The sequence below is a fragment of the Salvelinus namaycush genome, chromosome 38, assembly GCF_016432855.1.
Source record: "Salvelinus namaycush isolate Seneca chromosome 38, SaNama_1.0, whole genome shotgun sequence".
Taxonomy (NCBI): Eukaryota; Metazoa; Chordata; class Actinopteri; order Salmoniformes; family Salmonidae; genus Salvelinus; species Salvelinus namaycush.
The window spans coordinates 11,327,011-11,399,099 of record NC_052344.1 but is presented as its reverse complement, the minus strand read 5'-3'; the positions used below and the strand labels follow the sequence as shown (position 1 = coordinate 11,399,099).

Genomic DNA, 72,089 nt, shown 5'->3' with positions numbered 1-72,089 from the left:
ATCCGCACGAGCGTATGTTTGGAGTATGGAAAAACCGATTCCAATGTTTACGCAATACACTTTGTTTCAAGTGTTGGGGTAGGTTCCTTGTTCCTTGTCAAATATTTGCTTATTGGTGAAATCAGCAATCAGAAAATATCTTTAAGTAAATCAATCAAAAACCTTTATTAATGCAATTGCAGACAGAAGTTGACAACAGGAACATAGCACGCATGTTTCCGAGTAAGTTCTGCAAAATAGGAAAGGTTCCAAGTTGCTTTAATATGCTTGCAGTCAACCCCTAGTGATGTAACTGCCTACGTCAACACCTTCTACTCATGAGACCAAGCCCATGCATATACAATTATACAAACTTGCAGGAGAGACAATAGTTCCAGTGTTTTCTAAGGGCTCAGCAGTAATTTTCCCCTCCCCAAGTTGCTTTATAGTGGTATGTCTGACAGGTCTCTTATCTCTTTCACTCCCCTGCAGGGTTCTGTGTCTATGAATCTCTTTTAGAAGCGAAAGAAACGCACACCTGTTTAGACGAGGTGCTGGCTAGCGGAGTAGAACACTTAAAAAAAATAAAGGAGAGCCGCACACTCTAGGAGCTCAGATGCAAAAATATTTATGTCCAACGTTTCGACAGACAAGCTGTCTTCATCAGGGTATAATGACAAGCACTGCGAGATGACTCATTTAAATAGTGTCAAAAGACACACACCGGTGTCTGTAATCATGGCCACGTGTGGCCTGATATCATTGGTTAATTCTCATATATTAAAATAGCATACAAAAAACATAAATGGATAGCGTACGATCACAGATACAATTTGTCTACATAAGCCTACAAACATTTACAATAGCAAAATCACAATCACAAGAATGGCTTCAGATCAAAGTCTACGTTGAGACCGAAGGGAGCAAGGGTCTTTAAATGAAAGATCCAGGCAGCCTCTCGTTTTAACAATAAATTGTTGAGGTCAGCCCCTCTCCTAATTACAGTTATTGATATGGACACAATGTGTAACATGTTCCATGCCAATATAACGTAGAGACGAAATCGAGTGGTTTTCTTCCAAAAAGTGGGCAGCAACTGAGTAAGTCGAGTTTTTGCACCTAAATGTGCTACGATGCTCTGAGATTTGTACATTTAATTCACGCTTTGTTTTACCCACATCATTTTTACCACAAGGACAAGTTATAAGATAAATAACTGCCTTAGTGGAGCACGTGATAACACCTTTGATTGGGATCTGTTTCCCTGTTTGGGGGTGTTTGAAGGATCTACATTTATAAGTGCCATTGCATTGAGCACAGCCGTTACATTTGTAGTTTCCATCCAGTAGACGTTGTGCAGGGATATATATAACACTCCCGCCTGTGTTAACGAGAGAATCACTGACATGATGTCAGCTGGTCCTTTTTTTGTGGCAGGGCTGAAATGCAGTGGAAATGTTTTTTTGGGATTCAGTTAATTTGCATGGCAAAGAGGGACTTTGCAATTAATTGCAATTCATCTGATCACTCTTCATAACATTCTGGAGTATATGCAAATTGCCATCATACAAATTGAGGCAGCAGACTTTGTGAAAATTAATATTTGTGTCATTCTCAAAACTTTTGGCCACAACTGTACTTTGTGCATGACACAAGTAATTTTTCCAACAATTGTTTACAGACAGATTATTTCACTTTTAATTCACTGTATCACAATTCCAGTGGGTCAGAAGTTCACATACACTAAGTTGACTGTGCCAGAAAAAACAGAAAATTATGTCATGGCTTTAGAAGCTTCTGGTAGGCTTATTGACATAATTTGAGTCAATTGGAGGTGTACCTGTGGATATATTTCAAGGCCTACCTTCAAACTCAGTGCTTCTTTCCTTGACATCATGGGAAAATCAAAAGAAATCAGCCAAGACCTCAGAAAAAATATTGTAGACCTCCACAAGTCTGGTTCATCCTTGGGAGCAATTTCAAAACGCCTGAAGGTACCACGTTCATCTGTACAAACTGTCACGACTTCCGCCGAAGTTGGTGCCTCTCCTTGTTCGGGCAGCGTTCGGCGGTCGTCGTCACCGGCTTTCTAGCTGCCACCGATCCATGTTTCTTTTTTCCATTTGTTATGTCTTGAATGTACACACCTGGTTCCCATTAAGTTATTATTATTTCCCTATTTAACCCTCTGGTTCCCATGATGTTTTGTGCGTGATTATTCCTGGTATGTGTTAGTCGTTTGTGTTAGGGTTTGTTATCCCTGCGTGGATTATTTTGGCAGATTTATTTTTCAGAGTAAAGTACGTTATTTTTACTCAGTTCTGTGTCCTGCGCTTGACTCCGTCCTCACGTCCGCACAACTGACATATGACACGAACATAGTACGCAAGTAGAAACACCATGGGACCACGCAGCCGTCATACCACTCAGGAAGGAGCGTTCTGCCCCATCTCTGGATTTATATTTATGTCCCATCTCTCTATATAGATGTATGCTCCATTTATCATGTTTTAAGGTAAGACCCAGATGCAGACTGTGTCGAAGTAACAATGTTTATTACAAGAACAGGGGCAAAGGTACAGGATGGCAGGCAGGGTCAGGTCAGGCAGAGCTCGGTAATCCAGAGTTGTGGGGCAAAGGTACAGGACGGCAGGCAGGCTTAGGGTCAGGGCAGGCAGAAGTCGGTAAACCAGAGTAGTGGGACAAAGGTACAGGACGGCAGGCAAGCTCAGGACAGGCAGAAGGGGCAAAGCCGGGAAAAAACTAGAAAAGGAAGACACGACTAAGACAAGACAGGAGCGAGGGGAAAAACGCTGGTAGGTTCTACGAACAAAACAAACTGGCAACAGACAAACAGAGAACACAGGTGTAAGTACACAGGGGATAATGGGATAGATGGGCGACACCTGGGGGGGTGTAGACAAGCACAAAGACAGGTGAAACAGATCAGGGTGTGACACCATGTCTCTATATAGATGTATGCACCATCTATATATATATAGATGTATGCACTAGGTCTATTATGACAAATATATAGAACAGTCATAAATGACTTATAAACAGCATATCTGAGGGCATGTAGTTGAACTTTCTGCTTTTGACGGAGCATGTACTTTTTCAGAATAATGTGCATACTGTTTATTTAAGTTTCTTGTGAAAGTGATGAAGTTTCATTTAAACTAGATTTCATCACTGGACTCGTAACGGTTGGCTTTGACACTCTGAACAAGGAAATATAGTGCATTCTTTGCCCTCAGCCCTGAACTCTCTTTGCTAAACTCACTGCCAAGTTGAGTCTTGATCATGCTTAGGAACTGGCACTGCTATCCTTTTTTCCCCTCAGATGTTCTCAGCGTTTTACACTGGAAAACTAGGAATTCATTTTGAAATGTTAGAGGGTAGCATCTGAACTTGAAATGGAGCTGCATCGGATAATTACATGAGACTGGTGTAAAAATTGATTAATTCTCCAAATAGTAATGTCAGATTGTTTGGTCATGAGTTGGCAGTGTGGAGAAGCTGGCTAAGGGGAAATCTGACATGCCTAATATGCCCTCAAGAGGGGAATGTTTCCTTGAAAATGTTGTTTCGTGTCATATTAGATTTCAGTGATAACCGAGTTGGGTCATAAATTACATATTTTTTAGCAGAAGATAGGCAGAGGAAGTCAACAACAAATATTTATAATATATAAATAGAGATTTAGAACAGTCATCTCTGTCAGCCCTGAGACGTCCGGACTACAGTATGCCTGGGGTCTTGTTCTGTGGAAAGGCTGTGGTCTTGGAAATAGTCAAACCGATACGGCTTGTTTATAGTTGTGCATGGGTCCAAAAACACCCAATTATTCTCACTTTCTCTCTCTCTCCTCCCTGTCTCCCCCTCTTCTCTCTGGAGCGTTACGTGGATGGGGGAATCAGTGACAACCTTCCTCAGTCAGAGCTGAAGAACACCATCAGCATCTCTCCGTTCTCCGGCGAGAGCGACATCTGTCCACGGGACACCTCCTTCAACTTCCACGAGCTGCGCTTCACCAACACCTCCATCCAGATTAACCTGGACAATATGTACCGCCTCAGCAATGCCCTGTTCCCCCCAGAACCCAAGGTAGGTCGACCGCTATGACTGCTTACCAATGCGTTATGCATGGCCCTGGGAATGTGTTATGAAGTCCTTATGTAGGCCCTGTTCCCAAAGGTAGGATAGAGGATCAGGATGCCCCTTAGTCCCATTCATCAGATGGGTTGTTTATGACTACTTGTAAATAGAAGCTTTATGTATGGGTTATGTGTTATAAAATCCTTATTTAGGTACCCTTGAAATAGTCTAAACATTCTATAAATTTCTGTAGGAGAGCGTAGTAGTCTGGTATGAGAGACTGGGCCCCTGAACTTCCACTATCCTATTCCCTGATTATATAACCCCAACTCCCCCATTTCACCCCTTACCCTGTCTCCTCTTTGGACTCCTACCCTTACCCCCCATACTTCCTATCTGAACTTTGCCCTCCCCTGTTCCTCCCTAACTCCACAGTGATCAATACTGGCAGGACATTATTGGCTTCTGTCCTTGTTGAATTACATTTCCTGTATTGCACATTCTTCTTCAGTGTCTGGATAATAACATGGGAGTCAACTTTTAGCGTCAGGTGAACTTTGCCCTCTTTGAGGTTGGTCTGTGTCTCTTGGTTCAGTTTTTGCTCTGTTATTATTGTTGCTGCAATCCAAGATCTGCCACCGTCTTTTCCCTTCATGTGTACCTGGAATGTTGTAACTGGAATTTTGGGATTAAACCCAATCCCACCGACAGAGTCATGTGCAGAGGCCCTACTTAGAAAAGGAAGTGTGTGTTTCACTTGACTCTGCCACCTTTGACATAGTGTTTACACATGGCATGCACGGACACACACATAGAAGACTCCACCCTACCTTTTCCCTCACGTGTAATAGTGTTTAACCTACCCTGACTAAATTCACACATATGTAGTGCCACTGTGAAGCTAGCTGTCCAGATACCTCTCTCCCTGTTGCTTTGTTCTTGTAGGAACACAGAATAAGGAGTAGCCAGAGAACAGAAAGAACTCTGCCACGTTGACCTTTAACCCCTAGTCAAACACTTCCTGGATTGTTGTCCATTCAAAAATACAGGAGCCTGTTGCACAGGAGAGTTCTGGCTGATATTAGTCATTCCCCTCTGTTTTATGTGGTTATAAACAGCTGTACTTGTTTAATACGGTTGTTAACTGTCAGCGATAACATGATTGCTAATCAGTCAATGGTAGTGATAGTTATAACTAATTACATAATGTGAGATCATGCTCTGTATCGTGTGTGGGTGGGTATATCTGAGTCCCAATGATCCTGTGATTTGATTATGAGTATGTCTTATATTTATTCAATTGACCTCTTGCATATGATCCCCTACCTCAATCGGTATGATCTATGTGTTTTCTTTGACAGGTCATGGCAGAGATATGCCAGAGTGGCTACAAGGACGCCCTTCGCTTTCTTGAGGAGAACCGTGAGTATTACTTGCCTTTGACAGTAATAGTGGGCTGTGCTAAGATCATAAGCTACTGTGATATACAGTACATGCAGTGAGCATCAATGATGTACAGTGTTCAACATGAAGTATGGAGTAAACCAGCACTTATTTATGGGGTAATATTTTGATGCTGTGTTACAAAGATGATGAATGTATTGTTTATGATGTCAGATCTGCTGAAGCTGGAGTGTCCGACTGCCGGCCCCAACCTATCAGAAGCCATACACACCTGCTGCTGCAAGCCCACCGCCACGGAAACCACTAAGGACTGGATGCTCCGCCGGCTCCGCCTCCTGAGGAAGCGGCACTGGTGGCTGGACGAGCAGATTGTTGACAACCTGCCTACCCAAATCAAAAAAGGTAGATAGGAGCTTTTCTGCTCAAAGCTGTTAGAAACTGTTGTTATCTAGTTATAACACTGACATTAACATTGTGTTGTCGCTGCACTCTTGTCAGTGACGTGTGGTTGTTGTGTGTATCTGAAAGTCATCTGAGGCTGTGCCCGTGTCAGCGAAGTGTGACATATTGGGTCTCTATGACTGTAGTGTTCTGTGAGGCGTGCCAGCAGAAGCCGGGTCTGTATGCTCAGGTGTCCGAGATGCTGCCGGTCAGAGTGGCCTCCTACATGCTCCTGCCCTGCACACTACCTGTGGTATCAGCCTACTCAGTGGGCAAGAGGTAAGTCTACATCCTATACCACTACTAGTGCTACCTACCACAAACCAACAAGTCCTCAATGAACTCAAAGCAGTCACAGTAGCTCAAACAGCAGCCAATGACAACATTAATGCAAACAAGTCAGCTTCTAAAAAGCCCTGAACTAGCCTTTAGCATAATTATCCTTTAGCATAACTATCCTTTAGCATAACTATCCTTTAGCATAACTATCCTTTAGCATAACTAGCCTTTAGCATACAGCAGCCAATACCTTCAAACTAGCCCTGACAGCAACCACTGACAACAAAGTAGTCTTTAAAGTAGTCACTAGCCCACCACAGCAACCAAATAACACTGTGAACGCAAACAGACTAGGAATACAAACAGGTTTCCTACTAAATACAATCAATTTGAATGTGCTGCACAGGGACTCCACCTAGTTGGCAAGTCAATCGACCACAGGAATTGTTGAGAACTGGCCCCCCCACTTGGTGGTACATCACAGTACATTGACCCTTCTTGTCCCTCTCCTGTACTCCAGGTTTGTGGAGTGGATCCCAGAGGTGCCTGCAGATATGCGTTGGCTAGCTGGGGTGGCTGGGGATGTGGCTGGGAGCGTGTACAGACAGACCTGGAGAGGAGCAACAGCAGACATAACCAGGTGAGAGACATGGAGTTACTACTACTGGGTTATATTATGGATGGATGCCTGTCATACAGTATGAATAAAGTCTAATGGCCTTGTGTGTTTTTCTTTTTGCAGTGATGGTTCCCTGAGGAATTGCATGAGCCTGCCCCTACCCCTGGACAGTGACGGACACAGGGAGAGAGACTGTCATCTCTCCGGGTTCGCTCTCTCTGCTCTTGACCTCCAAAGCCAATACTGGAACATCCCCACCGCCCCCTCTTCCCACCGCCGCACCAGCCCCCTCATGCCCAGCCCCTCCCCACGACAGATCTGCTTCTTTGTTGGCTCGCAGGACGAGACTGACTGACAGTCCCATCCACCAATGAGAGGACACTGTGACTTTGTTTTAAAAGATGATAGGACAGTCCAGCTCAAGATCCCTCCCACAGGGCCTGTCTATAGGCTATAGGAACTGTGAAGGGTGGTTTGGGATGGACAAATGATGGTCATGTGATTGAATAGCTTTGTGATCCAGAACTGTTGCTAAAGACACACTAATCATGTATTTTGATCACTCCACCAATCATATTTTATACTACAGTACACATTGTAAAACAATTTACCAGCTCACCACCAAAGACGTCTGCAAGTGAATTATTTTTTGAAATTATACATTTTATAACTAACTATGTCTAGATTTTCCAGATAACTTGTTGTCACTACAACTATACCTACCTACCTACCTACCAGAGGAGGCTGGTGGAAGGAGCTATAGGAGGACCGGCTCATTGTAATGGCTGGAATAGAATAAATGGAACGGTATCAACCACATCAAACAGGGGTGGCAGGTAGCTTAGTGGTTAGAGCTTTGGGCCAGACACCGAAATGTTGCTGGATTGAATCCCCGAGCTGACAAGGTCAAAATCTGTCGTTATGCCCCTGAAAAAGGCAGTTAACCCACTGTTCCCCAGTAGGCTGTCATTGTAAATAAGATTTTTTTTTAAACATATGGAAACCACGTTTGACTCTGTTCCATTTCTTCCATTCCAGCCATAACAATGAGCCTGTCCTCCTATAGCTCCTCCCACCAGCCTCCTCTGCCACCTACCTACAGTACACAGGAGGTTGGTAGCACCTTAATTGGGGAGATGGGCTCATGGTAATGGCAGAAGTGGAATGGTATCAAAAACATGGTTTCCATGTGTTTTCTGTTCCAGACATTATTATGAGGTGTTCTCCCCTCAGCAGCCTCCTTTGCTACAGTACCTACCTACGTGTGTTCATTTAAATGTAGCATTCATTCCTAACGGACTGTTGACTTCCTTGACTATGAGCTGTGTGTTTTCCTGACTACTATTAGACAGAACCCTTGAACTGAACTATGAACTACTGTGATGAGCTGTGATGTCAAGACATTTGAATCACAATATTCTTGAAAGTTCCTTTCAGAACTTCTCTCAATGTTGACTATTGCTTTTGCACAATAACTTTAGTTGCATAGGATTCACAATTTTTATATGGCATCTTCAAATGGGTCATTTACATGAAAACTGTTTTAAAATGTATGTAGAAAATTGAGTTACAAAACCATGTTGCATCTGCAAAATCAACTATCATTCAGAGGACTAAGATGTCTAGTTTTTGGGAAAGTGTCTTATCCATTTGACATTTTCGCCAGAATTTTGTAATTTTTTTACCCCAAATTCTCTTTACTGAAATGCTTTCGGATTAAATTCTTAGGTCATTTTTTATATTTTTTTATATTTAGGAAAACCTAATTTCATATGAATAAAACACAAAATATGTTGCTGTAATTTGTCCATAAATCATAAAAATTGTATACTAGTTGAGGTTTACATTAAACTATAATATTTATAATTAAATGCTTCAGAGTTCAAGTAACCGACACATCTCAACATCAACTGTTCAGAGGAGACTGCATGAATCAGGCCTTCATGGTTGAATTGCTGCAAAGAAATCACTACTAAAGGATACCAATAATAAGAAGAGACTTGCTTGGGCCAAGAAACACGAGCAATGGACATTAGATCGGTGGAAATCTATCCTTTGGTCTGATGAGTCCAAATTAGACATTTTTGGTTCCAATCCCGTGTCTTTGTGAGACGCAGAGTAGGTGAACTGATGATCTCTGCATGTGTGGTTCCCACCGTGAAGCATGGAGGAGGTGGTGTGATGGTGTGGGGGTGCTTTGCTGGTGCCACTCTGTGATTTATTTAGAATTCAAGGCACATTTAACCAGTATTGCTACCACAGCATTCTGCAGCGATACGCCATCCCATCTGGTTCGCACTTAGTGGGACTATCATTTGTTTTTCAACAGGACAATGACCCAAAACACACCTCCAGGCTGTGTAAGGGATATTTGACCAAGAAGGAGAGTGGAGGAGTGCTGCATCAGATGACTTGGCTTCCACAATCACCCGACCTCAACCCAATTGAGATGGTTTGGTATGAGTTGGACCGCAAAGTGAAGGAAAAGCAGCCAACAAGTGCTCAGCATATGTAGGAACTCCTTCAAGACTGTTGGAAAGGCATTCCAGGTGACAACCTCATGAAGCTGGTTGAGAGAATGCCAAGAGTGTGCAATGCTGTCATCAAGGCAAAGGGTGGCTACATTGAAGAATCAAATATAAAATATTTGATTTGTTTAACACTTTTTTGGTTACTACATGATTCCATATGTGTTATTTCATAGTTTTGATATCTTCACTAATATTCTACAATGTAGAAAATAGTAAAAATAAAGAAAAACCCTTGAATGAGTAGGTGTGTCCACACTTTTGACTGGTACTGTATGTGTTACACTGAAAACCTCTGCCTACTTGTTCCTTTTATCCTTTACTGTTGTTATTGCACAGATGGCCCTTATCTTAATAACATAAATCACAAAAAAATGTATGATGTGACATTCTGTGTTTAAATATACTGTAACTGTTTAAATCCTATTGTGGTGCCTCATCATTATGGAAACTATATACGTGTTTTCAATATTGCCACAGTATGTACTGTATATTGTTGTACTTTCTTTGTGGAAGTGAAAACTGAAAACATTGGGTCAATTGCAACCAACATTGAGCACCGGCTCAACATGAGGTGATCTCTCATTAAACCATCTTATGGGCCGGTTTCACAGACAAGGCTTAAGCCTACTTAGTCCCAGACTAAAATGCCTGTTTGAGCTGTCTTAACTCAAAGCGACTTGCACAGATGTATCGTAAAATAGTCGTAGATTTAGCCTGTTCTGGATTAAACTAAGCCAATTGCAAGATGGAGGATTAGAGCTACTCTAAGGACTAAATTGAAGTTTAAATTAATCCTTCAAAGAGGCAGGTTTAACTTCTGCTTAGTACCTTTGGTGAGGGAACATGTACTATTTGGAACATCTAAATGAAGACCAACATGCACTACAGAGTAATAATGCATGCAAGTAACCAGATGAGTACTTTTGGTGTCATGTTTTGTCTTTCATCATGTCTTGTCCCTGTGCTTCCCTCTGCTGTTCTTATTAGGTTCTTTCCCTCTTTCTCTCTCTCTATCGTTCCGTTCCTGCTCCCAGCTGTTTCTCATTCTCCTAACGACCTCATTTACTCTTTCACACCTGTCCCCTATTTTGCCCTCTGATTAGAGTCCCTATTTCTCCCTCTGTTTTCCGCTTCTGTCCTTGTCGGATTCTTGTTTGACGTTTGCTGTTCCTGTGTCCTTGTTCCGCCCTGTCGTGTTCTTTGCCTTCTTCAGATGCTGCGTGTGAGCAGGTGTCAATGTCAGCTACGGCCAGTGCCTTCCTGAAGCGACCTGCAGTCTGTGGTCGCGTCTCCAGTCGTTCCTCTCTGTTGACGAGAGGATAGTATCCAGGAGAATCATTATTTGTTTTATTCTGGAATAAAGACTCTGTTACTATTACGTCGCTTTTGGGTCCTCATTCTGCAGCACAACAGAAGAATCCGACCAAGAATGGACCCAGCGACTACGGATTCTCGCAACACTGCCGTCGAGATCCAGGGAGCAATGCTCGGCAGACACGAGCAGGAATTGTCTGCTGCTCGTCATGCCGTTGAGACCCTGTCCGCTCAGGTCTCCGATCTCTCAGGACAGTTTCAGAGTCTTCGTCTCGTGCCACCAGCTACTTCCTGGTCTTCCGAGTCTCCGGAACCTAGGGTTAATAACCCACCATGTTACTCTGGGCAGCCCACTGAGTGTCGCTCCTTTCTCACCCAGTGTGATATTGTGTTCTCTCTCCAGCCCAACACATACTCAAGAGAGAGAGCTCGGATCGCTTACGTCATATCACTCCTTACTGGTCGGGCTCGGGAGTGGGGCACAGCTATCTGGGAGGCAAGGGCTGAGTGTTCTAACGTTTATCAGAACTTTAAAGAGGAGATGATACGGGTTTTTGATCGTTCAGTTTTTGGGAAAGAGGCTTCCAGGGCCCTGGCTTCCCTATGTCAAGGTGATCGATCCATAACGGATTACTCTATAGAGTTTCGCACTCTTGCTGCATCCAGTGACTGGAACGAGCCGGCGTTGCTCGCTCGTTTTCTGGAGGGACTCCACGCTGAGGTTAAGGATGAGATTCTCTCCCGGGAGGTTCCCTCCAGCGTGGACTCTTTGATTGCACTCGCCATCCGCATAGAACGACGGGTAGATCTTCGTCACCGAGCTCGTGGAAGAGAGCTCGCGTTAACGGTGTTTCCCCTCTCCGCATCTCAACCATCTCCTCCCACCGACTCAGAGACTGAGCCCATGCAGCTGGGAGGTATTCGCATCTCGACTAAGGAGAGGGAACGGAGAATCACCAACCGCCTTTGCCTCTATTGCGGTTCTGCGGGACATTTTGTCATGTCATGTCCAGTAAAAGCCAGAGCTCATCAGTAAGCGGAGGGCTACTGGTGAGCGCTACTACTCCTGTCTCTCCATCAAGATCCTGTACTACCTTGTCGGTCCATCTACGCTGGACCGGTTCAGCTGCTTCCTGCAGTGCCTTGATAGACTCTGGGGCTGAGGGTTGTTTTATGGACGAAGCATGGGCTCGGAAACATGACATTCCTCTCAGACAGTTAGGGAAGCCCACGCCCATGTTCGCCTTAGATGGTAGTCTTCTCCCCAGTATCAGATGTGAGACACTACCTTTAACCCTCACAGTATCTGGTAACCACAGTGAGACCATTTCCTTTTGATTTTTCGTTCACCTTTTACACCTGTTGTTTTGGGTCATCCCTGGCTAGTATGTCATAATCCTTCTATTGATTGGTCTAGTAATTCTATCCTATCCTGGAACGTTTCTTGTCATGTGAAGTGTTTAATGTCTGCTATCCCTCCTGTGTCTTCTGTCCCCTCTACTCAGGAGGAACCTGGTGATTTGACAGGAGTGCCGGAGGAATATCATGATCTGCGCACGGTCTTCAGTCGGTCCAGAGCCAGCTCCCTTCCTCCTCACCGGTCGTATGATTGTTGTATTGATCTCCTTCCGGGGACCACTCCCCCTCGGGGTAGACTATACTCTCTGTCGGCTCCCGAACGTAAGGCTCTCGAGGATTATCTGTCTGTTTCTCTCAACGCCGGTACCGTGGTGCCTTCTTCCTCTCCCGCCGGAGCGGGATTTTTCTTTGTTAAGAAGAAGGACGGTACTCTGCGCCCCTGCGTGGATTATCGAGGGCTGAATGACATAACGGTTAAGAATCGTTATCCGCTTCCCCTTATGTCGTCAGCCTTCGAGATTTTGCAGGGAGCCAGGTTCTTTACTAAGTTGGACCTTCGTAACGCTTACCATCTCGTACGCATCAGAGAGGGGGACGAGTGGAAAACGGCGTTTAACACTCCGTTAGGGCATTTTGAATACCGGGTTCTGCCGTTCGGTCTCGCTAATGCTCCAGCTGTCTTTCAGGCATTAGTTAATGATGTACTGAGAGACATGCTGAACATTTTTGTTTTCGTTTACCTTGACGATATCCTGATTTTTTTCACCGTCACTCGAGATTCATGTTCAGCACGTTCGACGTGTACTCCAGCGCCTTTTAGAGAATTGTCTCTACGTGAAGGCTGAGAAGTGCGCCTTTCATGTCTCCTCTGTCACATTTCTCGGTTCTGTTATTTCCGCTGAAGGCATTCAGATGGATCCCGCTAAGGTCCAGGCTGTCAGCGATTGGCCCGTTCCTAAGTCACGTGTCGAGTTGCAGCGCTTTCTCGGTTTCGCTAATTTCTATCGGCGTTTCATTCGTAATTTCGGTCAAGTGGCTGCCCCTCTCACAGCTCTGACTTCTGTCAAGACTTGCTTTAAGTGGTCCGGTTCCGCCCAGGGAGCTTTTGATCTCCTCAAGAAGCGTTTTACATCCGCCCCTATCCTTGTTACTCCTGACGTCACTAAACAATTCATTGTCGAGGTTGACGCTTCAGAGGTGGGCGTGGGAGCCATTCTGTCTCAGCGCTCCCAGTCTGATGATAAGGTCCATCCTTGCGCTTACTTTTCTCATCGCCTGTCGCCATCGGAACGCAACTATGATGTGGGTAACCGCGAACTGCTCGCCATCCGCTTAGCCATAGGCGAATGGCGACAGTGGTTGGAGGGGGCGACCGTTCCTTTTGTCGTTTGGACTGACCATAAGAACCTTGAGTACATCCGTTCTGCCAAACGACTTAATGCACGTCAGGCTCGTTGGGCGTTGTTTTTCGCTCGTTTCGAGTTCGTGATTTCCTATCGTCCGGGAAATAAGAACACCAAGCCTGATGCCTTATCCCGTCTCTTTAGTTCTTCTGTGGCTTCTACCGACCCCGAGGGGATTCTCCCTGAGGGGCGTGTTGTCGGGTTGACTGTCTGGGGAATTGAGAGACAGGTAAAGCAAGCACTCACTCACACTGCGTCGCCGCGCGCTTGTCCTAGTAACCTTCTGTTCGTTCCTGTCTCTACTCGTCTGGCTGTTCTTCAGTGGGCTCACTCTGCCAAGTTAGCTGGCCACCCCGGCGTTCGGGGTACGCTTGCTTCTATTCGCCAGCGGTTTTGGTGGCCTACTCAGGAGCGGGACACGCGCCGTTTCGTGGCTGCTTGCTCGGACTGCGCGCAGACTAAGTCAGGTAACTCTCCTCCTGCCGGTCGTCTCAGACCGCTTCCCATTCCTTCTCGACCATGGTCTCACATCGCCTTAGACTTTATTACCGGTCTGCCTTCGTCTGCGGGGAAGACTGTGATTCTTACGGTTATCGATAGGTTCTCTAAGGCGGCACATTTCATTCCCCTCGCTAAGCTTCCTTCCGCTAAGGAGACGGCACAAATCATCATTGAGAATGTGTTCAGAATTCATGGCCTCCCGTTAGACGCCGTTTCAGACAGAGGTCCGCAATTCACGTCACAGTTTTGGAGGGAGTTCTGTCGTTTGATTGGTGCTTCCGTCAGTCTCTCTTCCGGGTTTCATCCCCAGTCTAACGGTCAAGCAGAAAGGGCCAATCAGTCGATTGGTCGCATATTACGCAGCCTTTCGTTTCGAAACCCTGCGTCTTGGGCAGAACAGCTCCCCTGGGCTGAGTACGCTCACAACTCGCTTCCTTCGTCTGCTACCGGGCTATCTCCGTTTCAGAGTAGTCTTGGGTACCAGCCTCCTCTGTTCTCGTCCCAGCTCGCCGAGTCCAGCGTTCCCTCCGCTCAGGCTTTTGTCCAACGTTGTGAGCGCACCTGGAGGAGGGTCAGGTCTGCACTTTGCCGTTACAGGGCGCAGACTGTGAGAGCCGCCAATAAACGTAGGATTAAGAGTCCTAGGTATTGTCGCGGTCAGAGAGTGTGGCTTTCCACTCGTAACCTTCCCCTTACGACAGCTTCTCGCAAGTTGACTCCGCGGTTCATTGGTCCGTTCCGTGTCTCTCAGGTCGTCAATCCTGTCGCTGTGCGACTGCTTCTTCCGCGACATCTTCGTCGCGTCCACCCTGTCTTCCATGTCTCTTGTGTCAAGCCTTTTCTTCGCGCCCCCATTCGTCTTCCCTCCCCCCCCCCCGTCCTTGTCGAGGGCGCTCCTATTTACAGGGTACGGAAGATCATGGACATGCGTTCTCGGGGACGTGGTCACCAGTACTTAGTGGATTGGGAGGGTTACGGTCCTGAGGAGAGGAGTTGGGTTCCATCTCGGGACGTGCTGGACCGTTCGTTGATTAATGATTTCCTTCGTTGCCGCCAGGGTTCCTCCTCGAGTGCGCCAGGAGGCGCTCGGTGAGTGGGGGGGTACTGTCATGTTTTGTCTTTCATCATGTCTTGTCCCTGTGCTTCCCTCTGCTGGTCTTATTAGGTTCTTTCCCTCTTTCTCTCTCTCTATCGTTCCGTTCCTGCTCCCAGCTGTTTCTCATTCTCCTAACGACCTCATTTACTCTTTCACACCTGTCCCCTATTTTGCCCTCTGATTAGAGTCCCTATTTCTCCCTCTGTTTTCCGCTTCTGTCCTTGTCGGATTCTTGTTTGACGTTTGCTGTTCCTGTGTCCTTGTTCCGCCCTGTCGTGTTCTTTGCCTTCTTCAGATGCTGCGTGTGAGCAGGTGTCAATGTCAGCTACGGCCAGTGCCTTCCTGAAGCGACCTGCAGTCTGTGGTCGCGTCTCCAGTCGTTCCTCTCTGTTGACGAGAGGATAGTATCCAGGAGAATCATTATTTGTTTTATTCTGGAATAAAGACTCTGTTACTATTACGTCGCTTTTGGGTCCTCATTCTGCAGCACAACATTTGGATAGGAGTAATCCATTAAATTACTTTGATGAGATAGCTTTTCGAGACCGCCTTCGTATGTACAAATAAAATGCATTGGAGATAATATCTTTGCTTGAGCCTAGACTTTCCTCTCTGTCTCAAAGAGGAAGGCCTTTACCCAATTCTCTCCAAGTTCTGATCACTTTAAGGTTTTTGGCATCTGGAATCTTTCATCGTGAAACTGGTGATTTGTGTGGTTCCAGAGAAGCAATTGTGTGTAGAGTAGTTCAAAGTCTGCAGGGCCATTTGTGAGCTGAGGAGTCTTTACATCAAGTTTCCTGATACTACTGACCAAGCCAACTATAAAGTGCTATTCTATGAATATGGGCACTTCCCAGGAGTGATTGGCTGTATAGATTGATGTCATGTTCCCATCAAGTGTCCATCAACTCTTGATGCTGACTGAGGAGTACAGGAAACCATAAGAACTGGTTTTCCATCAATGTTCAGGGTGTATGCACTCTTAATTTTGAGTTTTCAAACATTGTTGCCCGTTGGAAAGGTGCAACTCACGATTCAAGGATTTTTCTCAACTCTTCATTGTATGCTCAGTTTCAGAGAGGACAACACAGTGGACTACTACCTGGTGACAGTGGATATGGTCAGAGTAACTTTTTATTCACGCCATACATAAATCCCACAACAGGTGAGCAGCAAAGATACAACAGAGCTCATATCCGCACGAGCGTATGTTTGGAGTATGGAAAAACCGATTCCAATGTTTACGCAATACACTTTGTTTCAAGTGTTGGGGTAGGTTCCTTGTTCCTTGTCAAATATTTGCTTATTGGTGAAATCAGCAATCAGAAAATATCTTTAAGTAAATCAATCAAAAACCTTTAATGCAATTGCAGACAGAAGTTGACAACAGGAACATAGCACGCATGTTTCCGAGTAAGTTCTGCAAAATAGGAAAGGTTCCAAGTTGCTTTAATATGCTTGCAGTCAACCCCTAGTGATGTAACTGCCTACGTCAACACCTTCTACTCATGAGACCAAGCCCATGCATATACAATTATACAAACTTGCAGGAGAGACAATAGTTCCAGTGTTTTCTAAGGGCTCAGCAGTAATTTTCCCCTCCCCAAGTTGCTTTATAGTGGTATGTCTGACAGGTCTCTTATCTCTTTCACTCCCCTGCAGGGTTCTGTGTCTATGAATCTCTTTTAGAAGCGAAAGAAACGCACACCTGTTTAGACGAGGTGCTGGCTAGCGGAGTAGAACACTTAAAAAAAATAAAGGAGAGCCGCACACTCTAGGAGCTCAGATGCAAAAATATTTATGTCCAACGTTTCGACAGACAAGCTGTCTTCATCAGGGTATAATGACAAGCACTGCGAGATGACTCATTTAAATAGTGTCAAAAGACACACACCGGTGTCTGTAATCATGGCCACGTGTGGCCTGATATCATTGGTTAATTCTCATATATTAAAATAGCATACAAAAAACATAAATGGATAGCGTACGATCACAGATACAATTTGTCTACATAAGCCTACAAACATTTACAATAGCAAAATCACAATCACAAGAATGGCTTCAGATCAAAGTCTACGTTGAGACCGAAGGGAGCAAGGGTCTTTAAATGAAAGATCCAGGCAGCCTCTCGTTTTAACAATAAATTGTTGAGGTCAGCCCCTCTCCTAATTACAGTTATTGATATGGATACAATGTGTAACATGTTCCATGCCAATATAACGTAGAGACGAAATCGAGTGGTTTTCTTCCAAAAAGTGGGCAGCAACTGAGTAAGTCGAGTTTTTGCACCTAAATGTGCTACGATGCTCTGAGATTTGTACATTTAATTCACGCTTTGTTTTACCCACATCATTTTTACCACAAGGACAAGTTATAAGATAAATAACTGCCTTAGTGGAGCACGTGATAACACCTTTGATTGGGATCTGTTTCCCTGTTTGGGGGTGTTTGAAGGATCTACATTTATAAGTGCCATTGCATTGAGCACAGCCGTTACATTTGTAGTTTCCATCCAGTAGACGTTGTGCAGGGATATATATAACACTCCCGCCTGTGTTAACGAGAGAATCACTGACATGATGTCAGCTGGTCCTTTTTTTGTGGCAGGGCTGAAATGCAGTGGAAATGTTTTTTGGGGATTCAGTTAATTTGCATGGCAAAGAGGGACTTTGCAATTAATTGCAATTCATCTGATCACTCTTCATAACATTCTGGAGTATATGCAAATTGCCATCATACAAATTGAGGCAGCAGACTTTGTGAAAATTAATATTTGTGTCATTCTCAAAACTTTTGGCCACAACTGTACTTTGTGCATGACACAAGTAATTTTTCCAACAATTGTTTACAGACAGATTATTTCACTTTTAATTCACTGTATCACAATTCCAGTGGGTCAGAAGTTCACATACACTAAGTTGACTGTGCCAGAAAAAACAGAAAATTATGTCATGGCTTTAGAAGCTTCTGGTAGGCTTATTGACATAATTTGAGTCAATTGGAGGTGTACCTGTGGATATATTTCAAGGCCTACCTTCAAACTCAGTGCTTCTTTCCTTGACATCATGGGAAAATCAAAAGAAATCAGCCAAGACCTCAGAAAAAATATTGTAGACCTCCACAAGTCTGGTTCATCCTTGGGAGCAATTTCAAAACGCCTGAAGGTACCACGTTCATCTGTACAAACTGTCACGACTTCCGCCGAAGTTGGTGCCTCTCCTTGTTCGGGCAGCGTTCGGCGGTCGTCGTCACCGGCTTTCTAGCTGCCACCGATCCATGTTTCTTTTTTCCATTTGTTATGTCTTGAATGTACACACCTGGTTCCCATTAAGTTATTATTATTTCCCTATTTAACCCTCTGGTTCCCATGATGTTTTGTGCGTGATTATTCCTGGTATGTGTTAGTCGTTTGTGTTAGGGTTTGTTATCCCTGCGTGGATTATTTTGGCAGATTTATTTTTCAGAGTAAAGTACGTTATTTTTACTCAGTTCTGTGTCCTGCGCTTGACTCCGTCCTCACGTCCGCACAACTGACATATGACACGAACATAGTACGCAAGTAGAAACACCATGGGACCACGCAGCCGTCATACCACTCAGGAAGGAGCGTTCTGCCCCATCTCTGGATTTATATTTATGTCCCATCTCTCTATATAGATGTATGCTCCATTTATCATGTTTTAAGGTAAGACCCAGATGCAGACTGTGTCGAAGTAACAATGTTTATTACAAGAACAGGGGCAAAGGTACAGGATGGCAGGCAGGGTCAGGTCAGGCAGAGCTCGGTAATCCAGAGTTGTGGGGCAAAGGTACAGGACGGCAGGCAGGCTTAGGGTCAGGGCAGGCAGAAGTCGGTAAACCAGAGTAGTGGGACAAAGGTACAGGACGGCAGGCAAGCTCAGGACAGGCAGAAGGGGCAAAGCCGGGAAAAAACTAGAAAAGGAAGACACGACTAAGACAAGACAGGAGCGAGGGGAAAAACGCTGGTAGGTTCTACGAACAAAACAAACTGGCAACAGACAAACAGAGAACACAGGTGTAAGTACACAGGGGATAATGGGATAGATGGGCGACACCTGGGGGGGTGTAGACAAGCACAAAGACAGGTGAAACAGATCAGGGTGTGACACCATGTCTCTATATAGATGTATGCACCATCTATATATATATAGATGTATGCACTAGGTCTATTATGACAAATATATAGAACAGTCATAAATGACTTATAAACAGCATATCTGAGGGCATGTAGTTGAACTTTCTGCTTTTGACGGAGCATGTACTTTTTCAGAATAATGTGCATACTGTTTATTTAAGTTTCTTGTGAAAGTGATGAAGTTTCATTTAAACTAGATTTCATCACTGGACTCGTAACGGTTGGCTTTGACACTCTGAACAAGGAAATATAGTGCATTCTTTGCCCTCAGCCCTGAACTCTCTTTGCTAAACTCACTGCCAAGTTGAGTCTTGATCATGCTTAGGAACTGGCACTGCTATCCTTTTTTCCCCTCAGATGTTCTCAGCGTTTTACACTGGAAAACTAGGAATTCATTTTGAAATGTTAGAGGGTAGCATCTGAACTTGAAATGGAGCTGCATCGGATAATTACATGAGACTGGTGTAAAAATTGATTAATTCTCCAAATAGTAATGTCAGATTGTTTGGTCATGAGTTGGCAGTGTGGAGAAGCTGGCTAAGGGGAAATCTGACATGCCTAATATGCCCTCAAGAGGGGAATGTTTCCTTGAAAATGTTGTTTCGTGTCATATTAGATTTCAGTGATAACCGAGTTGGGTCATAAATTACATATTTTTTAGCAGAAGATAGGCAGAGGAAGTCAACAACAAATATTTATAATATATAAATAGAGATTTAGAACAGTCATCTCTGTCAGCCCTGAGACGTCCGGACTACAGGGGTCTTGTTCTGTGGAAAGGCTGTGGTCTTGGAAATAGTCAAACCGATACGGCTTGTTTATAGTTGTGCATGGGTCCAAAAACACCCAATTATTCTCACTTTCTCTCTCTCTCCTCCCTGTCTCCCCCTCTTCTCTCTGGAGCGTTACGTGGATGGGGGAATCAGTGACAACCTTCCTCAGTCAGAGCTGAAGAACACCATCAGCATCTCTCCGTTCTCCGGCGAGAGCGACATCTGTCCACGGGACACCTCCTTCAACTTCCACGAGCTGCGCTTCACCAACACCTCCATCCAGATTAACCTGGACAATATGTACCGCCTCAGCAATGCCCTGTTCCCCCCAGAACCCAAGGTAGGTCGACCGCTATGACTGCTTACCAATGCGTTATGCATGGCCCTGGGAATGTGTTATGAAGTCCTTATGTAGGCCCTGTTCCCAAAGGTAGGATAGAGGATCAGGATGCCCCTTAGTCCCATTCATCAGATGGGTTGTTTATGACTACTTGTAAATAGAAGCTTTATGTATGGGTTATGTGTTATAAAATCCTTATTTAGGTACCCTTGAAATAGTCTAAACATTCTATAAATTTCTGTAGGAGAGCGTAGTAGTCTGGTATGAGAGACTGGGCCCCTGAACTTCCACTATCCTATTCCCTGATTATATAACCCCAACTCCCCCATTTCACCCCTTACCCTGTCTCCTCTTTGGACTCCTACCCTTACCCCCCATACTTCCTATCTGAACTTTGCCCTCCCCTGTTCCTCCCTAACTCCACAGTGATCAATACTGGCAGGACATTATTGGCTTCTGTCCTTGTTGAATTACATTTCCTGTATTGCACATTCTTCTTCAGTGTCTGGATAATAACATGGGAGTCAACTTTTAGCGTCAGGTGAACTTTGCCCTCTTTGAGGTTGGTCTGTGTCTCTTGGTTCAGTTTTCGCTCTGTTATTATTGTTGCTGCAATCCAAGATCTGCCACCGTCTTTTCCCTTCATGTGTACCTGGAATGTTGTAACTGGAATTTTGGGATTAAACCCAATCCCACCGACAGAGTCATGTGCAGAGGCCCTACTTAGAAAAGGAAGTGTGTGTTTCACTTGACTCTGCCACCTTTGACATAGTGTTTACACATGGCATGCACGGACACACACATAGAAGACTCCACCCTACCTTTTCCCTCACGTGTAATAGTGTTTAACCTACCCTGACTAAATTCACACATATGTAGTGCCACTGTGAAGCTAGCTGTCCAGATACCTCTCTCCCTGTTGCTTTGTTCTTGTAGGAACACAGAATAAGGAGTAGCCAGAGAACAGAAAGAACTCTGCCACGTTGACCTTTAACCCCTAGTCAAACACTTCCTGGATTGTTGTCCATTCAAAAATACAGGAGCCTGTTGCACAGGAGAGTTCTGGCTGATATTAGTCATTCCCCTCTGTTTTATGTGGTTATAAACAGCTGTACTTGTTTAATACGGTTGTTAACTGTCAGCGATAACATGATTGCTAATCAGTCAATGGTAGTGATAGTTATAACTAATTACATAATGTGAGATCATGCTCTGTATCGTGTGTGGGTGGGTATATCTGAGTCCCAATGATCCTGTGATTTGATTATGAGTATGTCTTATATTTATTCAATTGACCTCTTGCATATGATCCCCTACCTCAATCGGTATGATCTATGTGTTTTCTTTGACAGGTCATGGCAGAGATATGCCAGAGTGGCTACAAGGACGCCCTTCGCTTTCTTGAGGAGAACCGTGAGTATTACTTGCCTTTGACAGTAATAGTGGGCTGTGCTAAGATCATAAGCTACTGTGATATACAGTACATGCAGTGAGCATCAATGATGTACAGTGTTCAACATGAAGTATGGAGTAAACCAGCACTTATTTATGGGGTAATATTTTGATGCTGTGTTACAAAGATGATGAATGTATTGTTTATGATGTCAGATCTGCTGAAGCTGGAGTGTCCGACTGCCGGCCCCAACCTATCAGAAGCCATACACACCTGCTGCTGCAAGCCCACCGCCACGGAAACCACTAAGGACTGGATGCTCCGCCGGCTCCGCCTCCTGAGGAAGCGGCACTGGTGGCTGGACGAGCAGATTGTTGACAACCTGCCTACCCAAATCAAAAAAGGTAGATAGGAGCTTTTCTGCTCAAAGCTGTTAGAAACTGTTGTTATCTAGTTATAACACTGACATTAACATTGTGTTGTCGCTGCACTCTTGTCAGTGACGTGTGGTTGTTGTGTGTATCTGAAAGTCATCTGAGGCTGTGCCCGTGTCAGCGAAGTGTGACATATTGGGTCTCTATGACTGTAGTGTTCTGTGAGGCGTGCCAGCAGAAGCCGGGTCTGTATGCTCAGGTGTCCGAGATGCTGCCGGTCAGAGTGGCCTCCTACATGCTCCTGCCCTGCACACTACCTGTGGTATCAGCCTACTCAGTGGGCAAGAGGTAAGTCTACATCCTATACCACTACTAGTGCTACCTACCACAAACTAACAAGCCCTCAATGAACTCAAAGCAGTCACAGTAGCTCAAACAGCAACCAATGACAACATTAATGCAAACAAGTCAGCTTCTAAAAAGCCCTGAACTAGCCTTTAGCATAATTATCCTTTAGCATAACTATCCTTTAGCATAACTATCCTTTAGCATAACTATCCTTTAGCATAACTAGCCTTTAGCATACAGCAGCCAATACCTTCAAACTAGCCCTGACAGCAACCACTGACAACAAAGTAGTCTTTAAAGTAGTCACTAGCCCACCACAGCAACCAAATAACACTGTGGACGCAAACAGACTAGGAATACAAACAGGTTTCCTACTAAATACAATCAATTTGAATGTGCTGCACAGGGACTCCACCTAGTTGGCAAGTCAATCGACCACAGGAATTGTTGAGAACTGGCCCCCCCACTTGGTGGTACATCACAGTACATTGACCCTTCTTGTCCCTCTCCTGTACTCCAGGTTTGTGGAGTGGATCCCAGAGGTGCCTGCAGATATGCGTTGGCTAGCTGGGGTGGCTGGGGATGTGGCTGGGAGCGTGTACAGACAGACCTGGAGAGGAGCAACAGCAGACATAACCAGGTGAGAGACATGGAGTTACTACTACTGGGTTATATTATGGATGGATGCCTGTCATACAGTAAGAATAAAGTCTAATGGCCTTGTGTGTTTTTCTTTTTGCAGTGATGGTTCCCTGAGGAATTGCATGAGCCTGCCCCTACCCCTGGACAGTGACGGACACAGGGAGAGAAACGGTCATCTCTCCGGGTTTGCTCTCTCTGCTCTTGACCTCCAAAGCCAATACTGGAACATCCCCACCGCCCCCTCTTCCCACCGCCGCACCAGCCCCCTCATGCCCAGCCCCTCCCCACGACAGATCTGCTTCTTTGTTGGCTCGCAGGACGAGACTGACTGACAGTCCCATCCACCAATGAGAGGACACTGTGACTTTGTTTTAAAAGATGATAGGACAGTCCAGCTCAAGATCCCTCCCACAGGGCCTGTCTATAGGCTATAGGAACTGTGAAGGGTGGTTTGGGATGGACAAATGATGGTCATGTGATTGAATAGCTTTGGGATCCAGAACTGTTGCTATAGACACACTAATCATGTATTTTGATCACTCCACCAATCATATTTTATACTACAGTACACATTGTAAAACAATTTACCAGCTCACCACCAAAGACGTCTGCAAGTGAATTATTTTTTGAAATTATACATTTTATAACTAACTATGTCTAGATTTTCCGGATAACTTGTTGTCACTACAACTATACCTACCTACCTACCAGAGGAGGCTGGTGGAAGGAGCTATAGGAGGACCGGCTCATTGTAATGGCTGGAATAGAATAAATGGAACGGTATCAACCACATCAAACAGGGGTGGCAGGTAGCCTAGTGGTTAGAGCTTTGGGCCAGACACCGAAATGTTGCTGGATTGAATCCCCGAGCTGACAAGGTCAAAATCTGTCGTTATGCCCCTGAAAAAGGCAGTTAACCCACTGTTCCCCAGTAGGCTGTCATTGTAAATAAGATTTTTTTTTAAACATATGGAAACCACGTTTGACTCTGTTCCATTTCTTCCATTCCAGCCATTACAATGAGCCTGTCCTCCTATAGCTCCTCCCACCAGCCTCCTCTGCCACCTACCTACAGTACACAGGAGGTTGGTAGCACCTTAATTGGGGAGATGGGCTCATGGTAATGGCAGAAGTGGAATGGTATCAAAAACATGGTTTCCATGTGTTTTCTGTCCCAGACATTATTATGAGGTGTTCTCCCCTCAGCAGCCTCCTTTGCTACAGTACCTACCTACGTGTGTTCATTTAAATGTAGCATTCATTCCTAACGGACTGTTGACTTCCTTGACTATGAGCTGTGTGTTTTCCTGACTACTATTAGACAGAACCCTTGAACTGAACTATGAACTACTGTGATGAGCTGTGATGTCAAGACATTTGAATCACAATATTCTTGAAAGTTCCTTTCAGAACTTCTCTTAATGTTGACTATTGCTTTTGCACAATAACTTTAGGTGCATAGGATTCACAATTTGTATATGGCATCTTCAAATGGGTCATTTACATGAAAACTGTTTTAAAATGTATGTAGAAAATTGAGTTACAAAACCATGTTGCATCTGCAAAATCAACTATCATTCAGAGGACTAAGATGTCTAGTTTTTGGGAAAGTGTCTTATTTTAAATCCATTTGACATTTTCGCCAGAATTTTGTAATTTTTTTACCCCAAATTCCCTTTACTGAAATGCTTTCGGATTAAATTCTCAGGTCATTTTTTATATTTTTTTATATTTAGGAAAACCTAATTTCATATGAATAAAACACAAAATATGTTGCTGTAATTTGTCCATAAATCATAAAAATTGTATACTAGTTGAGGTTTACATTAAACTATAATATTTATAATTAAATGCTTCAGAGTTCAAGTAACCGACACATCTCAACATCAACTGTTCAGAGGAGACTGCATGAATCAGGCCTTCATGGTTGAATTGCTGCAAAGAAATCACTACTAAAGGATACCAATAATAAGAAGAGACTTGCTTGGGCCAAGAAACACGAGCAGTGGACATTAGATCGGTGGAAATCTATCCTTTGGTCTGATGAGTCCAAATTAGACATTTTTGGTTCCAATCCCGTGTCTTTGTGAGACGCAGAGTAGGTGAACTGATGATCTCTGCATGTGTGGTTCCCACCGTGAAGCATGGAGGAGGTGGTGTGATGGTGTGGGGGTGCTTTGCTGGTGCCACTCTGTGATTTATTTAGAATTCAAGGCACATTTAACCAGTATTGCTACCACAGCATTCTGCAGCGATACGCCATCCCATCTGGTTCGCACTTAGTGGGACTATCATTTGTTTTTCAACAGGACAATGACCCAAAACACACCTCCAGGCTGTGTAAGGGATATTTGACCAAGAAGGAGAGTGGAGGAGTGCTGCATCAGATGACTTGGCTTCCACAATCACCCGATCTCAACCCAATTGAGATGGTTTGGTATGAGTTGGACCGCAAAGTGAAGGAAAAGTAGCCAACAAGTGCTCAGCATATGTAGGAACTCCTTCAAGACTGTTGGAAAGGCATTCCAGGTGACAACCTCATGAAGCTGGTTGAGAGAATGCCAAGAGTGCAACGTTGTCATCAAGGCAAAGGGTGGCTACATTGAAGAATCAAATATAAAACATTTGATTTGTTTAACACTTTTTTGGTTACTACATGATTCCATATGTGTTATTTCATCGTTTTGATATCTTCACTAATATTCTACAATGTAGAAAATAGTAAAAATAAAGAAAAACCCTTGAATGAGTAGGTGTGTCCACACTTTTGACTGGTACTGTATGTGTTACACTGAAAACCTCTGCCTACTTGTTCCTTTTATCCTTTACTGTTGTTATTGCACAGATGGCCCTTATCTTAATAACATAAATCACAAAAAAATGTATGATGTGACATTCTGTGTTTAAATATACTGTAACTGTTTAAATCCTATTGTGGTGCCTCATCATTATGGAAACTATATACGTGTTTTCAATATTGCCACAGTATGTACTGTATATTGTTGTACTTTCTTTGTGGAAGTGAAAACTGAAAACATTGGGTCAATTGCAACCAACATTGAGCACCGGCTCAACATGAGGTGATCTCTCATTAAACCATCTATGGGCCGGTTTCACAGACAAGGCTTAAGCCTACTTAGTCCCAGACTAAAATGCCTGTTTGAGCTGTCTTAACTCAAAGCGACTTGCACAGATGTATCGTAAAATAGTCGTAGATTTAGCCTGTTCTGGATTAAACTAAGCCAATTGCAAGATGGAGGATTAGAGCTACTCTAAGGACTAAATTGAAGTTTAAATTAATCCTTCAAAGAGGCAGGTTTAACTTCTGCTTAGTACCTTTGGTGAGGGAACATGTACTATTTGGAACATCTAAATGAAGACCAACATGCACTACAGAGTAATAATGCATGCAAGTAACCAGATGAGTACTTGTGGATAGGAGTAATCCATTAAATTACTTTGATGAGATAGCTTTTCGAGACCGCCTTCGTATGTACAAATAAAATGCATTGGAGATAATATCTTTGCTTGAGCCTAGACTTTCCTCTCTGTCTCAAAGAGGAAGGCCTTTACCCAATTCTCTCCAAGTTCTGATCACTTTAAGGTTTTTGGCATCTGGAATCTTTCATCGTGAAACTGGTGATTTGTGTGGTTCCAGAGAAGCAATTGTGTGTAGAGTAGTTCAAAGTCTGCAGGGCCATTTGTGAGCTGAGGAGTCTTTACATCAAGTTTCCTGATACTACTGACCAAGCCAACTATAAAGTGCTATTCTATGAATATGGGCACTTCCCAGGAGTGATTGGCTGTATAGATTGATGTCATGTTCCCATCAAGTGTCCATCAACTCTTGATGCTGACTGAGGAGTACAGGAAACCATAAGAACTGGTTTTCCATCAATGTTCAGGGTGTATGCACTCTTAATTTTGAGTTTTCAAACATTGTTGCCCGTTGGAAAGGTGCAACTCACGATTCAAGGATTTTTCTCAACTCTTCATTGTATGCTCAGTTTCAGAGAGGACAACACAGTGGACTACTACCTGGTGACAGTGGATATGGTCAGAGTAACTTTTTATTCACGCCATACATAAATCCCACAACAGGTGAGCAGCAAAGATACAACAGAGCTCATATCCGCACAAGCGTATGTTTGGAGTATGGAAAAACCGATTCCAATGTTTACGCAATACACTTTGTTTCAAGTGTTGGGGTAGGTTCCTTGTTCCTTGTCAAATATTTGCTTATTGGTGAAATCAGCAATCAGAAAATATCTTTAAGTAAATCAATCAAAAACCTTTATTAATGCAATTGCAGACAGAAGTTGACAACAGGAACATAGCACGCATGTTTCCGAGTACGTTCTGCAAAATAGGAAAGGTTCCAAGTTGCTTTAATATGCTTGCAGTCAACCCCTAGTGATGTAACTGCCTACGTCAACACCTTCTACTCATGAGACCAAGCCCATGCATATACAATTATACAAACTTGCAGGAGAGACAATAGTTCCAGTGTTTTCTAAGGGCTCAGCAGTAATTTTCCCCTCCCCAAGTTGCTTTATAGTGGTATGTCTGACAGGTCTCTTATCTCTTTCACTCCCCTGCAGGGTTCTGTGTCTATGAATCTCTTTTAGAAGCGAAAGAAACGCACACCTGTTTAGACGAGGTGCTGGCTAGCGGAGTAGAACACTTAAAAAAAATAAAGGAGAGCCGCACACTCTAGGAGCTCAGATGCAAAAATATTTATGTCCAACGTTTCGACAGACAAGCTGTCTTCATCAGGGTATAATGACAAGCACTGCGAGATGACTCATTTAAATAGTGTCAAAAGACACACACCGGTGTCTGTAATCATGGCCACGTGTGGCCTGATATCATTGGTTAATTCTCATATATTAAAATAGCATACAAAAAACATAAATGGATAGCGTACGATCACAGATACAATTTGTCTACATAAGCCTACAAACATTTACAATAGCAAAATCACAATCACAAGAATGGCTTCAGATCAAAGTCTACGTTGAGACCGAAGGGAGCAAGGGTCTTTAAATGAAAGATCCAGGCAGCCTCTCGTTTTAACAATAAATTGTTGAGGTCAGCCCCTCTCCTAGGGAGGGTAACATGTTCCATGCCAATATAACGTAGAGACGAAATCGAGTGGTTTTCTTCCAAAAAGTGGGCAGCAACTGAGTAAGTCGAGTTTTTGCACCTAAATGTGCTACGATGCTCTGAGATTTGTACATTTAATTCAATCTTTGTTTTACCCACATAATTTTTACCACAAGGACAAGTTATAAGATAAATAACTGCCTTAGTGGAGCACGTGATAACACCTTTGATTGGGATCTGTTTCCCTGTTTGGGGGTGTTTGAAGGATCTACATTTATAAGTGCCATTGCATTGAGCACAGCCGTTACATGTGTAGTTTCCATCCAGTAGACGTTGTGCAGGGATATCTTGGGGTGGTAAATCAGAGTTTACCAATTGATTTTTGCCCCACGAGAATACGACCAAGGGAAGATCCGAAAACACATTACTGAGACTATCATCGGATTTAAGAATGTGCCAATGTTTGTGAACGATTCCTTAATTTGGTGTGGCAGGTTAGCATAGTGGTTAGAGCGTTGGACTAGTAACCAAAAGGCTGCAGGTTCGAATCCTTGAGCTGACAAGGTACAAATCTGTCGTTCTGCCCTTGAACAACCCACTGTTCTTAGGCCGTCATTGAACGTGAGAATTTGTTCTTGACTGACTTCATTTGTTCAGAGCACTTTGAATAGCGGGTAGTTAGAATGCTTATTTTTACCAGACTGACCTTGAAAAAGGTCATGTCTCGTTTTGTTTTGAATTTTCTCAATGGCAGCATCAATCTGACAATTTTTGTACCCCCTCCCCTTGAATTTTCTTTGCGTCTCAGCCATATTTCTGTCGAAATCTGATTGTTTTTTGCAAATTCTTTTGATTCAACAGAATTGGCTGTAGGGCAAACTGTTTTTCAAGGGAAGTGGGTGACAACTATTAGCCCTCAACAAACTGTTACGATCAGTAGGTTCCCTGTAAAGATCAGTGTATAGAACATTATTTTCACACAAGATCAGAAAATCAAGAAAACTGATTTGACGTGTATCAGATTGCATAGTAAATCTCAGATGCTCAGAACAGGAGTTAAGAAAAGAATGGAACGCCTGGAGCTGTTTTGCATCACCCCTCCATAGAACAAAAATATCATCAATATACCGTTTCCAAATAATGATGTTAGGCAACAAAACATTTTTGATAGGATTGAAAATAGACTGTTTCTCCATGTAACCCACATACAAATTAGCATAGTTAGGAGCCTTGGGGGATCCCATAGCAGTACCCTTGGTCTGAATAAAGAAATCATTTAGAAACATGAAGTAGTTGTGTGTGAGTACTATTTCAGCCAATGGTATAATGCATGCGCTGGAGGGTAGTTCATTAGGGTCACGTAACAGAAGAAAATGTTCCATAACTTAAATACCGCCCTTGTGTGGAATATTTGTGTATAACAACTCAACATCAAAGTAACTAACAAAGTATTCTCAGGGAGAGGATCAAGAGATCTAATAATAGAGATACTGCTGGTGTCCTTTACAAATGAGGGGAGCTGTTCTGCGAGTGGTCTAATAAAAAAGTCAACAAAGGTCGATAGAGGGGCCGTTACTGCATCAATGCCCGCTACAATAGGGCGCCCTGGAGGTTTTGTGACATTCTTGTGTAATTACGGCAGAACAGTCCTGTGGTCTCCCTTCTCCTAGTAGGTTGTTTCTCATTACCTCTCTTTATAAAGTATATAAACCCACATTCAAACTCCGGCCGTCTCGTAGGCTCAACCTGTCTCCCGAACAGCTCAGTGGTTATAGAACCTAAGTGTGAGTGTGAAATTATGTCTCCTTCTTCTTCATCTTTCTTCCCGGCCTTTTGGTCTGGGCCCTTTGCTTCTGTCCTTTGGCTCGGACATTCTTTCTCCTTCAGATGTCCTCGGGGCCCTGCTCTCCCTCCCTCCAGTCGCTCATCCATGGCTTCCACTCTGGGAGATGCTTGCAGTGGGAGAGATGATGCCAGCCGGACCTCTCCGCTACCTGGATTGCAATCGGTGTTGCCATGGTCACCTGGAAGGGTCCCATCCATCTTGGCTGGTTCCATTTTCTTTTATGGACTCATAGTTTCACCCAGACTCCTACGCAGATGGTCAGAGCATCTGGATCCTCACCTAGGATTGGTCCTGCTTCTTTCTAGTGTGAGAGTGGAGAAAACTGACAATAGAAGTTAGTTCTTTCATGTACTCAATGTGATCACACTGTGCCTCAGTTATGTTTATCTGTCGGTCAGTCATAGGTCTCACTCCTGGGGTGTTCATTGGTCGTCTTGTTAACATTTCATAAGGTGTACACCCAATACCTTTGTTAAGGCTGGTGCTCATTTTCATGAGGACAAGGGGCAATCCCTCTGCCCATGTCATTCCTGTGGAATGGCATAGTTTGGCAAGGGAGCCTTTCAGGGTCTGATTAGCCCTCTCAGTAACTCCCGTTACTCCGCGGGTGATAGATGGACACAAACTTCTGGTCAACACACATCATTTTGGCCATTTGGGCAACCACATCTCCTATGAGATGGGTCCCATTGTCTGCAGACAAAATCTCAGGCACTCCGAAAGTATAATTTCCCTGACTAGCAATTTTGCAACTGTTCGCGCATCGCAGTTGGTGGTGGGAAATGCTTCCACCCACCTGTTAAACCTGTCAATTATCACCAGGCAGCATCTCTTTCTTTCTTTTTGCTCTACCATGTCTATGAAATCCATAGCAAGGCGGATATAAGATCCTTTTGGAGTGGGGAACTTCCCTGGTTGCAGTGGAGTTCCCTTGTCTATGTTATATAATAAGTATGTCACGCAACGATAAATTAACTGTTTTACATGCTGATTCAAATTCGGGCAAAATCATTGGGCCGAAATCTTCTCCACCATGTCCCCCCTTGACGAATGGCTCACTCCATGAGCCAATCGGCAAACAGTAGAGATCATGGTTGATGGTAAACAGGGTATGCCAGACAAAAGATGTAGCCATAAGCCAGACCTGTTAGTAAACCCTCTTGCTCTCCAAACCCCACTCCATGACAAACAACACCCAATAGCATATGCTGAGTCTGAGTAGAAAGTAAGGGCCTTCCCTTCCCCCAATTCACAAGCTGTGTTCAGAGCTAATAAATCTGCCTGTTGCGCTGATAAATGTTCTGGTAGGGGCGGTATAACCTCAATATCACCTTCCACATCTACTACAGCAAATGGTATATGTTTCTTCCCTGTGCTTTGATCTATATAAGCAGAACCATCAACGAACAGCACCATGTCAGAGTCGTGCAGAGGTTCATCAAACAAGTCTTTGTCCAGTACACATTCCTGGGCTGTCCCGATGTCCCTGTTATTATTACTGATGATTTTCTCAAGGAAGCCCAAACAACTTGTCCAGGTTTGCCTAAACAGGAACAGTGAGCTCTAGTGTCTATTATAAATGGTAGGTCATGTCCATTAACATTAAGAGTAACCACTGGCTCTTCTCTTCCATCATTGAATTCATACTGGGGACACTGGAGCAGGGGTGTCGGGCACCTTCATTGTTGATTCTGAGGGATACTGTTGGTGTTCTGATTTCCCATTGGCCATGGCTGTCCTCTGTCATCAACTTGTCCTCCTTGTCCATAGGGCATAGGTGGCCCCTGTGGAGCATTTTCAGCTCCGGGCGAGTGGTACTGTGGCTGAGGAGCATATTGTTGCCAAAGTTTCCTCTTCCTCTGCATGGCCCAAAGTTTCCTCTGCCCCTGGTTGTAACCTCTTCCTCTTTCATTTCCCCCACACTGCGAACTCACATGCCCCAACTGCCCACAGGTCCAGCATTGAGTATTGTTCCAGTCACGAATGGCCTTGGCGGGCCAACCTCCTCTTCCAGTCCATGTTTGTGGGTCACCATAATGCTGAGTGGTGAAAAGCACATACCCTGCAGGCACCGGGTTCATGGGTGTGACTGATGTGACTGTGAGGGAGCTGCAGACTGTGGATGTGGTGAGCCTGTAGAAACAACTTGAGCCGCCATCATATTGTGAGTAAAATCACTACTTCCTTTCTCGATCTGTGCAAGCTGGGCCTTCTTCAGTGCAGTGTCGTGTCCTCCTTTCACACTCTTCTATCTCCCTCTGTAATTGTCTTTACCATATCAGTGACTTGTCTGACCTCCTCTTTTAGCTTTTTACTTTCGTCCACATCATCTGTGTCCATTGTCTCTTTAATCTTATCAGCAATTAGCACCTGCAGATCTTATTTCAACTTTCTCTTCTCTTTTCACAATGTATACAACAAGTCTTCTCTCTTCCCTTTCTTCCCTTTCTTCCCTTTCTCTCTGGTCTCTGAATAGGTCACCCATGGATGGTAACACTGTTCTTTGACTTCTTTAATGGTTCGTTTTCTACAGACGGCCATATGTCTAGGGTCTTCCAGTCTGTTCCTTTTTGTGGAGTGAGTTGGGGTGTCGAGGGAAACTCCCTCCAGGTACTGTGCCTCCTTTTTTTCATCCAATTCTATTGTTCTCATGCCGTTTGTTGCTGCTGTTGTGTCATCCACCTCCTTCATCGGAGTTCCCTTGAGGACAATTGTGGTTGCTTCTCTATTTTCTTCTGTCAGTGGTGTGAGAGAGTAGATCTGTGTATAGTCACCCGGGGGGTCCTCTGGGCTGATTTTCATGGGGCGGTGGGGAGTACTCCTGTTCTGCCTCTGTCCTGACTCATTTCTTTCCTCCCACACTCTATTGTTCTCTCCAGCTTTAGTTTGGTCACCTTGTTCATGAAGATCTGTCCTTCCAGCATCATCATTCCTATCACAGTTTCTGATACAAGGGTACTTTTCTTCATCCCTTTCTTTTTGTCAATTTTTCTTGTCTGAATTATCTCCTTGACTAAATCCAACCTAGTCTTGTACAGGCTTCATTGCTCTTATCTCCTCATTCTGGTTTGACTGTGCCATGGTTCTCCGGCTTTTTATTTAGATAGTCTGCGTGTAATGTGTTGTCCAATTTCTATAGGGTTATCCTAAAGTGGGTGTAATATGTATGAATATGCCTATATAAATTATTCTCTATCTCCTTTCAGTGTGTGTTAAACAACAGTGGATGATACTGTAATCTTAATTCTACTCTCACTTATTCCAGGCTATAGTAAATGGTTCTACTCAACTCAAATATATTTCACACACAGGCCTCACAGAGACAACCGCGTGATATACTTCAATTCCTAATATTATATCTTAAGGGTGTAGAGCAGGGGTGTCAAACTCATTTCGCATCGTGGGCCACATACGGCCTAGGGAGATGTCAAGTGGGCCGGACCATTAAAATTATACCATACTCTGCTATAAATAACCAAAATATCATGTCTTTCCTTTGTTTTGGTGTAAAGAAGCACAAGAACATTAGGAAAATATTGAAATTTAATGAACTATTCTTTTACAAAACATTTCATGAAACACCTCATATTTCCTTAGACAAATGTGCAATTTACAATTTACTGGCAAAAGCTTGTCGCTTCTCGGGACATACAAGTTCAGCCGCCTTCATCATGCATCGTTTAACAAAGTCACCGTCGGAATACGGCTTCGATGCTAATGCTATTTCGCTAGCAATTAGGTAGCTGGCTTTTACCGCTGCTTCACTGACTTCTCGGCTCTGGATGAAAGTTGACTGCTGTTTCCTCAGACCCGCCAGCAATTCGTTAATCTTATCTCTTCTCAGTTGTCCTTGCAAGCCGTCATATTTTTCGCTGTGATGAGTCTCGTAGTGGCGTCGAATATTATATTCCTTCAATACCGAAACTTGTTGCAAACACACCAAGCACGAAGGTTTTCCGTGCATCTCTGTAAATAAATAGGACGTGGTCCTAACAACGTCGTAACAAGCAGCAGATGGCGCATTGATACCGTCTGCTGTTTTCAGTCTGTCTCAGTGATGCGGCTTGTCTTCTACTCTGATGGAAAGAGTGCGCCCCTTAGCGGATAATCCATGAATTGCAGCGAATTAAAAATATTAATTTCATGTCTTTTATGCATTTTTTCCACTTTCAAATTATCCTGCGGGCCTGATCGAACCTCCTTGGGGGCCGGTTCCGGCCCGCGGGCCGTATGTTTGACACCCCTGGTGTAGAGTAACAGTAATATGTTACACACCAGTGCCCCCTGGTGATAGCGTCACAAAGTAATTTTCTATGAAAATCTCTACAGAACACAACTTCCTTGTAATAATTTTACTGGTATACTAAGGGTTGCACATTTCCTATACTGTCCTATGGTAGGAAAGTGTCACTAACAAATATGTTCAACCTTTTATTCAAATAACTTCTGTCCTACTCCTAACTTTTTATTCCACCATTGGGCCATAATCCACAGAAACAAACAAATGAAACATACAACGCACTATTCATAAACAGCTCAACTCATTCACTGGGTAATTGTCGCTGAATTACCTCTACAAATAAAATAAAAATCAATCATTAATCATATATTAACATCATGCATTTCACCAATAGCCAGTTATGTAATTTTTCCAATCTATAATTCAACGATGTCATATTCAAAGTGTATGTATATATTTTAGAGTGAGTGATGGAAGATGGAAGATCAGGATCAAGCAGATGTGCCCATGGCTGAGGCAGGCAATGACCAACGAGAACTTGCACACAGAGATGCTTTCACATTGCAGCACTTCAACTAGATGAGATGCATTTAAATATGGAATGTATTCATTATTTGATAATGTTTGTTCTGTACAAAATTCAAATAGTGTGCAGCAAAATTGAGTGACAAAACCAAGTCTGGTTTAAAATGTAGTTTGTGGTGAATAAAATACTCTCACTCGTGAATATCCAAGTGACAAAACATGAATATTGTTCACCATGGCTGGTAATCACACTTGTCTCATTACTGTATCTTTTTTGGATCATACCTCTCTCTTACAACTTCATATCCAATTCAACCTGTAGAATTCTCATTTTCATTTCATGTTTTTCCTTCAGATATTTCATGCTCATGAAATTCTCTGGCTAACTTTCATGCACCGTCATCTTCTTTGTTCTCTGCTGAAAGGTGGTGGCAGCATCTTATCTCAGGGATGGTATAGCAGATGTGGAGGGTACACACTCACTGTGCACTGGCTCTTCCAACCTGTTCAGATTCCGTTCCTCTAGAAAAAGAACACCGTTAGAAGCACAAATAAACTCATATGGTCCTTAGAATGAAAGAATAATAAAGATTGACAGAGACAGTGGAATATATTTACCAAAGGAAGTAACCAATTTACTGTCTTTGGTATATGTACCATTTGTGCGCAGTTCTTCATCTGAACTGTCCAAATGGTCATCGTCTGGTATACCATCCAGAGGTTGGTCATCATCTGGTATACCATCCAGAGGTTGCAGGTGCTCTATTATTCCAGATAGCAAGTCACTCAATTCATCAGTCTTGTCTTTTTTTTGTGGTCCACCACCAGTAGTAAATCGCTCTCTTCTGATCTCTGCATTCTCTCTTTTTAAAGCCAGTTTAAGGCTCTTCCACAGAGTCTATAAAGGCAGATCTCATTCAATATAAGTGATGTCACAAAAATATGAATATGAGAAATGTGAAATACTGATAATAATGAAGATATCTCACCTGAATTTGTTGTACTCTTCTTGTGGTTACATTTTCATTTGCATTGAATTCACTACAAATTGCAGCCCAACCACTCTTTTTCTCTTGCTCAGTAGCAGTAGTATGGTTTTTACTTTCAATAACTGGATGGTTTGACAAAATGTGTTATAGTAGCGTTTTTTCATACTCACTAAAGTTTTTTGAACTAATTGTTTTTGCCTCTGCCGTTGTTTTGTCTCAAGATTCACACCAGTAATGGTGTTTATTTAATTCCATTCCGGGTTTTTATGAGCACAATTAGACCAACAGCATGTGCTCATACTTAACCTAATCAGGCTTAACCCAGGTGTTCTCATTTAGGCTTACTTACTTTCCTCCAGGACTCCATAATCTCCTACTAACTAAGCCAAATTTAAGACACATTCATGAAAGCTACTTAAATGTCCTAGTTTAAGTAGTACACGTTAAGGCCTACTCCTGGCTTAATCTAAACCCTGGCTGTGAAACCGGCCCAATATGCACTAAGATCACCCACACACTGATATCAATTGCAACCATATTACCACTCCCTAAAGCTGATGTCAGTGTTTACTTTAAGTCCTGGTTGCTGACAACATTTTAGGACTATGTAGCCCTCTGGGGAGTATTATCTTCGGTATAAATTAAACCTAATAATTGAGCAGACTAAGCACTGATTTAACTATTTGAAAATCATTCTGTACAATTGAAATGAGGTATTTCCTCATTTACTACAGAGAATATACTGTGGCAATTTACTCTACACATTTTATGAATGTAAAGCTCGTGTTTCTATACTTTTCATTTCCAATTAATGTAATCCATTAATAAAAACGTGTCTTAATAAAGTATTGTTATCAAAATGGGAAAATAAAGTATTCCTGAACTCCACATCTAACATTGGTAACTTAAGCCAATCATGATTGAGTTTAAATAATGTATGTTTTCATAAAATTATAGTCTAATCAAGATATGACAAATGTGACAAACTAATGTGACATTCTAATGTGTCCCAAACATAGATGGCTAGAATGTACTGTATTGTACTTTACTGTACTCTACAGTAAACTGGAGTAGAGTATAGTTCAGTACAGGAAAGTATAGTTCAGTACAGTCCCGTACTGAACGATACTCTATTGTACTATACTCTAATGTACTGAACTATACTGCACTGAACTATACTGTACTATACTCTACTGTACTGAAATATACTATACTGCACTGAACTATACTGTACTCAACTCTACTGAACTATAGACCTACTCTACTTTCTTGTACTGTATAGGCCTAGAGGACTATGAAAGAGTGTCCCAAACCTCTTTGCCAATAACAGCTAGTTTTCAGTTTTCCCATCCCCACTCCCAGACTGTCCTAGCAAGATTCCTGCTTGAGAAATTGCTCTCTCTAAGGAGCAATTTTAATTTAAAACAATCACTGTAAAGTACTTAATTGTTACCCAGAAATGCTTTGAAATCAACTTTATTTTTCCTCAATACATATTAGTTGTATATAGTATATTACATTTACATATTAGTCATTTAGCAGACGCTCTTATCCAGAGCGACTTTGTGAGTGCATATATTTTCGTACTTTGTAATAGTACTATAAAATGACAACAAAGTATACTTCCATATGCTAAAATTACCACACTTAAAGTGTAGCCCACTTGTAAGACATTATTCAACCCTATGGATTAATCAACCCTATGGATTAATCAAACCTATGGATTAAGGGATGATCACCTAATTCCATCCAGGTCATCAGGAGGGATCAGCCAATGAATTATAAATGTGAGGAAACATTCCGTAACTGCAGGTAAATCGTCAACCTTGGCTTTATAGGTTACCTGTTCAAACAACACACTAGGTGGCAGTGTACACCCTGTATGTTTTCCAACTCAAAGAAGTAGTAGAGGAAGAACATTGACAACTTCAAAATGGAGATGGCGCTCATGGTCTCTTTACCACAGCCATAAAGTCCTGAACCCCGCCTATTTCTACAATTTATCTAATTAAAATGTGATTTTAAACCTAACCTTAACCACACTGCCAAAATAATGCCTAACCTTTAATTAAGACTAAAAAGGATTATTTTGTTTTCATAAATGTTTACGATATTGCCTATTTTGACTTTGTGGCTGTACTAGTGGAAACCGCTGTCGATGCTCTATTTTATTTATATTTATTTGATTTAACTAGGCAAGTCAGTGTAGGAGCAAAAACACGTGTCAATGATTGTAGTTCCAGTGTTTAGACTGACCACTTTGAAGCATTAGGACAGATAAACATATATAACGAATAAGACATAAGTGAGCAGAATATCTGCTGAGCTTAGGTAAATGGACAGAGCTAGATAAACATAGAGTTGAACATTAGACTACAGTGAAAACAGAATGTCAGCAGAAAATACATATATGGAAACCCTCATCAGATATGTAGACATTGCATGTCAGCAGGAAGAGGTATATGAAGCTAAAAACCAGGCATATAGAAACAGAATGTCAGCAGAAAATATAACAAAGAAACAATGGTTGTACTGGAAACACATGTAATAAATTTATTATTTTTTGTATCACATCCAGGCCCCCGCCACCATTATAACCTAGACTGTAGCAGATGTGGGCGTTAACAAGCAAGAACTGAGACTGGAAGATAATAGTGGCGAAGGGGCAAGGGGAGTTATTATCCATATAGAAGGAGGTAGCTCTTTATGCTATGCAAAGAAGGAAGGCTATAAAAACAGAGGTCCGGGGCAGGAGAAGTCAGTTGTTCCGTGGAATTGCTCGGCTCTTTACTTTGTGTTACTCTGTTATAAAGTCTAAACTGAATTTACAAGTTCTGGTGTCGGTGCAAATATTTGACTTAATATTTCCACAACATCAGGTAAGATCAAATTCTTATTTACAATGACGGCCTACACAGGCCAAACCCGGACGACGCTGGGCCAATTGTGTGCCGCCCTATAGGACTCCCAATCATGGCCGGTTGTGATACAGCCTGGATTCGAACCAGGGTGTATGTAGTGACACCTGCTGCGCCACTCGTGAGCCTTAACACAGGGGTTCCCACACGTTTTCCCTCAGGGCCCTCCTTCCAGCATTGGGGAACATCCAGCGTGCACCACATCTACTTCTATGGGCACAAGTACTGTTCATGACAAACTGTTCACAACCCTCCTGCTGGTGGAGAGAATTTTACAGGTTTATTTCCTGCAATTATACACATTTTGTCATGGGGTGCAAATAACATTTAGCAGTTTTAAAGCACATTTTCTTGCAATTCTATAATTTTGCCATGTCTAATGAGTATACATGTGATATTTGAGTGACAAAAAAAACGGTATTTGACATGGGCTAGTTGATCTGGATATTTCAGACAGCTCTCTAAGGTATGCAATGACTAACATGACAAGAATAACTTATGACGCACTACCCAGTTTCGAAATTGCACCTTGTGCATTCTACTATTACACCTTTAACCTAGGGGGCGCGCCCCACCGTTTGGGAACCACTGCTCTAACGGACGCAATAATGGGACAAATACAAAGATGACATGTCTATCCAAGTCTATGGTTCGTTCCAGAAATCTCCCATAATGCACCGCCAGTGTGCTCCGGAACTACCCGGTAGTTCGGTACACGTTCTTATTATGTACCTCACGCGTACCGTTTAAAGATGGAGCAGCCTAACACGGAATCTAACACAAACGTTATGAATGGCGAGGAGGAACATTTCAATACCTTCCTGTCTTTGCACTCCGCTGCACTACAGTCCTCAAGAATCCCTTCGCTGTATTGGAAGAGCTTGTACTACAAACTTATCAACGAGGTCGGTAGCGTAATGGCTGAAGCTAGATATAGCCCTTGATCATGACTCAGTTCAATTACATTACACGTAACGTTAAGTCTTTGAACGAAGGGGAGATATTTGTTAAGATCCTTGACGCTTGAACATTAACATGCAAAGCTTGAGGTACGGTTTTGCAAACATAAGGACCTTTGAAATCAGTGAGAAATAATTGTCAAAAGGTTAGGTTAAATTGATATACACCTTGATGGCCGTGTAGGAACAGTAACCCCTACGTCTACATTATTTTTTTTACCGCGCGTTAATTTACGGAAGACAAAAGGCGACCACCTGTGGTAATTAGCTATCAAGCATAACACCTATACTATTTATACAAAAGTATGTGGACACCCCTTCAAATTAGTGGATTCGGCTGTTTCAGCCACACCAGTTGCTGACAGGTGTATAAAATCGAACACACAGCCATGCAATCTCCATAGACAAACATCGGTAGTAGAATGGCCTCACTGAAGCACTCAGTGACTTTCAATATGGCACCGTCATAGGATGCCACATTTCCAACAACTCATTCAAATTTCTGCCCTGCCCAGTAAACCTGTAAACAGTAAACCCAGTTACCCCAGTAAACTGTAAATGCTGTTCTCTGTGTTTGGCGGATGCCAGGAAAACGCTACCTTCCCGAATGCATAGTGCCAACTGTGGGGTTTGGTGGAGGAGGAATAATGGTCTGGTGCTGTTTTTCATGGTTTGGACTAGGCCCCTTAGTTTCAGTGAAGGGAAATCTCAATGCTACAGCCATCAATGACTTTCTAGACGATTCTGTGCTTCCAACTTTTTTGGAGCAAGACCTTTCCTGTTTCAGCATGACAATGCCCCCGTGCACAAAGGGTGGTCCATACAGAAATGGTTTGTGGAGATTGCTGTGGAAGAACTTGCCTGGCCTGCACAGAGCCCTGACCTCAACCCCATCGAACACCTTTGGGATGAATTGAAATGCCAACTGCGAGCCAGGCCTGATCGCCCAACATCAACTTAATGCCCATGGTTTTGAAATGAGATATGCGATGAGCAGGCGGCCACTCTTGTAGTGTATGTGTAAACGTAACTCAGGAAGTGTAGTTTCGTATGGATCCATGGTTATATGGATCTGAGCGAAACTGCTACAGTAAGTGTTTTTTTAAATTATTTTATTTTAAGGATTCTTTCTCGCTGATGAAAGATAAGGGCCATATATTTCAAAGCCATACCGAAAGTGATCATTATTGATGTTTCTAAAAGATGTATATATTAAAATCAAAATCCTTGATGACAGGACAGGTGGCGCTGTATTGAACCCACTGCACAGCCATCTTGATACTTGATATGTTTTGGAAGCTATAGAAATGCACTTATTAAGATTTACATTAGTTTATTCTATTACAGGCACCTTAATGTACACTTTTAGTTTATATTATGTGAGCTAAACATAATCATAAACCCCACCACCTCTACTGGACCTAGGCTAGTTAATATTAGTTCTGGCTCAGTATCAGATCCAATGCCTGTCTGAATGGGCTCCCGAGTGGCGCAGTGGACTAAGGCACTGCATCTCAGTGCAGGAGGCGTCACTGCAGTCCCTGGTTTGAATCCAGACTGCATCACATCCGGCCGTGATTAGGAGTCCCATAGGGCGGCGCACAATTGGCCCTGCGTCACCCGGGTTTGGCCGGGGTAGGCAGTCATTGTAAATAAGAATTTGATCTTAAATGACTTGCCTAGTTAAATAAAGGTAAATTTAAAAAATGTATGCTGTTTAAGTTGTTTTTAATGCAATTTCAAGGTTAACATTCTGTGCACGCTGTTGTATGTTCAATTGGGATTTATGGTTATCTGGCTAGCCTATCTAAATCTGCCCTTGCTCTTCGGATCTAGGTGTACGATGCAGGAGAAGTGTTTGGCGTCATGCGGGTAGAAAAGGACGATGAAGGAGATGACGATGAAGAGAGAAAGAAGGCTTATCCTAGTGTAGAGTTTACGTGTAAAGTGGTTGTGACCAGGGGGACTGGCATGCAAGCCTCAGACCCCACCAGGTGAGGGCGCTGTAGTCATAATAAATAACCACCTGTTTACCATCTCATGCAAGTCACCAGTGCATGTCACCTACCACCTCACTTTTTCATAGATATGTAGTTGATTATTTTCTCAAGGTCAAGAGCACAGTGTTTTTATGAGTAGGTGTTAAACTACAGATAGTATTGTATAAAGTGGGTACACTTATTTTCTTTTGCTTTGGTGGGCCTACCCATTTTTTTTTTTTTTACACATCCCAGCATTTCACCTTCATCTACATCTCTTCTATTCTGAGTCTGTCCTGCCTCCTAATCACTTCCTCTTCCATCTCCCTATCCTGTATCTCTTTTACCTCATATCCTCTAATTCCTCCATCCTCCAGTATCTTCCTGGTTGACCATGCATGGACGTACCGTGTGGAGAGCTCTAGGCAGCAGCTGGAGCAGATCCCCGGCCTCCTGCCCAGGATGGCTTCCCTCATGGGGGTGGACTTCCACGGAGAGGCCCCTGACCCAGACGTTGTGGAGCTGGTGCTGGAACAAATGTGGAAGTACAACCAGACCTACCAGCTGGCCCAGGGGGTATGAGCACATACTCTCTCTCTTTCACGCACACTATTTCTATATCTCGCTCTCTAACAACCCCCCCCCCTCTCTCTCCTGTGTGTGTCCAGTCAGCAGAGGAAAAAGTGCCAGTCTGGTACATCATGGATGAGTTTGGCTCCCAGGTGCAGCACTCTGACCAGCCTAGCTGTTGCATGGCACCCTTCTTCTACACACAGGGCCAGCTGGCCTACACTGTGCTCTGGCCTCTCGCAGACCTGCAGGAGGGAGGTATAGACACTCATGGGCGTGTGCATATACACACACATTTGCAGTGTAGGGTTCTGAGTCTTGATGAATCCCGAGAACAAAATGACAAAAACACTTCAATTCAAGGTTTTATAAATGACGAGCCGTGACGAGTTGTACACATGCAGCATACAAACTTCAACACACATTTGTCACAAACACCAGTTGATATACATTTGAGAGAGGGAAGTTTCCTCAGCCTGTAGAATCCATGCAATACTAATCATAATATATCTCAATGACGGAAGGGAACTACTGAACAAAAATATAAACGCAACATGCAAGGATTTCATAGATTTTACTAAGTTACAGTTCATATAAGGAAATCAATCAATTTAAATAATTTCATTTGGGCCTAATCTATTTATTTCACATGACTGGGAATACAGATATGCATCTGTTGGTCACAAACGTTGAAAAAGTAGGGGCGTGGATCAGAAAACCAGTCGGTGTCTGATGTGACCACAATTTGCCTCATGCAGCGCAACACATCTCCTTCGCATAGTTGATCAGGCTGTTGATTGTGGCCTGTGGAATGTTCTCCCACTCCTCTTCAATGGCTGTGCGAAGTTGCTGGATATTGGTGGGAACTGGAACACTCTGTCGATCCATAGCATCCCAAACATGCTCAATGGGTGACATAAAAATAACATGGTTTGAAACAGGGTATAACATGGCTATATATAGGGAGTACCAGTACCGAGTCAATGTGCACAGGTATGAGGTAATTGAGCTAGCGATGTACTGTACATATATAGGTAGGAGTAAAGTGGCTAGGCAACAGAATAGATAACTGTGCCAGCAGTGTGTGTGTTTCCAGTATTCATGTTATGTGTATGTTGTGATGTTAGTGTGTTGTGCCTTCAGAAAGTATTCACACCCCTTGACTTTTTCCATGTTTTGTTGTTACATCCTGAACATTAAAGTTCTTAAATTGAGATTGAGTCTCAGGCATACACACAATACCTCATAATTTCCAGGTGGAATTATGTTTTTAGTTTTATTTTTTACAATAAAATGAAAAGCAGAGATGTCTTTTCAATAAGTATTCAGTCCCTTTGTTATGGCAAGCCTAAATAAGTTCAGGAGTACAAAATTGCTTAACAAGTCACACAGTAAGTTGCATGGACTCACTCGGTGTGCAAAGCATTACAGCAGTTGAGCATGGAGAAGTTATTAATCACACTTCGGATGGTGTATCAATACACCCAGTCACTACAAATATGCATGTGTCCTTCCTAACTGATTTGCTGGAGAGGAAAGAAACTGCTCAGGGTTGTCACCATATGGCCAATGGTGACTTTAAAACTTTGTTTAATGGCTGTGATAGGAGAATTGAGGATGGATCAACAGCATTGTAGTTACTCCACATTACTAACCTAAATGACAGAGTGAAAAGAAGGAAGTCTGTACAGAATACAAATATTACAAAACATGCATGCTGTTTGCAAGGCACAACAGTAATACTGCAAAAAATGTCCTGAATACAAAGTGTTGTGTTTGGGGCAAATCAAATACAACACGTTACTGAGTACCACTCTACATATTTTCAGGCATAGTGGTGGCTGCATCATGTTATGGCTATGCTTGTAATCGTTAAAGACAGGGGAGTTTTTTTGGATAAATAAATGGAATGGAATAGAGCTAAGCACATGCAAAATCCTATAGGGAAATGTGGTTGTCTGCTTTCCACCAGACACTGGTAGATGTATTTACCTTTCAGCAGGACAATAATCTAAAACACAAGGCCAAATATATGCTGGAGTTGCTTACCAAGAAGACTATCTTCCTGAGTGGCATTGTTACAGTTTTGACTTGAACATCTATGGCAAGACTTGAAGATGGCTGTCTAGCAATGATCAACAACCAACTTGACAGAGCTTTAATCATTTAAAGAATAATGTAGAAATATTGTACAATCCAGGTCTGCGAGACTTACCCATCAAGACTCACAGCTGTAATCGCTGCCAAAGGTGATTTCTAACATGTATTGACTCAGGGTTGAATACTTATCTAATATTTTTTACTAATGTTAAAATCTTTGTAATAACTAAATGTGTAAAGGTAAAGGGGTGTGAATACTTTCTGAAGGCATTGTACAGTCGTGGCCAAAAGTTTTGAAAATGACCAATATTAATTTTCACAAAGTCTGCTGCTTCAGTGTCTTTTAGATATTTCTGTCAGATGTTACTATGGAATACTGAAGTATAATTACATGCATTTCATAAGTGTCAAAGGCTTTAATTGACAATTACATGAAGTTGATGCAAAGAGTCAATATTTGCCGTGTTGACCCTTCTTTTTCAAGACCTCTGCAGTCCGCCCTGGCATGCTGTCAATTAACTTCTGGGCCACATCCTGACTGATGGCAGCCCATTCTTGCATAATCAATGCTTGGAGTTTGTCAGAATTTGTGGGGTTTTGTTTGTCCACCTGCCTCTGGTCTGGGGAGTTTCCTGGCCATGGACGCAAAATATCGATGTTTTGTTCCCCGAGCCACTTAGTTATCACTTTTGCCTTATGGCAAGGTGCTCCATCATGCTGGAAAAGGCATTGTTCGTCACCAAACTGTTCCTGGATGGTTGGGAGAAGTTGCTCTCGGAGGATGTGTTGGTACCATTCTTTATTCATGGCTGTGTTCTTAGGCAAAATTGTGAGTGAGCCCACTCCCTTGGCTGAGAAGCAACCCCACACATGAATGGTCTCAGGATGCTTTACTGTTTGCATGACACAGGACTGATGGTAGCACTCACCTTGTCTTCTCCGGACAAGCTTTTTTCCAGATGCCCCAAACAATCGGAAAGGGGATTCATCAGAGAAAATGACTTTACCCCAGTCCTCAGCAGTCCAATCCCTGTACCTTTTGCAGAATATCAGTCTATCTCTGATGTTTTCCTGGAGAGAAGTGGCTTCTTTGCTGCCCTTCTTGACACCAGGCCATCCTCCAAGTCTTCGCCTCACTGTGCGTGCAGATGCACTCACCTGCCTGCTGCCATTCCTGAGCAAGCTCTGTACTGGTGGTACCCCAATTCCTCAGCTGAATCAATTTTAGGAGACGGTCCTGGCGCTTGCTGGACTTTCTTGGGTGGCCTGAAGCCGCCTTCACATCAATTGAACCGCTCTCCTTGAAGTTCTTGATGATCCGATAAATGGTTGATTTAGGTGCAAACTTACTGGTAGCAATATCCTTGCCTGTGAAGCCCTTTTTGTGCAAAGCAATGATGACGGCACGTGTTTCCTTCCAGGTAACCATGGCTGACAGAGGAAGAACAATGATTCCAAGCACCACCCTCCTTTTGGAGCTTCCAGTCTGTTATTCGAACTCAATCAGCATGACAGAGTGATATCCAGCCTTGTCCCTGTCAACACTCACGCCTGTGTTAACGAGAGAATCACTGACATGATGTCAGCTGGTCCTTTTGTGGCAGGGCTGAAATGCAGTGTAAATGTTTTTTGGGGATTCAGTTAATTTGCATGGCAAAGAGGGACTTTGCAATTAATTGCAATTCATCTGATCACTCTTCATAACATTCTGAATATGCAAATTGCCATCATACAAACTGAGGCAGCAGACTTTGTGAAAATTAATGTTTGTCATTCTCAAAACATGGCCACAACTGTATAGTCCACACCTGGTGTTATGTCCTAGGTCATTCAAGTCTATTGGAGGTACGCCAGATGTTCTTGTCGAGCCAAGGGGGCCTTGTACAATGTAATCAGCTTGTAAACCTTCAAGAGAGCAGTGTTATATTGTATGGTTCACACTACAGGGTTTAAACATACTATTTGGCCATAGTAATGGTGTCTAATGACCCAGAGCACATATAGAGAGCACTAGTTTTGCTGGCTCCTGAAATAAATAATTGACACATGGTTTGGAAAATTCTCAATAGTACCGGTACAGAGTCAATGTGCAGGGGTGCCGGTGACACGGTAATATGTACATGTAGGTAGCGTTATTATAAAGTGAATATGCATAGCTAATAAGAGTAGCAGCATAGGGGGGGGGGGGATATGCAGATAGTCTGGGTAGCCATTTGATCAGCTGTTCAGGGGTCTTATGGCTTGGGGGTGGAAGCTGTTTAGAAGCCTCTTGGACCTAAACTTGGTGCTCCGTTACCACTTGCTGTCTGGTAGCAGAGAGAACAGTCTATAACTAGGGTGGCTGGAGTCCTTGACAATTTTTAGGGGCTTCCTCTGACACCGCCTGGTATACTGTTCCTAGGCCGTTATTGAAAATAAGAATTTGTTCTTAACTGACTTGCCTAGTTAAATAAAGGTAATAAAAATAGAGGTCCTGGATGGCAGGAAGCTTGGCCCCGGTGATGTACTGGGCCGTACGCACTACCCTCTGTAGTGCCTTGCGGTCGGAGGTCGAGCAGTTGCCATACCAGGCAGTGATGCAACTCGTCAGGATGAGGAACTGAGGACCCATGCCAAATCTTTTCAGTCTCCTGAGGGGAAATGGGTTTTGTCGTGCCCTCTTCACGACTGTCTTTGTCTGCTTGGACCACGTTAGTTGGTTGGTGATGTGGACACCAAGGAACTTGAAGCTCTCAACTTGCTCCACTACAGCCCCGTCGAAGAGAATGGGGGTGTGCTCGGTCCTCCTTTTCCTGTAGTCCACAATCATCTCCTTTGTCTTGATCACGTTGAGGGAGAGGTTGTTGTCCTTGCACCACACGGTCAGATCTCTGACCACCTCCCTGTAGGCTCTCTCATCGTTGTCGGTGATCAGGCCTACCACTGTTGTGTCATCAGCAAACTTAATGATGGTGTTGGAGTTGTGCCTGGCTGTGCAGTCATGAGTGAACAGGGAGTACAGGAGGGGACTGAGCACGCACACCTGTGGGGCCCCCGTGTTGAGGATCAGCGTGGAGGATTTGTTGTTACCTACCTTTACCACCTGGGGGCGGCCCGTCAGGAAGTCTAGGATCTAGTTGCAGAGGGAGGTGTTTAGTCCCAGGGTCCTTAGCTTAGTGATAAGCTTTGAGGGCACTATGGTGTTGAACGCTGAGCTGTAGTCAATGAATAGCATTCTCATAAGTGTTCCTTTTGTCCAGGTGGGAAAGGGCAGTGTGGAGACTGCATCATCTGTGGATCTGTTGGTGTGGAATGAAAATTGGAGTGGGTTTCTGGGATAATGGTGTTGATGTGAACCATGACCAGCCTTTCAAAGCACTTCATGGCTACAGACGTGAGCGCTACGTGTCGGTAATCATTTAGGCAGGTTAGCTTAGTGTTCTTGGGCACAGGAACTATGGTGGACTGCTTGAAACATGTTGGTATTACAGCATCAGACAGGGAGAGGTTGAAAATGTCAGTGAAGACACTTGCCAGTTGGTCTGCGCATGCTCATAGTACATGTCCTGGTTATCCGTCTGGCCCAGTGGCCTTGTGAATGCTGACCTGTTTTAAGGTCTTACTCCCATCGGCTGCAGAGCGCGTGATCACACAGTCATCCGAAACTGCTGATGCTCTCATGCATGTTTCGGTGTTAATTCTTCGAAGCGAGCATAGAAGTTATTTAGCTTGTCTGGTAGGCTCATGTCACTGGGCAGCTCTCGGCTGTGTTTCTCTTTGTAGTCTAACAGTTTGCACGCCCTGCCACATCCGACGAGTGTCGGAGTCGGGGTAGTACGATTCAATCTTAGTCCTTTATTGACGGTTTGATGGTTCGTCTGAGGGCGTTGCGGGATTTCTTATAAGCTTCCGGGTTAGAGTACCGCTCCTTGAAAGCGGCAGCTCTACCCTTTAGCTCAGTGCAGATGTTGCCTGTAATCCATGGCATCTGGTTGGGGTATGTATATACAGTCACTGTGGGGACGACGTCCTCGATGCACTTATTGATAAAGTCAGTGGCTGATGTGGTAAACTCCTCAATGCCATCAAAAGAATCCCGGAACATATTCCAGTCTGAGCTAGCAAAACCGTCCTGTAGCTTAGCATCTGCTTCATCTGACCACTTTTTTATTGATCTTGTCACTGCTGCTTCCTGCTTTAATTTTTACTTATAAGCAGGAGTCAGGGGGATAGAATTATGGTCAGATTTACCAAATGGGGGGTGAGGGAGAGCTTTGTACAGGTCTGTGTGTGGAATAAAGGTGGTCTAGAATTGTTTTCCCTCTGGTTGCACATTTAACATGCTGATAGAAATGAGGTAAAACAGATTTAAGTTTTCCTGCATAAAAGTCCCCGGCCACCAGGAGCACCGCCTCTGGATGAGCGTTTTCCTGTTTGCTTATGGCGGAACAAAGCTCATTGAGTGCGGTTTTAGTGCCAGTCTTGGTCTGTGGTGGTATGTAGACAGCTACGAAAAATACAGATAAACTCTCTAGGTAGATAGTGTGGTCTACAGCTTATCACAATACCTACATTAAGTTTCTGAACTAATGTTTACCACTGTTCGTTTTTACTTATTTAGAACCTAACGGACAACTAGTCAAAGCTCCAAACCAAGTTTATTCACCCGCTGGTTCAAACAGCTGAAAAAGACAGTCATGTTTACACAAGTACACATATTGGGTGAAGTCAACTCATTGCACATCTAGACAGCCAATACATCTGTTGCTAGGCAGGAACTTAAGTAATGTGTGTAATGAAACAGTTCCTTCTCCTTTCATCTGACCTGACCTCAGCCCACATTCTTCACTAATTCACCCTTATCAGTGACCACAACAAAGTTATTCCCTTTTCCCTTAGTAACTTTCCAGGCACATGGCTCTTCTCCAACCTCCATTGACTCCACCATATACATTCTTCATACATATACCTGTATGAAGAATGTATACTTCTAGTGTAGCAAGTATTTCAAACTAGGACCCAACAACACACACACACCATTGGGGGAGGTGCTTTAGCTGTGGTACGGTACGACTCCAGGCTTCTTACTGGTGTTGAATATATGGAGATGCCATTGAAGTGGGCCATCAGTGACAAAAAGCTTTCCCTCCTCCCCCAGGCCTGTATTCACACTTACATGCCTTCAAAACCTGGCCAAAAATGGTCCACGTAATCTATAGGCTAGGTGTTGTGAACCGGTCTCTTTCTCTCGTGCGTTTTCCCCCCATGTCCCCATAACCCTTTTTTTCCCCCAGTGTGTCTCTCTTAACTAAGTTTCTCTTCCAGAGGAAGTGACACGGGACTATGCTTATGGCGAGAGCAACCCTCTGGTGAGGAGATGTCGCTTGTTGCCATGGATACCAGCTGACTTGGAAGGGGTCAGCACCCTGACCCCTGAACCCTCTGATCTCTACTATGAGGTAGGGAGACCGGAAACATGTTTCTAGTGTCAATACAGTCAGCCAATGAATGACTCACTCAATGTCTTGAAGTTCATAAGTGAAAAGTCTACACATGAAACCTGCAGAGGTCAAATGAATGAAATGTTTAACTAGTTAAATACGTCCTCTAGTGAATTGTTATGTAATTAAAAAAAATAAAAAAATAAAAAAGATCCTGTTGAAAAGCGATATCCCAAGTATAAGTACAGTAATGTACACACACTAAAGGGTAAAAAAAAAATAGTTTTTAACAAAGGTGTTTTTTTAGACAACTGCAAACCTGCAGTTGTAGGGCATTCAATGAGTTGATCTGATGGAAATCTGTTGCTTGAGGAGCAATAGAGAACAAATAAGTAAAGGCCCACCCCCCCACTTGTGCCATGTCATGACTTACCTGGACCAGTTATTGAGATGTGCCTTTTGTTAAATGGAGTGAAAAGCAGACTGGCGTGCCATTTTAAACTGCCAACACCTCTTTCTCCCCCTGCCTTTCTCTCCTCAGACCATTTCACAGGAGAACAAGGAGATTCTTCCTCTGGACATTCGGCCCCATACTGTCCCCAAAGACAAAGTGCTCAAGTCAGTCCAAGTCCATTTTGATTTCATTACCGAGATGTGACACACAATCATGCTCACACACCTCTTTGCGTGCATGCCTTGCAGGGTGTTCACAGAGATGGGACAAGTTCTAAACAATCTCCATCACCCACGGTTCACGTTCACAGAGACTGAAGAGGAGGCTGATATTCTTTGGACCTTCTCCCACATCAGAGACTACAGGTGAACAAACCCACACTCTTTCAACGTGTACCCAAAACACTATTCCATCATTTAATCACACTGACGCCCGATGAGAATCTACCCATCATATCAAGCCATGTCAAACTCCCAAAACTGCTACTGTTCTCTTCTACAACTAATGTGGGGTTTTCACTCGGTGGGCTTTTTGGTGTGCTCTCTGGGTATGTTGCTTTTGGCTGTCACCGCAGTGTCGTCTTAGTAAGATCAGGACTCACTTTAAGACAACCCATATCTTATGTCAACCACAGACATCACAGATGCACATGTAACGCTGGTGGCCTTCCAAGTGTGAGCACCTTAGTAAGAGGTGTTAGGTGACATGTAAATGATGAGATGCTTCAAATTCTAGTTATTTTATAGTGCATTGGGACAGAGATGGCTGCTCTCTGTGTCAATGACACGCACCACAGGCACTTTAACCAAAGCCTCCAAGCTGTTTGGGTGGTGAGATAAGTCTCCAGGGCTCTGGCCTCAATCTTAACGGTCTTTAGGACACCACTAATGAGAGTACAAGTGATTTATTGATAACTTACTCATCTAGGATCTCTCAATTCTAGCCTTGATGGGAAAAATGCCTAACTAATATAATAATCCTAATCTGACTCTCTCTCCCTCAAACACGGAGTCTGTCCGTCTCTCTACAGGAAGTTAAGCGAGGAGCGTCCTCACGTTATGACTAATCAGTTTCCCTGTGAGACGGTTGTCACAGTGAAGGACTGCCTCTCCGCCGTGTCGCGGAGGGCCCGGGGAGGCCAGGGGGCCGAGTGGCTGCCAGAGACATTCAACCTGCAGACTGAGCTGCCTCAGTTTGTCAGACATTACCAACAAAGACAAGGGAGGTGAGCTCAGATAATCAGATGTCTCCCTTCATATAGGACATAACTTACTACCGTGATACGTTTTCATCAACGTCATTGTGGGTGTGTGTCTGCTCCAGGGGAGAAGACAATCATTGGATCTGTAAGCCTTGGAACCTGGCTCGGGGGCTGGACACACACATCACCAACAACCTAGACTACATCATCAGACAGAGAGAGAGCACACCCAAGGTAACACACACACACCACCAACAATCTAGACTACATCATCAGACAGAGAGAGAGCACGCACAAGGTAACACACACACCACCAACAATCTAGACTACATCATCAGACAGAGAGCACGCACAAGGTAACACACACACCACCAACAATCTAGACTACATCATCAGACAGAGAGAGAGCACGCACAAGGTAACACACACCATGGTCATGTGGAAGAACAATTATGGAAAAGCATGCTAATTTAACCCCCTGCAGTTGTATCTATTTACATCAGACTTAAATATTAACACCAGTCTTCTCTGTCTTAGGCCTCGAGTTTTGTGTTATATCTTAAACCCCTCTGAGACCCGGTCCAGATGGCCTCATGATCAAAGCCGTTAAGCCCTCACTACCCCACTATCACCAACAGAGAGCCCAGAGGGGTCTCCGGGCCAACAAAAGGCAAATTGAGGCCATATTAGCGTACCATTCACACATGCTTGTAACCCTTAGCACCTAGTGCAGCCAAACAACCCAGTTCTTAATGATTACAAGCATAGCCATAACATGATGCAGCCACCGCTGTGCTCGGAAATATAGAGTAATAGAAATATCACTTTGTATTCAGGACAATTTTTTCCGGTATTCCTTTTTTTTTTTTTTTTTTTTAACCTTTATTTAACTAGGCAAGTCAGTTAAACTAATTCTTATTTTCAATAACGGCCTACCGGGGAACAGTGGGTTAACTGCCTTGTTCAGGGGCAGAATGACAGATTTTTACCTTGTCAGTGTCACGAGAATTTCTAGTTCCAATGATATTAACTCAAAACTCACTATATACTTTGACCAATTCCCCGGGGGTTGTAAGGCCCCGGTTAATAGAAGAATTTGACAAAGTCCCAGAAGTCTGCAAAAGGCAAGTTCTTTATTCAGAGAGCTCTGAAAATCATACAAGCACATAGCCTTTTATACCTCACATTTGGTCATACCATATACCATACCCCTTATAAATGCCCCTCTTCTTTAACACTGTCAATGCTATTTACAAGTCTTCTCCAACACATACATTGCTTATCATATCCTGCAACATGTTACATCATCTACTGCAAGCCTAACTGTTTCTCCCCTTTCTGGGTGGGGAGACCTCCTTCCTATTATCAGTTTCACAGTGGTCACAAGCTGTCTGTCACTATTTCCTATGCACACACTGTCTCGCCTACATTGCTAAATAGTAAAGTCTTAACTTGTCCTTTGCACACACATGAGAGAATTCTAGTCTTATGATTCTGATACATTTCACTCAATTATACAGTGACCGGGTGGAATACTCTAGTCATTACCTTAAACATATAATTTCCTTATCAGTCAGCTCGGGGATTCGATCTTGCAACCTTTTTGTTACTAGTCCAACGCTCTAACCACTAGGCTACTTTAGTGCCTTGTTGCAAACAGGATTCATGTTTTGGAATATTTTTATTCTGTACATGCTTGCTTTTCATTGTGTCAATTAGGTTAGTATTGTGGAGTAACTACAATGTTGATCCATCCTCAATTATCCTATCACAGCCACTAAACTCTAACTGTTTTCAAGTCACCGTTGGTGAACCGTGGCTTTAGACACTGGTATGTGGAGGAGATGAATGACATACTATGTTGTTTAATTAGACATACTATGCAATTTTTGTACTTGTCCATTGTTATATGCTGGTATTTTTTGCTGGTAACCTGTCTTGTTTGACTTAGTAATAAATCTGAGCGTACAGATTTATGTGCCGTTTAAGTGTGACTGCGGTTTGTGACCTCTGTTTACGATCGGCAGGATTTTAGCTATGTGGGAATTACAGAGAATGGTGGCGATATCAGCTATCTTGATCTGCACAGATGAGCTAAATTACTTTTTACAATTCTGTTCCCCGGGCCCCGTTTCTGCACATCTGCTAACTGTCACACGGATAAGAGGATGTACTTTCTGTAAAAGGAGAGAGAACTCTGTTCGTTGGGATTTTCAACTCTGAGCTATTTGAGTGATTGTCGAATTGTTCCATTTTTGCTAAAATCATCTCGTCTCTTCTTTTAGTTAGAATTTCCACCACAGGTGTTAGCCAAAGGCAAACCTCGGAGAGAACCATAATGCCTATACACATCCAGTCAAAACATCACATTATGAAGTGAACACAGCAATTAGATGTTGCCTTTTTAAATGAAGTTGTGTGTTGACTAGCCTATTTGTTGGTGTGTGTATTTACGCCTACGTGTGTGTGTGTGTGTGTGTGTGTGTGTCTCCCAGGTGGTGTGTAAGTACCTGGAGGATCCAGTGCTGTTTGAGAGGGAGGAGGTGGGGATGGTGAAGTTTGATATTCGCTACGTGCTGCTGCTGCGCTCCGTTCAGCCTCTACGCCTCTACTCCTACAACGTGTTCTGGCTGCGCTTCGCCAACAGGTTAGACTTCCCATCAACTGCTGCAAGAAGTGGCGCTTCCTTGCGACACTCGTTTGTCCAAGTTTGTCATGCTGGCGTTCACCACAAAATGCTGGTCTATACTGGGTTTCTTTCTTTCCAGTAGGAAACCAATAAATCACTTTTTATTTATCACATGCGACAAATACAACTGGTGTCGACTTTACAGTGAAATGCTCGTTTACGAACCTTTCCCAACGATGCGGAGTAAAAGAATATAAAATATGCACACAAATGGAGCTACATACAGGGAGTACCAGTACCAGATCAATGGTACTGACTAGACATCAGGATAGATAATAATGAGGTAGATATGTACATGAAGGCAGGGTAAAGTGACTAGGCATCAGGATAGATAATAATAAGGTATTTGAGGTAGATATGTACATGAAGGCAGGGTAAAGTGACTAGTCATCAGGATAGATAATAATAAGGTATTTGAGGTAGATATGTACATGAAGGCAGGGTAAAGTGACTAGACATCAGGATAGATAATGAGGTATTTGAGGTAGATATGTACATGAAGGCAGGGTAAAGTGACTAGACATCAGGATAGATAATAATAAGGTATTTGAGGTAGATATGTACATGAAGGCAGGGTAAAGTGACTAGGCATCAGGATAGATAATAATAAGGTATTTGAGGTAGATATGTACATGAAGGCAGGGTAAAGTGACTAGGCATCAGGATAGATAATAATAAGGTATTTGAGGTAGATATGTACATGAAGGCAGGGTAAAGTGACTAGGCATCAGGATAGATAATAATAAGAGGAAAATAAAGAAAAGAGTTGCTGCAGCAATGAGTGAGTGTGTGTGTGGGGGATTTGTGTGGGAGTGACTGTGTGGTGTCAGTGCACATATTTTCTCGTACTGTTTGCCGGACGGTAGCAGAGTGAACACTCAATGGCTTGGGTGGCAGGAGTCTTTGGCAATTACACCGCCTGATATAGAGGTTCTGGATGGCAGGAAGCTTGGCTCCAGTGATGTACTGGGCTGTCCACACCACCCTTTGTAGTGCTTTGTGGTCAAGGGCGGTGCAATTGCCATACCAAGTGGTGATCCAGCCAGTCAAGATGCTCTCGATTGTGCAGCTGTATAACTTTTTGAGGATCCATGACAAATCTTTTCAGTCTCCTGAGGGAGAATAGGTTTTGTCGTGCCCGCTTCACGACTGTCATGGTGTGCTTTGACCATGTTAGTTTGTTGCCTACCCTCACCACCTGGGGCCGACCCGTCAGGAAGTCCTGGATCCAGTTGCAGAGGGAAGAATTCAGTCCCAGGGTCCCTAGCTTGGAGGACTATGTTGAATGCTGAGATGTAGTCTATAAACAGCATTCTCACATTATTTCCAATCTTGTCCAGGTGGATCTGTTGGGGCGGTATTGGAATGGGTCTGGGATGATCGTGTTGATGTTTGTCATGACCAGCCTTTTCAAGGCACATCATAATTACAGATCTGAGTGCTACAGGAAAATAGTCATTTAAGCAGGTTACCTTGGGAACAAGGACAATGGTGAGCAGCTTGAAACCTGTTGGTATTACAGACTGGGGCAAGGAAAGATTGATAATGTCTGAGACACCTGCCAGCTGGTCTGGGCATGCTTTGAGAATGCACCCTGGTATTCCGTCTGATTGTTAACCTGTTTAAACATTTTGCTCACATCGGCCACAAAGAGCGAGATCACATAGTCATCTGGAAAAGCAGGGGCTTTCACGCAAGGCACAGTGTTATATTCTTCTAAGCAAGCATAAAAGGCATTTAGCTCGTTTGGGAGTTCTGCATTGCTGGGCAGCTCATGGCTGGGTTAACTTTTGTAATCTGTTATAGTCTGCAAGCCCTGCCACTTGTGGAAAATTGTCCTCAAGTTTCCTTCAAAAAAGCAAAGCACCTCCGAGTTTGTGGAATCAAGATAGACTTTATTACAAAAGCGATAGAGCCGAGCTGGTCTGCAGAGCAACTGATTTTCCAGTCTCGGAACATTTCTTTTATACAGTTTCATCCTTGCATCATATTCATAGCCATTCCCTCTTGTGTAAATGATCTATACCCCTTGGCTTCTCGCCACCATTATCTTTGTCTCCTTCCATTATGTTTACGCCCATCTTAATCTACTCCCCTTGTTGGTCCGTGTTTAGATTATATTGGTGGCGTAACCTTGACAATATCTGATTACCCCTCTTCCTGGCCTTAGTTTCCAAGCATCAATTATATTGGTGGCGAAACCACAGTGTTAATGAAAAAATTGTTCTGACACACACTCCTAATGTGGGTGTGTCCACTGGTGCCCATATAGTTGGTCACTGACAGATCTAATGGCCTCTTGGGATTAAGCAATGACTTTCAACCTAGTAACCCTTCCTCTAGTCCAGTGACCATGACACATACATACATTATAATGGACTCTTTGGACTAAGTAATGAATTTCAGTAACCTTTCCTCTACATGTGGTAAAACCCTCTAAGATGCATACAGTGAAGCTTATAAAAACATAACACATATACTGGAATTTTCTCCAATAACGCCTTCCTTCTATATTGTCCTTTTGCATGTTTGATGTCTCGTCGGCGGTCATAGTGGGATTTCTTGTATGCGTCTGTGTACTGTTAATTGTCAGCGTTAGCTCTAGCCTTAAGCATGTTGCCTGTAATCCAAGGTTTTTGGTTTGAATACGTTCTTAGTCACTGTGGGGATGACATCATCTATGCACTTGACTGTTGTGGTTAACCCCTCAATGTTATCAGATGAATCCCGGAGCATGTCTGTACTAGCAAAAATTGTGGCCTCGCATCTGCTTCATCCGACCGCTTCCGTGTTGATCTGGTACTTCCTGTTTTTTAGCTAGAATGTTTAAGAAGTTAAACCAGCTGCCTTGCTAACCACAACTTCCCCTTTTATCAACATGCTCCACTCACAAGACTGCATATAAAGCCTCCGTTTGTCGCTCATCTTCTAGAATGTGTGAGGACTTGGGGGGGGGGGGGGGGGGGGTGAGGCTCATAAGATTTAAGCGAGGGCAGAATTTGAATGTCAAATGCTGCAACCCATGAATGCCACCTATGATGTGTTGACTTCCAGAATATGACTGCTGATCTAGGATCTGTTTTGCCTTATAGAAGAGGAACCTGATCTGAGATCAGCACTGCTATTCTGAGACGCTTTGTGAATACAGGCCTGGGGCTTTATGCTGGTCTCATCTCTGTTCTACACAGGCCTTTCTCTCTGGACCACTTTGATGACTACCAGAAGCACTTCACTGTCATGAACTATGCAGAGGGGGTCCAGCTCAAACAGGTAATGATGACAAAGCAAACCCCTGCATTGATCAAAAGCAGTCGAAGCCAACCGACTGAAAAGGACAAACGCATCCACACACACACTCAGAAACGTAAACAAACACTTGTCAAAGACAACACGTGCACACAAGGCAGCAACACAAAAACATATACACACAGCTACAACAAACACACACCACCTGAATTCATTCCCTAAATCTGATACTCTGTGTGCCCCAGGTTCACTACGATGAATTCATACCTATGTTTGAAAAGCAGTATCCTCAGTATCCATGGAAAGAGGTTGAGGTAAACACACACTTTTAATCTTTCACGCGTCTGTCTGTATGTGTGAGTTAAGACGGGTGGACACTACGTGACTTTGAACATCCTAACATCGCTGAGCCTCACATTAAACGACCGTCTTTCCTGTATTTTTGTTGGGGTGTTACCAACGTAGTGGTGCGCACACTAAACGATGTGGCACAGAACGGGGGTCACACTACAATATTCTTCACTTGGTGGTGAGGATTGTCGATACCACGCTGTCTCGCAAAAACAATGTGATTTAATGTCGCTACAACGAGCTGTGGCTCAAAGCAGCATCATAAACGTTTTCAGTCAGACATTCAGTTGAAATATCTAGGCAACATTTTGAATTGAGTAACATTGCTTGTGAACTTCAGAGCTGTAACAATCGGACACTTTATGTGTTATGTAAAGAGGGAAAACTGTAAAGAGAGCTCTGTGATAAGAAAGTCGGTTCTTCCATGGAATTGCTCGGCTCTGTTACTTTGTAATGAAGTCTAACTGAATTTACAAGTTCCGGTATTGGGGCAAATATTTGAGTCAATATTTCCACAACACCTTAAAACAGTCACCTCTATATGGATAATAACTCCCCTTGACCTTTCGCCACCGCTATCTTCCAGTCTCAGTTCTTGCTTGTTAACGCCCACATCTGCTACGGTCTAGATTATAATGGTGGCGGGGCCCTGGTTAATATACAAAAAATACTACTTGTTTCCAGTATTAGTTCTGTATTTTCTGCTGACATTCTATTTCTACATTTCTGGTTATCAGCTCCATATACCTTTCCTGCTGACACTCAGTTTCTACATGTCTTGTGATGAATTCTATGTCTTTTCTGCTGACATTGTTTTTACTGTAGTCCAATGCTTAACTCTTTATCTAGCTCTGTCCATTTACCTGAGCTCAGCAGATATTCAGCTCACATATGTTTTATCCCTTATACATGTGTTTGTCTCAATACTTCAAAGTGGTCAGTCCGGATACTGGAAATGTAATCATTGTCAAGAGTTTTACTCCTACAAAGGCAAATACAAACGCATACTAGTAGTAGTCATGGCTCCTGCCTCAGTCTACACATTCCTGGGGAATGTGAAACGACATCATCTCACTGGCGTCTTCTCTGGTGAGCTCTCATTGGCTATTGCTGAACATCGTTCTCAAAAATTGTCACACTACAAGAGCATTGCAGATTTTGTGCAGATAAAATCAAAAATGTTTGAAAATATCAGGTCGTCTGAGACTGCTCAAAGACTAGATTGGTAACCCTCACATTGCGTCTTTGACCCGCTCACATTAAATGAGCGTTGGTGACGGCCGCACACCCCGAGTAGGCAACAACATTGGCATATTTTCTCCGTTCTCAAAAATGTGTCTAGAACTGATAAATTGTGTAGCATACACTCGGCTTTACTCTGTAGCTCTGTTACATAATCAGTGTTGAGATTAGTTAGTTGGGGAAATAATATATTTCTGTATGGAGGAGTGGGCCAAAATCCCTGCTGCAGTGTGTGCAAACCTGGTCAACAACTACAGGAAACGCATGATCTCTGTAATTGCAAACAAAGGTTTCTGTACCAAATATTAAGTTCTGCTTTTCTGATGTATCAAATACTTATGTCATGCAATAAAATGCAAATTAATTACTTAAAAATCATACAATGTGATTTTCTGGATTTTTGTTTTAGATTCCGTCTCTCACAGTTGAAGTGTACCTATGATAAAAATTACAGACCTCTACATGCTTTGTAAGTAGGAAAACGTGCAAAATCGGCAGTGTATCAAATACTTGTTCTCCCCACTGTATGTCTTCTGGTGCCTATAAATGATTAACTAATGTGTATGTCCAATGGCCTTCACAAGACCAGGCATGACCCAGAGTGGTTAGGCCTGTGCTGATCCAGCATTGCATATTCACATGGATTCTGCTTACTACTCTAAGATGCATAACACATGTACTGGAAAATCCCCAATATCTTCCAGCAAATTGTGTGCTTTTTCAAGGACGTCTGTTTGGAGAAGTGTATTCCCTGTGACCTAAAGACCCCAGCGGTGTCATTTATCAATCATGCGTGAGCACAAATCTATGTGTAAACCATGCATGGGATTTCCACGCAAAGTGATAATATCAATATGAATGTTTGCTTGAGTGTGTGAATGTATACACAGCCATGCGTATGCACAGTGCCAAGTGGTGGAATAAGGGAACTGCTTGTCAAGCGTAGTAGAATGGGGAAAATATATGTTGAAATAGCGAGTGTAATAATTAAATCGATCTCAGAAGCAATCAATGGCAAAGATTGGAGGTGCGCAATCTATACATTTCTATGGACAGCAGATGTCATGACATTTCTCCAAACAGCCTTTCTCCGCTCGCTAGAGAACTAAATGAGGAAACGAGTTGAGATCGGATCATGGAAACACTCCCGGTACAGAGATGATTCTGAAAGTAACATACGTGTTGTTTGACAAAGTAACTCATATTACCCAATTTGAGAAAATTATTTTACTCCGTTAATCACAAAAGTAATCTAACACCTTTATCTAACACCTGCCCCCAATCACCCCTTACCCAAAACAATTGTAAATATTGGACTAAAAATTGTGCCTTCCTGTATTATACTTATGCTAAAATGTTTGTTCTATTCTACTGCCATTTACTTTGTTCGTACTCTTATTATTTGTTATTGTTGTATTGTCAAGAAGGAACCTGCAAGTAAGCATTTAGTTGGACGGTGTAGACAATGTCTATCCTGTACAAACGACTAATAAAACTGGAAACTTTAATGCATTACCCCCGACACTGTAGGTAATACAGTTGTGTTACTGTTCTCTCTCTACTCCCATCCTTTCTCTTTCTCTCTGTCCTTATCTTCACCTCTCATCCTTCTCTGTCTACCTCCTCCTCTTTCTCTCTACCCCCTTCTCACACTTCACCCCTCCCCTCTCTCCTCTTCTCAGAGAGAGGCGTTCAAGGCATTTGCAGAGCTCTTCCAGGCAGCCTCGTCCCGGCCGGCCCCCTACGGTTTCTGTGCCTACCCCTCCTCCCGGGCCATCTACGCTGTAGACCTTATGCTCAAGTGGGGCACTGGGGACAGAGGTGAGGCCTGGCTGTATTAATGTGTACTTATCATGTGTATGTTTCTGTACTTCTACGTGTGAGAGCACTACATACCTCACTGAGTTCCTCACACATTCATAAGATGGGCTAACTGTGTACACTGGGAACAGGAGGACAGCTAGTCTGGCCTTGAACTGGCTACAGTCTCAAACAATAGATAGGCTAACTGTTATTGTCCACGTTCTTATTGATAATCTCCCACTGAGTGGCAATGATCCCACGCATGGTTTACACACAGATTTGTGCTTTCGCGTGATTGATAAATGAGGCCTTGTAAGTAAGCATTGTGATGAATGGTACTGTGATGGATGGTACCACCGTTGTAAGGAAAGGAGGGGGAGCAGCAGAGGACCAGCAGCAGCTGCATAAAACATTTTTGTGTAAAGTAACACATGCATTGGCGTACGGTTGTTACTCTGTATTCGTTGGGTCCCTACATTTACAGACCTAAAACTGTATGGCTACTGGGGCTTGTTGGGAATAATAAATTTTTTTCAAGCTGTGGAAAATGCTGGATAAAAAGATAAAGTGAACACGTTTTAGTGTTTTAAAAGGTTTAATAGACACATGTTCCTCGAAGGTCTGTACCTATCTACTGAAGGACAAACCACTCATCTTATCTCTGTTCGCTCTCCAAGTGCCTAGGCCCTGGTCAAAACATCTCCAACCTCTGGATCAGAGTAAACTATCATTTGAATGTGCCTATAGCTGAGTTACAGCTATCGGCCTCAGGAAGGTCACCTAGGATACCAAGTTCTGCTTTATGGTGTCGAGGTCACCCAGATGCTACAACTTAATTTAGTGGGCATGAATAATTTAGGACCCAACCAGTTAGGAGGGTGAGAGTGTAGTTAGTTGTCTTCTGTTATTTAAACTGTGGTCCTGTGTGGCTCAGTTGGTAGAGCATGGCGCTTGGAATGCCAAGGGTCATGGGTTCGACCTCCGCTGGGGCCACCCATAGGTAAAAGGTATGCACACATGACTCCCGAGTGGTCCAGCGGTCTAAGGCACTGCATCTCAGTGCAAGAGGCGTCACTACAGACCCTGGTTCGATTCCAGCCAATATCACAATCGGCCGTGATTGGGGGTCCCATAGTGCGGCGCACAATTGGCCCAGCGTTGTCCGGGAAGGCCGTCATTGTAAATAAGAATTTGTTCTTATTTGACTTGCCTAGTTAAATAAAATGACTAAGTCGCTTTGGATAAAAGTATCTGCTAAATAGCATATATTACTCACTCAGATCTGTCAGAGGTAGATTGGATGGTTTAACAGTTGATTAGTGATGTATAACACATACTGATTCCGACAGAGGTTTAGTTTCACACCTCAGCGTGTAGGAAAACTGCTATGTATCTTAGTGGGAGTTTCCCGTAGTGATAGTTTCCACCCAGGAGGATGAGTACAATGGCACTGTTAATCTATATATCAATAGTTATACCATTGTGGAGTATTACCAGTGTAGACCATTGTATACTAAATCACATTTCTCACACTTAATTTGTATTTCTTCATAAACCTCATATTTTAGTTGTATAATATAAGTTACATTGAAATGTAATCCATTATTAACCCCTGCTAATAATATCCAGTGTATGATCTAACCCTCTTGATCTGTACCTGGATCAGGTGAACGTGTGATGAAGCCTCAGATCCTGGAGGTGAACTTCAGTCCAGACTGCGCCCGGGCCTGCCTCCATCACCCTGATTTCTACGACCACATGTTCCAAACACTCTTCCTGGATCAGGCCGATCAGTGCCCTGTCACTCAGGTCTCATGATGAGCGCTAACCCCTGACCTTGAACCCATATTACACAGTTGAAAAGGTCCATTTGGACAATTTGTTTTTCTAGTAGTAATTGATAATGAGTAATGCTCTGGACCAGAGGTGCCAAATACATTTTGCCCCGTGGGCTGCATTCGGTCACTACTGAGGTCCAGAGGATCGGCTGCATTCGGTCACTACTGGGGTCCAGAGGATCGGCTGCATTCGGTCACTACTGAGGTCCAGAGGATCGGCTGCATTCGGTCACTACTTAGGTCCAGAGGATCGGCTGCATTCGGTCACTACTGAGGTCCAGAGGATCGGCTGCATTCGGTCACTACTGAGGTCCAGAGGATTGCTCTTCAAATGTATTACATTTCCTCTTCATCAAAATTAGCAAATAAATTGTTTTTAAATCACTTCTGGAGTTTTCTATGCTCCCTGACTGTAGTCAGACTGTCTGGCTTTTGTGGAGCGATGGGTAACGATGCTTCGTGGGTGACTGTTGTTGATGTGTGCAGAGGGTCCCTGGTTCGCGCCCGGGTCGGGGCGAGGGGACGGACTAAAGTTAAACTGTTACACAGGGAAGACCTTTTTCTGGACAGACACATCCATTTTTAGCTTATATAGGCAAGGAACATCGGGTTTAAATCAGTATTCTCTTTTCTGCTGGGTTTTCTTGGCAAACTTAACTATTATATATTGCCACGTTTCATACTACCTTTTCTCAAATCCAGATTTGTCTGGATCTAGTTCAACTTGGATAATAGCATTAAAGCACAAGGTACAGTTGTCTAACACAATTGTCATTAAGCTTAACGTTTTCCTTCTGTGAGCATTTCTCATTCTATGACAACGTTCTCCGGACTCCACATGTTTTCGGGCAATGAATGAAATTTCACCATTGAATATGCTTTCTAAATAGCTGCAGATCTATAGTAATTTCTTCCATATCACTAAGCATTAGTTCAGTAATAAATCAGATGTTTCGTTTTGAGCTTGATCAACGGTCAATTTATAGCAGGAATAAAAAAAAGTATAAATTATTGCAAAAACCTAAAACCGCAGAGAAATTATAACGTTTTTCTGTAGATTAATTTGTCTTGTTGTAATATTGGTTTTGTTTTTTGTCATTTGCTTCAATAAAATAGAGAATAGTGCCAATCAGTTGCGAAGGAGCGAAGAAAACTCTGGGGGCGTGGAACTTGAATCTACTAGTACCAGCCACGCGCGCTGACCGCATATACATTTCAAGAAGTTCTAACAGAGAGGAAGGAGTGTTTTTGCCAATAATGCACTATAACGTTGGATGCTGATAAACCACACAGAAGAAGAAGAGTGCGAGTTGTTGATTGCTAGCTCTCGGTTGGGGATATCCATGTTTTCAGCTGATCTGCCGTATGTGAAAGAGAGAGGAGCGGGGCAGACTTTCTGTAAGTATGCAAGGAAAATCCAATGGTTGACATGAAAAACAATGCTTTCTATGTTGAACAGTGTTATATTTGTGCAAAAAAAGCAGCAGATTTACGTATGGGTATTCATTCCCCAGGAGATATCCAAGCAAACGCATGGGTAACCGTTTCAAGGTGTTTGCGTGTCACTTTGTAACACATTTTAGCGGCAATCATTACTAAGCTCTTCAACGCACAAAACACATTATGGGCGCTCGTTATTTCTCAAAATTTGTATGGAAACCAAGAGAGAAAGTCATCGCTATTTGCGTTTCATGACGATTGAGCTCAGTCAGCACTAGTGGGTAACTTGAGTCAATTCGATAACAGCAGTGATTGATGGCGAGTGGGACTGACAAGTCAGTGGCTGAAAGCTTATCGCCTGCAGCACAGACGCTGCATGGGCGGAGGAGTGATCTAAAAGAGAACTGCCGGAAAAATATCCGTTAAACCACGAAGCGCACAGACATCTCCAACTCGCAAAGCTGGCAGACTGAGCTAGGCACCGCTGCTAAACAGAGAGCGCACTAAACCCGAGAGCACAGATGCACCTGGTAAAAATCAATTCCAGTAAGTAATATAATAACTATACATTTACTCTGACACATCGCGACCCGACCAATACTTTAAGAAACGCTGCCCTAGGGAAGTTTGCATAGCTAAGAATGAATAGGCTCCATTGTTATGTTAACCAGTGTGATTCATTCACTTCAAGGTTGCGTCTCCGCATCACTTCAAAGCTAGAGACAGTTGTGTGGTCAATCGTATAATAATGATTAGCCTGAGACAAGTTACCTTGTTTTAATCCTGAGAAAGGGCCTTGGATATCAACAATGCCGATATTATATACCAAAGAGGGATCAACACCCTCTCTGATTCCTCTGGAGGGTCAACCTGACCTGAGGTGGAACTTTACTCCTGCCGAGACTGCTAATTGCGGGGCACAGGCATCTCCTATATGAGCGTGTACTATATTGATGGTGTTAGTTGATTGTGAGCTGCACTCTGACTAACTTTCAGCCCATAATGTCTGTACTTGCAGTCACATATCATAAACATGTTGCAGTGAATGTTAGAAAAATCAATAACTTGATTGATGGATAATTTCCCTTTTTTTATACTTGAAATGCTACCCAGTTCAATGTGCTGGGACGGATAGAACTGACACAACATGGATAACGCCTGTGAAAATGCCAGATCAAGAGAATGGAGCTATGGTGATGGATACAGCCGCCATAATATGGCTCAGTGGGAAAGTGCTCCCCCTGCTGGTGAAAGACAGTACCTCACCCAACAGGAAAAGGAACGCCAGTGGCTGAACCATGAGAAAGAAGCTGCCATACGGGCCCACTCCAACTCCCATAGACAAAACTCTCCAATGGACTTCCGTGGACATGGGGCACAAGAGACCCAGCCGCCGCCTCTGTATCATCAGGACCATCACAGAATGGCTCCGAGTCAGAACATAAGGGATTGGCCAAATCTCTATGGACCCTTGAGAGGCCAGGCAACCTCTAATATAACCTTACACTGCAGTGGAGAGAGAACAGAAACATGGGCTAAGCATGAACCCCACTTCCCCAGCTATGAGTTTTTGCCCCAACTCATTGTCGAAAGAGGGCATGAGGATATAACCCATCACCATAAAGGTGACCGGGATTATATGGTTAGTCGGATAGTGAACCATAATCTCCATTACTTGGAAAGGAAAGCAAATCCCACCCATTCTAATGGACATGCTAGAGGACATTTTAATGAACATTCAAGGGGACATTCTAATTCCTATTACAGGGTTCATTCTACTGAATGCTCAAAGGGAAGTTCTAGTGGACGTTCTAGGGGTGACTCTAGGGGTGGCTCTAGTGGACGTTCTAGGGGTGGCTCTAGTGGACGTTCTAGGGGTGGCTCTAGTGGACGTTCTAGGGGTGGCTCTAGTGGACGTTCTAGGGGTGGCTCTAGTGGACGTTCTAGGGGTGGCTCTAGTGGACGTTCTAGGGGTGGCTCTAGTGGACGTTCTAGGGGTGGCTCTAGTGGACATTCTAGGGTCCGTTCCAGCAGGTCTCCCAGGCTGGACTTCCAGGCTAAGCATGTCAACCCTTTTCAAACTATGACCAACAGTTCTCCAGACATTCAGAACGCCAACATCACTCCAACTGTTCCTATGGTCAACAACGAACACAGTGAATCCACATCAGTACATACAACAGGTCCTGCGAGAGATTCTACATCACTTGTGCAGACCTTTACTATGACTGCACAGCAGTGTGTTTTTACGGATTTCCGTTCCACGGGAGGTACAGAATCTGGTGTTGTTGACCTAAAAGCAGCCCAGGTAACAAATGCAGACACCCATGGTATACTAGGACCTAGTGTTCCTTCCCAAGCCATAACTCAACAAACAGATCATCTTCCTGGCAATGCTGCTCTGGTTTCTCACAAACAGACCTCTACCACCCCTGAACAGCAACATGCTCCCTCTCCTTCTCTCACTGAGACACCTCAGGAAAAACCTCCTCATAAACATAAGATCTCACTCAAGGAAATACAGCACCGGCCCCAGAGTGGTTTAAGATCTAAAAATGGACCTGTAAATGGGAATAACTCAACACAAGACCCCTCTCAGTCCCAACATTCCATCACAGAGAAGATGGGCATTTTACAAGCAGGCAAAACACAACTACATCTTAACACCAAAGACTACCAGGCGAGGCCCCCTGAGAGGTTTAGTGCTGAGGACTCCACTATACGGCTGGAGATTAAGTCCACCCCCAGGTACATGACCCTGACGGCAGTTGCCACCGCTCCGCCGCCCCCCGTGGCTATTGTCCCTCCAATGGGTCCACAGCAATCCCCAGAGCCCATGGAGACAGAGAATGCAGGCAATGAGCTGCCATTTAAGATTTTGCAGGCCTGGTCCATCAACGAACAACAGGCAGAAAACCTGTGGGAAAGAGCTAAAGATGATGCAAGTTCTCTCTCTGTCCTAAATGAGACGGTTCAAGTTGAGAGTCTTATGGAGTATGATAAGCCTGTAGATGCATCTGCAACAAGTTCAATGGCATCTACAGGAGAGGACAATGATGAGGTCCTTCAAGTCATCACACAGATGGACAAGAGATCGCCTTCACCATTTGTCCACACCAACCCTCAGGCAACTGATATTGTATGCATCGGTGGTGCCCAGACAATCGTGGAAGGTAGCTCTAATGTTGCAGATGAGAGAACTCCTGATTTGTCCACAATTGCTGAAGTTCAGTTCAAGTTATGTGCGCTGCAGAGACTGGTTACTTATCTGGAGAGTGCGACAACAGTCACAGAGGCAAAGGATGGTTGTCTAGAGGCCATATTGGAGTTGTATTGGGGAGGGGATACCTCTAACCTGCTAGAAGCTTTAAAAGATAAAATGGATGAGAAAATCATGCAGGATGTGTCTGCATGGGCAGAGAAGGCAGTGCTTCTCTTTGCAGTCGGTGGTATAACACTGGGGGAAGTGGTCGAGAAGTTTCCCATTCCAGTACATGTTGACACCTGTTCCCAAGTGGGTTACAGGTCATCATGGTTAAATGTCAACGAGAAGCTGAATGACATTGACAAAGATTCTGGAAGAGCTTGGTCTCTGTGGTTCATACCAGATAAAGCAGAGGAGAGTTCCAAAGTGGTTGGGGGTGTCCAGATAGATGACACCTTCCACAGCAAGATGGAGACTGTGGAATTGCCTGCACGACAACCTGTTGTAGCAGAAGCAACAGACTCAGACCTCCCAACAAACGCAGACTCCGAGACGGAAACCCCTTCCCCAATGATTTTGGCCGTCCTCACACCAGAGGATGCTGTGAAACTGCTTGCGGAAACAGAGGCACCAGAGGCAGACCTCAAAACGGTCACAGACCTCACAACAGACTCGGACACAGAACCCCTTTCCCCAATGAATTTGACCGTCCTGACATCTGAGGATGCCATGAGACTGTTTTGCCAGATAGAAAATGGCTCTGACATCCAACTCACGTCCCCTGATCCATGCTCTGAAAACAAAGATAAGACACAGACAAAGCAAATAGAGAATATAGAATGTGGCAGCTTAGATAAGTCCTGCTACTGTCCTTGTATCATTGAAACTGACAATGGGTTTGAAATGGGCCTATGCTCCAGTTGTCAGAGAGAGAAAGGATTGCAGCAGGGTACAAGATGCATAACAATCGCTCACTGCTTTACCATGTCAGATACAAATGATCAGGAAACAAAGGTCCCTAATGACTCTGGGGCGAAGGCGACTGTTGACAATGAATGCAGGGACAAGAAGCAGATGCATTCAACTGAAGAAGAGGGTGATGACAATCAATCCTGTGACAATAAGACACAGGGTGAAATGCAGCAATGTACAGGAGTCATACCGATCACTGACTTTTTTTTCTGGTCAGATACAAGTGAGGATTCAGATCAGGAGACAGAGGAAAGCTATAATGAACAACATGCTCAGATTGAGGCTCATGCTTCTAATGTTAAAAGGACAGAGCCTGAAACGGATGCCAAAGCACCATGTGAGTCAGCCCAAGAATGTACGACCCAAAGCAAAGTCAGTCCTGGTTCTGAGAATAGGGAAAGATGGCAAGAGAAGGACCAAGACTGTAGGACGAGTACATTACCACTTCCCAAGGTTGAAAACCCCTCTAAGTTAAGAGCTAACATCATAGCAGACAACTGGTGTTCACCTATAGAGGACTGTGGTTCACCTGTAGAAAAGTATGACAAAGTTGCTTACTTTGTCACCCAATACAAAACCTGCAAGTCAAAGAAAAAAGTACAACAAAACATAGAAAAGGAGAAGACCCTCCATCCAACATCATCTAACAGGCAAATGCACAAGAAAAGCCATGGGAGAGCAGAGAGGGGAAGGTCACCATCCCAAACCGCTAAGTGCTCTGGGTTGAAGGCAACTGTGGATAATCAATGCAGGGACATGAAGCCACATGCGTCACACAAGAGGAGACATTCAACTGAGAGTGATGAAACTCGATGTAAAGACAAGAAGAGGGGTTCATCAACTGCGAAAGAGCGTGAGGGCTGTCAATCCAGAGACAAGAAGCCACCGAAGAGGAGACATTCAACTGAGAAAGCGAGAGAGGACAATCAAAGTAGGGACAGGATGTCACAGAAGAGGAGAAATACAACTGAAACTGAAGGCAGGAACTCTAATTCTAAAGAGTTACAGTGCCAGTTGGTGGACAGAGAGAGGGGCAGTGGAAACTCACTCCCGTGCCCTGGGGTGAAAACCCTCCATGTGCAGGGATCCTCAACTACCACCGTTCCTCTCAAACTCTCCATAAACATCCCCAAAAAGCCTTCCATAAACTCCTCACCCTCAAAACATCCTGAAGTCCCCAGAATGCCAAAGACTAAAGCCCAGAACAAAATTAGCAGACACCGCTCCCCTGCAAAGTCGGTGTCTCCTGTTGTCAAAGAGAGGCAGAGGAATGGCGGCAAACAAAAGCAAACAATTCAATGCTTAAAAATCAGACTGGAAAAGCTGTCCTTGCCCAAAAATCTTGTCAGGAAAGGTTCTCCACCAAGCCGGAAAAGGGAGGAAGGTTCTCCACAAAACTGGAAGAGAGTGGAAGGTTCCCCACCAAGGCAGAAGTTGGTGGCTGATAGAGGAGAGCCTGGGGGTTTAGGGGTAAAGGTTTCTAAGCATCCTGACTTTTCCAAGAAACTAAAATGTAAGGCACAGAGCGACTTGAAATCCCAACAGAATTTGACAAAGATTCCGAAGGTGTTGAATGGAAGTGAGAAAGGAAGGTTTTTAAAAAGTGAGTGTAAGAATGACTCGCTGCCAAGGATTCCGAAGCTTCCGAGGACTCCAGAGGTTTCAAAGGATTGGCATGAGACAGAGAACAGGAAAGAGACATCTCCCAGTGCTTCACCTGAATCACAAACGCTGGACAAACCTGCAAGAGTGGCACACAAGCCCAAACCTTTTATCAAGCCTGCCAGGCCCAATGGTTACAGCCCAGGTAGTCATGCTTGCCCTAATCCGGCCATGGTGTCACCGTCACATGACAATGTGGATTTTGGGGCGAAAGTCTCTGCGAAGCAACAGGTGTTCTATGATTGGGAGAGTAGCTATGTCCCGACTCCAACCCCCCGGACTCGCAGGCGATCAGGGTGTCCTCCAGAGGAAGTGGAAGGTCAACAGGCCAGTCCCAGGTCCAGCTCGGAGACCAGGATCATCCGACCCATTCTAAAACGTGTCGATGCTCCGACGAAACCCAAGCGGAACATCAGATTTCTATTGAATCCAAGGAAGGTGCACTACTTCAATCCCTGTGAATATGAAACTGACGTCATGTTCAACAGGTCTTACACAGATCCGGAAGATGCACCGCGTTCTGATGATGAAGAGGAAGATGTTCCTGTGAACTGCCAGAACACGAATGAACAGCCCCCCGTTAGGGAAGAGAAGCGGCAAGATATAGGGGAGCTGAAGCCTGGACAAAGTGGTGCATGTGAAAAGCGCTTCAAAAGGAAGTGGCAAATGCAGGAACCTGCCGACATTTTCATGAAGAGTATTCGTCAGGCAAAGCATTGGACGAAGTCTCTCAATCATGAACCTCCAAAAGACTTCAGACACTCGGGTAAGGACACCAATCACAAGCCACTGGCTAAAGAAAATGGCATGTATTCCCTCAAGTTTTTGTGTAATATGTATAGCTAGCATTGACATGAAAAAGGAACACACAGAATAACACACTACAGGTCAATATTTAGATCCATTTTTTTGGATTTCCCGTCATTGACAAGTTCTTCTGGTTACAGCAAAAAAAATGGAGTTTGGTTACAAGTGGTCAGAGAAGAAGAAGAGGCCAAATGAAGTTGAAGGTAAGTCGCAGGCTATGCTAGCCTCGCATGGTAGGCTACTTTTACAAATGCCAATGATTTCCCAGTATTCCAAACTGTTGTATATGTATTTTTCCTTTTAGGAAAGTCTCAGACCTAGACTGACTGACTGTTGGGTTCTGATTGGAATCATCTAGATGAAAGGGTATTATGTTATTTATAGGAGCTGAGTAGTGAATGCAAATGTATCATGCTATTTTACACAGGCCTGTGAGTCTGGGTCAATATGACCTAAGCAATTTACATTTAAGTCATTTAGCAGACGCTCTTATCCAGAGCGACTTACAAATTGGAAAGTTCATACATATTCATCCTGGTCCCCCCGTGGGAATTGAACCCTGGTCCCCCCGTGGGAATTGAACCCACAACCCTGGCGTTGCACGCGCCATGCTCTACCAACTGAGCCACACGGGACCTTGGGAGTCAAAGTGAGAGGGGTAACAGAGAATAGTGGTGAACAGACCGGTGTATTTCCCAACTCTCACAGGATGTGACTTAATACACTACCATATGTAATTGATAAGCGTCATTCCATTTGATTTCAATCACGTTTTGACCGGTCAAACATGTATGGAAAGATTTGTTCAAATCAAGAGGGGTGCAGTCAAAAAGTGATTGCAATCAAATGGAACGACCCATAAAGTAAAGGGAAAGCTTGGGGAAATGTACTTGTTCACAGTGTACAAAAACTTCACTAGAAAATCAGCCTTATCGATGAGAATGTCAATACCAACTTGTTAGGTAACTGAAACCTATGTAAGTGTGACATGTGTTGACTGGGTTGGAAGAACATGTTCTGTTCATGCTCTTGAGTATATTCTGAGGCAGTGTTTTCAGGATACTGTGTACGTTCAATAGATTTTTGAACTGAAAAGTTGCCTTACTGATCCTTCATCTCCACTTGGAAAGCCAGTAGCTGGGTGACGGCTATTTCCTACAGTGTTAATGTGAATATTTCTCACCTTCTCACTTGTGCTTGCCTCTTAGGTTCCTCTCTGAATGCAAGCCCCCTTCACTGTCACCATCCAGGTTCCTCTCTGAATGCAAGCCCCCTTCACGGTCACCATCCAGGTTCCTCTCAGAATGCAAGCCCCCTTCACGGTCACCACCCAGGTTCCTCTCAGAATGCAAGTCACGGTCACCATCCAGGTTCCTTTCAGAAGGCAAGTCCCCCTCACGGTCACCATCCAGGTTACTCTCAGAATGCAAGTCACGGTCACCATCCAGGTTCCTTTCAGAAGGCAAGTCCCCCTCAC

At 43.6% G+C, this 72,089-nt stretch overlaps 3 protein-coding genes across 5 annotated transcripts; all 3 read left to right on the top strand.

The window, feature by feature from the left end:
* Positions 1-2,090: 2,090 nt before the first annotated feature.
* LOC120032320 (patatin-like phospholipase domain-containing protein 2) lies at positions 2,091-7,637 on the top strand. The gene is made up of 6 exons (XM_038978365.1): positions 2,091-4,086; positions 5,439-5,499; positions 5,695-5,883; positions 6,069-6,201; positions 6,722-6,841; positions 6,944-7,637. Exons 1-6 carry the CDS (start codon positions 3,727-3,729, stop codon positions 7,173-7,175), a joined length of 1,095 nt encoding a protein of 364 aa, XP_038834293.1. The 5' UTR covers positions 2,091-3,726; the 3' UTR covers positions 7,176-7,637.
* Positions 7,638-16,427: 8,790 nt separating this feature from the next.
* LOC120031825 (patatin-like phospholipase domain-containing protein 2) lies at positions 16,428-23,533 on the top strand. Its single transcript, XM_038977645.1, has 7 exons — positions 16,428-16,437; positions 19,941-20,293; positions 21,646-21,706; positions 21,902-22,090; positions 22,276-22,408; positions 22,929-23,048; positions 23,151-23,533. The coding sequence occupies exons 1-7, from the start codon at positions 16,428-16,430 to the stop codon at positions 23,380-23,382; spliced, it is 1,098 nt and encodes a 365-aa protein (XP_038833573.1). The 3' UTR covers positions 23,383-23,533.
* Positions 23,534-39,355: 15,822 nt separating this feature from the next.
* Positions 39,356-62,911, top strand: ttll12 (tubulin tyrosine ligase-like family, member 12). Of its 3 annotated transcripts, XM_038978378.1 has the most exons (14): positions 39,357-39,579; positions 41,470-41,627; positions 41,990-42,188; positions 42,281-42,440; positions 49,587-49,720; positions 50,244-50,320; positions 50,405-50,521; positions 51,187-51,381; positions 51,480-51,591; positions 53,853-54,004; positions 57,235-57,316; positions 57,538-57,606; positions 60,568-60,706; positions 62,355-62,911. In XM_038978378.1, the coding sequence occupies exons 1-14, from the start codon at positions 39,427-39,429 to the stop codon at positions 62,504-62,506; spliced, it is 1,899 nt and encodes a 632-aa protein (XP_038834306.1). In that variant the 5' UTR covers positions 39,357-39,426; the 3' UTR covers positions 62,507-62,911. The 3 variants fall into 3 exon arrangements, with proteins under 3 accessions (XP_038834307.1, XP_038834308.1, XP_038834306.1); XM_038978379.1 differs by lacking the exon at positions 57,538-57,606 and having other exon boundaries at positions 39,356-39,579; XM_038978380.1 differs by lacking the exon at positions 60,568-60,706 and having other exon boundaries at positions 39,356-39,579; positions 62,355-62,483.
* Positions 62,912-72,089: the final 9,178 nt, after the last annotated feature.

Coding starts and splice junctions, on each gene's coding strand:
- LOC120031825 (XM_038977645.1), top strand. Junction 21,707..21,901: donor TCGCTTTCTTGAGGAGAACC/GTGAGTATTACT, acceptor TTATGATGTCAG/ATCTGCTGAAGCTGGAGTGT. Junction 23,049..23,150: donor GCAACAGCAGACATAACCAG/GTGAGAGACATG, acceptor TTCTTTTTGCAG/TGATGGTTCCCTGAGGAATT.
- LOC120032320 (XM_038978365.1), top strand. CDS start 3,727: ATGCCTGGGGTCTTGTTCTGTGGAAAGGCTGTGGTCTTGGAAATAGTC. Junction 5,500..5,694: donor TCGCTTTCTTGAGGAGAACC/GTGAGTATTACT, acceptor TTATGATGTCAG/ATCTGCTGAAGCTGGAGTGT. Junction 6,202..6,721: donor GCCTACTCAGTGGGCAAGAG/GTAAGTCTACAT, acceptor CCTGTACTCCAG/GTTTGTGGAGTGGATCCCAG.
- ttll12 (XM_038978378.1), top strand. CDS start 39,427: ATGGAGCAGCCTAACACGGAATCTAACACAAACGTTATGAATGGCGAG. Junction 49,721..50,243: donor CCTCTGATCTCTACTATGAG/GTAGGGAGACCG, acceptor TTCTCTCCTCAG/ACCATTTCACAGGAGAACAA. Junction 51,382..51,479: donor TACCAACAAAGACAAGGGAG/GTGAGCTCAGAT, acceptor TGTCTGCTCCAG/GGGAGAAGACAATCATTGGA.